At 51.8% G+C, this 70,616-nt stretch overlaps 2 protein-coding genes across 2 annotated transcripts; both read right to left on the reverse strand.

The window, feature by feature from the left end:
* Positions 1-32,268: 32,268 nt before the first annotated feature.
* Positions 32,269-35,641, reverse strand: LOC125367540 (basic proline-rich protein-like). The gene is made up of 4 exons (XM_048368229.1): positions 35,630-35,641; positions 34,705-34,851; positions 32,576-34,549; positions 32,269-32,298 (listed from the first exon to the last, which is right to left on the reverse strand). The coding sequence occupies exons 1-4, from the start codon at positions 35,639-35,641 to the stop codon at positions 32,269-32,271; spliced, it is 2,163 nt and encodes a 720-aa protein (XP_048224186.1).
* Positions 35,642-42,828: 7,187 nt separating this feature from the next.
* Positions 42,829-47,800, reverse strand: Med10 (mediator complex subunit 10). The gene is made up of 4 exons (XM_048368355.1): positions 47,610-47,800; positions 46,982-47,065; positions 44,199-44,301; positions 42,829-43,334 (listed from the first exon to the last, which is right to left on the reverse strand). The coding sequence occupies exons 1-4, from the start codon at positions 47,729-47,731 to the stop codon at positions 43,236-43,238; spliced, it is 408 nt and encodes a 135-aa protein (XP_048224312.1). The 5' UTR covers positions 47,732-47,800; the 3' UTR covers positions 42,829-43,235.
* Positions 47,801-70,616: the final 22,816 nt, after the last annotated feature.

The raw sequence follows: 70,616 nt of genomic DNA on the forward strand, positions 1-70,616 counted from the left end.
CTAGCTAGAATCAGCGGTGTGAGCCACCGGCTCCGGGCTTCTTTCGGTAAACTTTATATGAGATATTAAAGTTGAGTCCAATGGCGACATCCAGAGCACGGTGTTAAAAGCCACAAAGACAGGAGCATGAAGAAATAGTGTTAAGAGGGATATACAGACACGGATAAGACTGTGTGGATAGTAGATGTGTCACGGAGCGATTCGTGGAGACGCAGGTGTAGACAGGCACAGGTTCACATCACACCCATTGTGAGGCAAGACGTCGAAGTCGACGGCGTGAGCAAGTGATGCAGTCCTCGGCACCGTCTGCCCCGGGGGCCTTCACACTACTCCTCAGATGACAGTGTAAGCCGGCACGTGCGGGCAGCAGGCAAGCAAGTCTTGCCTATAGAAAAGCCCACTGTGGACTGGTCCTCGGTCACCGCCCTGGGACTGAGGCCAGGACAGCAAGAGGGGCTTCTGGGAAAGGGCTGGGGGGGGGGGAGCAGTGATGATTCTCAGCTTTGAGGTTGGGAGACTCCAGCACAGAGTCCAATGTTTCCTTTCTGCACCACACAAAATATTACTTTCATCCTAAAGGAGAAACTCATCACATGTGAAATGCTCTATGAAACCGACAAAAACACAGTTGCAATAGATAGACGGTGGCTAGTTTGGCTTTTCATGGTCTTTTTGCTTGCATTTGTTAACGTAACCTCGCATTATCTAAGCAGTGCCTTGTAATTCCAGCTATTCACAATTAATTTTATAGTGATAGATAAATGTTCCTGGCAATGACTGTTCTAAATCCTACCTGAAAATGTTTCTCTAATGTGAGCAAGGATTTTTCCCATTTCCTTGTAATGCATAAAGAAATTCTTAAGTTTTTTTTTTCCACCTGCGTGGAAACTACAAGAAAGTTATCAATCTTGAGTTAATTTTGGAAGGCTGAGCTGGAATAAGAAAATAGCTCTGATTGCTGTTTGCCGGTTCCTGGCATCTCTGTGGGAGGCAGGCACCGTGCTCCTTCATCCCAGCCTTTAAAGGTTGCGCATGTCACTCATTCGGAGGGAAGCAACAGGAAGCTGACAGCCAGCGTTCCCGGAGAACTGGTGAAGATAATGATTTGCTCAAATTGTGTTTATATATAGTGTCAGCTCTGTGTTTCAACAATGTGGGAGTCATTCGACCTCCCTTGGAATCTTGCTGATAAGCTTGATGCAGCATATGATAAGACTTTGTGGTTTAACCTCAGTCTCGTGGAATGCCAGGCCACGCACTGGGTAGAAGGGACAGAATCGGGCAGTGCGTCTTCGATTTGGATACAGCCGTGACTGGAGCCTGCCGCTGCCAGAGAAGAGCTCAAGGACACACTTCCCAAGGCATGTAATGTAGAGCTTCTGACTTGGGATGTTTAGGATCATTGCAAAGGTCTCAAGTTCAATTCACCCCTAAACATCTGCCATCTTCTCACCGGAACTAGGAACTCAGCGATACCAGCAGGCCCGCCCAGGGAAGCACCATCCACTGTCTCAGAGGCGGAAGACACAGACCTGATGAAACTGAGCAGGGACACCATTCCCTGAAATTAGCTACTGGGCTTAGCTTAAATGATAATGAACTTGAACAAATGAATTTGGGAGTATCAGGCATCTTTACCATAATGGGCTTCTCTTCTTTTTTAGTCTTTCAGACTTCCATTATGACCGTACTTAGGAATGTGGTGATGTTAATTGCATTATCTCTATAATCCAGCTAAGACAAGATCTGTCCCTAATGCTCTATGACCATTTTCCTCACAAGAGGAACCTCCTGGTTACTACCAGGGTTTGTGACTCTGAGACTCCACATTTTGAGAATAAACTTCTCAAAGCCGGCACCTGCAGCCCATTTGCTTTGGGTTAACTTTTTACAATAGCCATGAAAAAAAAATTACAGAAGCTGGCTAGAGGATCATGAAATCAGTCCGTCAGCTTAGCGGGCTCCATCAGCAGCTCCGGAAGCGGAGGGACAGGATAGCACAGCTATGCTAGAGGGCCCTTGCAGCCAGCCACCATGCCGTCTAGGTTTGCTTCCTTTCTGATCTTAATAGGAGGTGGACCGTTTTCTATAGAAAATACAGCATGGTCAGAAATCCCACAGCCTGTTAAGTGTTTCCTCTGAGAGCAGGTTGCAAAGAGAGGGAAGAGTAAGTACCGAGGCCTTGTATGGAGGCAGGAAGGCAGGGAGATAGAGAGTCAAAGAAAGCATGGTTGAGCAGTCAGGAGGCCTGCCCTCCAGAGGAGCCCAGCCTCTGCTCCCCAGACACCTTCCCCAGGGCTCCCCCCCCCATCCCGGGGAAAGCAGAAGAGAATTCACACACCCTTCGGTTGCCATCCCCGTTTCCACTCTTCAGGCCGTCCACCCTCTGTGAAGTCCCGGTCAACAAGGACCCCGCCTCACCCCTTTCCTGCTCTCTATTTTCTGGTATTCATGCTGACATCAGCTGCTAAACTCTGCAGGTCGATGGAGAACAGACACGCAAAGGATCGACTTTAGGGGCTGTGCTCCAGCAGCGGTGCTGGCGACCGTGCTGTTGTCGACGCTCGCTCGCTGTCCCGGCCTCTGTGAGATCGTCTGTGAGACGATCAGCCGTCCTCCCGACTCCACACGGGACTTGTGTGGCCGATGAAATGGGGCTGAGGGCGGCGTGGTCCTTCTGGAAAGAAGTCTTCGCCGCCAAACCGCAGGGCACTCCCCTTCAGCCTGGAGCGCGCAGTGGTCCGGGGTGGACGGCGGCTGGGGTTTAGGGGGAAGAGTCCAGGAGCACCCGTGGGTGCACACCGGGTCTGGAGCACAAGCAGGAAATAAATAACCCTGTCCTGGGACCCTGTGCCAGAGCAGCTGGCTGTCTGCGCCCAGTGGCTCGCTCCCCGCTTAGACTGGGGTGGGGGGGGGAAGCCACCGCACTGAGTCCATGGGAGGGGGGGGTCTCTGGAGAAAGCTTCAGTAGACCTGCGGTGTCTGCGCAGATGCCTCTCCACCAAGGGCGCTGGGGCCCGCGCTGCGGAGGGGATGGCCTCGTTCTGCCGCTAAGGACCGCGCCCACGCGCACCGTCCCCTGCACACGGGCCGCTTTGGGACAAACGTGCAGGGCCTGTCAGCTCCAGGGCTCCAGCGAGGCCTCCTCGGGGCTCTCTCTCCACACCCCGCTCCCTCCCCAGCCCTCTTCACCACAGTGGGCTCCTTTCCTGGAGCGGAACTACTCGGGACACACTTGTAATCCAGAGTGTCCTGTATCACGTCTCCAGCTGTTCCGAGCTACGTGGGAAGCTGGACTCGGCCGTGGACTTGAACGACCAGAAAGAAGGAAGGATGTGTCTCTTGTGGTCGGTCATCTGCATTCTTCCTTGGTAGCAGCGGTTGGCAGACCGTGAGAATGCGTGCCCACTTTAGGTCAGTGGGCACGTTTTGTAAAGCCCTTCTTGGCAGAGGCTTTTTTGTATTGATTTCCTACTGTTCCAAAAGAAAATCCAAGTAGTAATGCAGCACTAGGTCCAGAGTTCAAAGCCCACTCCGGATGTGTGGCCCTTCATGTTTCATTCGGGAGACTTACAGAACGCTGCACCTGGACCGCGGCATCGATTTTCACAAGCTTGTCTTCAATATTTGATCACAAGATGAGAAACAACAAAACTATAAGGCAGCTTTTGGAGCTGAGTTCAACTGTAACCTGTTTTCCTGTTAATGCAAAAAAAGAAAGAAAAGAAAAGAGAAGATGGAGGGGGCTTTCGTGTCTCAGAAGAGAAGCCTCCTGCTCTTTCAAAATGATGGTTTAATTGAATTTCTCCTCACAACAAAGTGCTGGAAAGAAAGCTAGCCTTTGCTATCTGTCGGTGGACTTGTTTCTTCCTCTCTGGCCACCTGAGCCACCCCCTGATGGAAAACTGGGTGACAGCCTGACATCCAGGCCAGAATCTCTCCAGTGACCTTCCCCCCCACCCCCAGCCCAAGCTCCCTACTGTGAACACAGAGATGTGATTGCAACCCTGGTCCTATCGTAGCTGCAAAGCCCTCTGGGACCTGCCCACCTTCCTATCCCTCGGTCATTCAGATGCGTTGAGGACACACTTGGCCATCAGACCACTGTGAAACCATCAGACCACTGGGTGAAAATATCAAGTCCTTTCCTTCCCCTTATTTCAACTTTCCAACACACCCCATCCTATTGGTCACCAGCCCTGCGGTCCCCTCAGAAAGAAAGGCCTCATGGGTAGCCATGTCTGCATGACATTCATCTTTACAAGCATCAGCTTCAGTCTTTGTGCATGAGGCGACAGCTGTGAATGGCCTTTGTGTTCCTTTCCAGGAGTTTTCTGGAGAAAGGCTAAGGACAATAAACAAGCAGGTTCCAGGACCCATGGCATAGGAGATCTAGAAGGATAAAGGGATGGAGGATAAACTTTGTTCTGTGCCACCTACCCCCACCAGTCCAGGCTTTCCAAAAGCTGGTGTCAACGAGAAACGTTCCCCGGAGCTGGCTATGATGCTACCCTTTCTGTTTCTTTGTACCGGAGATGGCCCTTGGAACAGCCCTAAAGATTTTGTACTGTTGCACATCTGTTAGAATGGGGCCATGGACAATTGAGGGAAGGAGAGAAGCAGCCGGAACTATTAGGAATGAAACATTTCTAGCCGCACCCCTCCCCACACTGGATGGAGAAGCAGAAATTGGCAAGCAGGATGGTGCCTGTAATATCAGCACTAGGGAGGCAGAGGCAGGAGGGTCACAGGTGCGGGCAACCTGGTCTACATATCAAGACTCGTCTCAAAGGAAACACTTAGTGGAGATGCAGCTCAGTGGTAGGGAGGATTTATCTACTCTTTTCAAGGAACCGGGTTCAACCGCAAGTACCATCAAGCCACGACAACAAAAGAAGCGTGACTTCGGCAGAGAAAGGAGGAAGAGTACAAATGGTGACTCTTTCCTCTACCTTGCAGAGTCTGCCATCAGATTGCCACCTTTTCGCACTGTTTATCATCCTCTTCCTCCCAACCGTAGGTCCCATGATGCTTTCTCGTTCACTCAGAAGCTCTAGGCCCCAACTGATGACTGCTGGACTCCCGGGAGACGCAGGGAAGGGCCTGAGCTCAGCATCCATCCCGCTCACTCCCAGCCCTGCTCCGTCACAGACCTGCCGTGCGCGGGCAGATCTTGAGTGAGACAGCATGTCTGGAATATTCAAAAACTTAGCCCTCCTGTGTCCACGACAACTGTGGCTTATTTATGACTTCGCTTCAACCGTCAGCTTTAGCGCCTGCGTTTCATCTGGTAGTTAGCTTAAATTTATTAAGTGCTATTTAACTCAAGTTGACACAGAAACGTAGAGTACAGCTCACAATTTCGAATGTATGATTAAAAAAAAACCATCCTTGAGCATAGGTAATTTATAGAAACTGAGATATGCATGCACTGACTTAAAATGTTCTCGTAAACTCCTACTGTTAATAACATTTTTAGTAGAGGGAATCCTAAAACTGTACAAACATTAATAAAGCTAAAGAAAATGTTATATTTATAGGTTTTATACAGCTACAAAACTAACATAATGTGAAATTTTTAACCGCAATTTTTCTTAATTTGTGTGATATACCACTGTTGAACCTAACACTATTAATCATATTATATTACTAAAAATAAATAGGTATTTGTGGTAGGATTATAGTACAAACTATTAATTTTGCAGGTTTTACCCAACTTGATGAGTTCTAGGCTATGAACCAAGTAAACAGTCACTGTTCTGCCACTGTGGCCCCTGGGACTTCATTCATTTATCAGTTTAGGTCATCCTGAACTTTCTCTTCTCTATCTATCTATCTATCTATCTATCTATCTATCATCTATCTATCTATGTTTATTATCTTCATGTAGTTGTACAAGAATTTCAATTCAATACGTCAGCTGTGTGAACAAGGCATCCTTGTCAAATGTTCCCTTTCCACCTTTCTCTCCCATCTCTCCCAATAGCACCCATTGCCTCAGTTTACCTAGCTCTATTCTCACATATGCACGTTGAATTCTACAACTCTATCCCCCCCCCTTCCCTGGCCTCAACCCCACCTCACATCTCATGTTTTGGCTTCTTAGTATTCATTTTTTAATTATTAGTTGTTTAGAGGAGTTACACATCCAGGTCTTCCCCTGCAATACTTTCATTTGACTGAAACATGCCATTTAACCAATGACAGCGGAATAGAGCGGATCTGGACTCTTCTACTGAAAAGGCAATATGAAGTCAGAGCGGACACAAAGTAAACCACTCATAACCAAAGGGGTCAATTTACAGTGGAAAAATGCTCCCAGCTACCAGACACATAACGAGAGCTCCGTGTTGAGCCAGTAAAACATGTGCTGTGGCTCTGTCCCAGGAAGACTTAATGCTGTAGGAGCTGGCGTGAGACTGCGCGGCTTAAAGCCAGTTTAGAGATGGATATGGTCAGATCCTCTTTGCCATGAAAGCTGTATTCTAGAATCCCACTGAAACCCAACAGCATAAAATGGCTAGAGCGCAGTAGCCAGTCTACAAAAACAAGATCCACAAGTCTGTAGGAGCAACAGGAAGTGTGTGTCTCACAAAGCTTAGTCACCAGAAAACAGTTTCCCCTAAGAAATCAAACATTCTTTCCACAGTAACTTTTAGAAAGTTCTAAATTGGTTAAAAAGAAAACTAGTAAAAGTTCAAGTGAGTCAGATGCAAATGCTTCCATAGTGTCATTTCCACGGGGATAAATGATTTTCACAGGGAAAGCTGGGAGAACAGAGGAGAAAAATATGCTCAGAATCAAACATAAGCCCACACATGTACACACACATACACATACAGAACAAATGGGTTATGAGTCATCAATAAAGACATTAAACAGAATCAGTGATTTAGACAATAAGACAGTTTGTCAGAGATAACTGGAGAAGGGTGTTTAAAGTCATTAGTGATGAAGGAAGAACTAAGACTACATTGTAAGAAAAAGAACAAAAGATTTCTGTCTCCAACAGTGATGGGTTAAATGATTGGAAAACACGATCCTATTGAAAAGCTGTACAAAATACAAAAATAGAAAAGAGCCAGTACAATGGTAAAGAACAATGATCAAGCTCAAGTGTAAGATGGTAAGTGAATAAGACATTGGGGACTACTTTAAAATCATCTGCAAAATCCAGAGGGAAGGTGGAAGGAAGGAAGTGGGATTTACTGGCAAGGGGAACATGTTCTCAAAGCTAAAGATATGGAAATTGGCACTCAGGGATTTCAGGAAGCTCCTCTCCTGGACTAGATTCTAAAAGGCCACACCAGGGGGTGTGTGTGTGTGTGTGTGTGTGTGTGTGTGTGTGTGTGTGTGTGTGATCACTTTTTATTGAAAAGTAAGCTAAATGATGGCACAATAATTTATATAAATTCAATGGGCTGTTGTAATATGAAATTAGACACAGCTAAAGAGAAAATCATGTATTAGAAAGTATATTAGACAAAAATATAAAACATAAAATCTACAGTGAAGCTAGAGAGATAAAGGGATAAAATATCACAAGAAATTTAAAGAACTTAGAGAACAAAGTGAACACATCTAGCATGTAATTTTTGGCAATCACTGAAAAAGAAAGAAAAATAGAGAAAAAAGATAACAAAAAAATGAAGAAAAGATAATGCTCTTGTCTTTTAAGATGCAAACTTTGTTAATCCCTTAACAAAATACCTATCTTAAGAGCTGGCTCAAGACCTGGCTTTTTGTGAGCCTTTTCTATGTTATTAGAGAGCAATAACCCACCTCAAGTGTCTGTGTGGCACAAGCTGAGTGTTAGATACGTGTGTTGCTACAGACCAAATGAACTTTTCATCTGAGGGTCATGCACGGCACTCGAGAACTCCTCAAGTAGCTACCTTATCTTCCCTACACTAAATCTAGTTCCTCTAATAGCATATATTCCTCATTCCCATCTGTGTAGGGTGGGAAGACCCAGAAAGTAGCATTCCAGTGCTAGGGCCATGGGTGTGTACTCTTGAGTAACACCCCCAAACCAAACTTGCTTACACTGTGAAAACCATCTTAAAGACTAGATTCCACACGTAAGAGAGAACATGCTATGTTTCTTTCTCAATCCGGCTTACTTCACTTAACCTTCCTGCTAATGACGTAATTCCATTCACTTGTGTGGATGGTCGCTATTAACCCGTTGATGGGCACCGAGGCTGATTTCATGTTTTAGCCATTGTGAATAGTTCTGGCTATAAAGATGGTGTGCAGATTTCTCTGTTGTCTGTTGACATATATTCCTCAGCTATACGCCCAGGAGTGGTAGGGCGGGATCATAATGTAATTTACCATATGTTTTTGTAAAGAAATTTCTATACTGGTTTCGCTAATAGCGGCTACACTCATTTACATTCCCATCAACAGTATATGATGCTTTCCCCCAACATTCTCACTAGCAGTTACTAATACGTGTGTGTGTGTGTGTGTGTGTGTGTGTGTGTGTGTGTGTTCATCCACTTTAACTGGAATGAGATGAAATTTCAGCTTGGATTTGTATATCCTCTCCAACCAAGGATGTTAAACTTTTCCTGATGGATTAACCATTAGTACTTTCTCATTTAAAAACTATTCATTTGTTGATGTATTAATTGGATTATTCTTTTGGTTTAGCGGGGCCCTTTTCTATACTCTCAGTACTAGTTCCCTATCCATTGAATAACTGGCAAAGATTTTCTTTTCCACTCTGTAAGGTGTCGTAAATTATTATGCTTATTTCCTTTGATGTGCAGAAAAAAAACATATACAATTCATTTTTGAACTGTGTTCTTATTTTCTAAGCAAGTTACAATTTTTATATTCCAGAGATGTTTTATACTCTTACAGTTAGCATTATGTTTTCAGCCACAAATACAATCTTAACCAAAAGTAAGTTAGAAAACATAAAAAGAGGTTAAAAATACTTTGAACTTAAAACATGAAAGTTGGTTTCTACATTTTTTTCTACTTGAAAGAATTTTGATGTAAAATACTAAATTTTCTGCCAAGCTTATTCACAGGAAAACCAGATCGATCGATTTGAATCAGACTGTGTCTGCAAGAAATGCTCACACCCTCACAACGATGTGACAAAGTTTCATCTTTCTTGCCCAATTTCATGAATATCCTTTTTCAATACTGTATTTCTGGAATATTATATCTTGGGGGAGAAAGCTGGTGCTTTGCTTGTTGCTTCTGGTCATGGATTTGGTAGCATCCTGACCATGGTCATTTTCAAAAAATTCAATCTTCCTGTAAGAACAAAGATGTAAATATTCTATCTGATGTGTTTAAATTTTACAGTTGGTAAAAACGATTTTCCTCATAGGTTTTAGGTTATTTTTCAATTCTTAATTCTGAATAATTGAAAATATAATATATAAAATATAATGTTCTGCTTGCAAATTTCATGCAAGTCATTCAACAGAAGTTCGCTCAATTTCTTGGTTTTCAGACATTTTAATATTGAATCAGATATTCCTCTTTGAAGATTACCATATTTTCCTTTTTAGCATTTCCTTTATGAACTCTGCTTCAATCAGAAAAAGTGGCATTGCCCCATTCGTAAGGAAATGGAAAGACTTGGAAAAAAATCATACTAAGTGAAGTGAGCCAGACCCAAAGAAACATAGACTCTATGATTTCCCTCTCTGGTAATAATTAGTACATGTATAGGATAATCCTAGCAGAGGATCGCAATAGCTCAATAGCAATGGCTATGTCCATATGAACACATAAGAACACATATGAACACTAAGCGAAATGAACTCCAACTTATGGAAACAAGTGGTTTATCATTGTTGTTATTTTCAACACCCCATGTGAAATTATGCCATTTTCTTTTGTCTTTCTTCCCCATAGTTTTACCAGTGATGTCACTGTAGCTGATTTTGGTACCTCGGGTATTATTTATACATTTATCAGAACTAGGAAGGGAAGGGGAAACCTCAAAATGGAGAAACAAAGGGTAAAAGGCAAACCAGTGCAACAGCAATACTTACAAGACATTATGCTGTAAACCAACTGTACAACTGGGGGGGGAGGGAAGAAGATGGGAGAAAAATGAGGGAGGAGGTACCAAGTTTGATAAGAAATGTATTCACTGACTTACATATGAAACTGTAGCCCCTCTGTACATTACTTTGACAATAAATTAATTAATTAAAAAAATATTTAAGACTTTTTCAGGGCTGGGAATGTAGCTTAGTGGTAGAGTGCTTGCCTAGCATACATGAAGCCCTGGGTTCGATTCCTCATCACCACATAAACAGAACAAAAGCCAGAAGTGGCACTGTGGCTCAAGTAGTAAAGTGCTAGCCTTGAGTAAAAAGAAGCCAGGGATAGTGCTCAGGCCCTGAGTTCAAACTTTAGGACTGGGGGAAAAAAGTTTTTTTCAAGGGGCACTTATGTGAGAAAAATAAATAAGAGTTTTTATTTCAGTCTCTCATGTTTTTCTTCACAGTATTTACTTGAAAACCATTTATCTCCATGGTGAACCTGTAAGAAAAAGCTAGTATTGGCTTATATTTACTCTCTATGATAAAAGTAATTAATTGAACTGTAATGTGTAATATTTCATATTAAATATATAATTATGTTTTTGAAATGTGTAACATTTGAATATAGTTACAACTAAATACATAAGTACATAAATTATAAATTAATATTAAGAACTGAAGATCTAAACATTGCATGTATTTTCTTTTAAAATTCAGTTTCAGCTAAGCTATTTAAGCTATGTCTTTTAAAAAATTAGAGGTCAAACAAAGATTGTAATTAGTAATCTCAAAATCTTAAGTCATTTATTTAAATACAATTGTGACTATGCAAATTTTTAAAACTAATTCAGTCTTACTACTTTCATAGAAATAACTCTACTTACAAATCTCATTGAAATTGTCTGCCTACCAATGGGAAGAACTTCATTCACCATCTTCAGATCTGCTCCAGCCTCCCCACTGTAGCTCCCTGTACCTCACAATCGTGGCTTGACTCACAAACTCACCAGCTTTCAGAGCCCTCTTCTTTGTTCCGAGAATATGAAAACTGGAGATGTGGAAGTTTGGGGTATCAACCATGAGGTAAGAATATGATTCTGATAGCAAGGGACAAGGCCTAAGGCTGCTCTAGACTCTCCTGGGTCTCCAGATTCTATGTCTGTCTGTGTTGTTCTATGCACGAACCCTCAGAGCACTACCCAGCATAGACCCCTGGAGCTAGGTCCAGGGACGGTCCCACCCAGCATCTGCCCAGTCACAAGATGAAAGGCATGTGCAGTGATGCTTGAGTAACATCATCACTAGAGGGACAGCCGTGTCCACAGCCGAGATGTCTACTAACAATAGAATAGTTGGGTTGACACTTGCAAGTGCTAAATGACCATGACAGTTAAGGAACTGTGCCCACCAGCACAAGGTAAGAGAACAGAAAGGCAAAGGTACCTACTACAAAATCAGGCGCTGGTTTAGGGATGGTATTTTCCAGGGACAATTGTTAATGGAAGCTAGGAAGATGCACCGCAGGTTATAGGATGCTGGCTTCCTGTAAGGGGCGAGGAGGAAGCAAGGGACAGCAATCAGGAGAGGCAAGAGGGGGCTTTTGGACTCTTAGAAATGGTTTCTTCCTGAATTCAGTTCTCACTCATGTGGTATTTGATCAATATGGTCAGTGACACAATCTGTTGAACTTTACATGGATACTTGCATGCGTTTCTATAGACACATTATACCCGAGGTTAAAAAGTAAGTGAATGAAGGTAAGTTCTCTTCTTCATCCAAAACAAACAGAGAGCAACTCTAGATAGTCATTCATTAAGCAAATAGTTGTCCACATGATATGCCAAGCTTTCCCCAAAATTATAAAAAGGGAAATCAGTAACTGAGGTCTTGCTCTATCCCTCAAGAGTTATCTGTGAGGGCTGGGGATATAGCCTAGTGGCAAGAGTGCCTGCCTCGGATACACGAGGCCCTAGGTTCGATTCCCCAGCACCACATATACAGAAAACGGCCAGAAGCGGCGCTGTGGCTCAAGTGGCAGAGTGCTAGCCTTGAGCGGGAAGAAGCCAGGGACAGTGCTCAGGCCCTGAGTCCAAGGCCCAGGACTGGCCCAAAAAAAAAAAAAAAAGAGTTATCTGTGAAAAGACCCCTCTCCTTCCCTCTGCCTGTGGTCAGTAACACGAAGAAAAGCTACACATGTGCCCATTTCCTACAGCATTGCCCTGCCCTTCATGACAGTCAGTGAGAATGCAACTCTTGTCTGTATATAACCCTAAAAAAATCCCGGCGTGCACCACGGCCCTTCCTCTGCAATTAATGTAGTTTTCACTCTGATCTTCCAGAGAGGCTCAAGGTGCCGGGAGTGTGGAGCTGGCCTTGGTGCTGAAGAGCCCAACAGCCAGGACAGCATCCTCGTATTTGCTGGGCCCACCAAATCTACCTGCTCTGAAAACTATCGGCTTTGGGTTATTTTTCAAACATCTGCGTTTCTAAGTTGTTATTTTATCAAGTCATCCTGAGAAGAAACTTAAAATACAAATATGAAGAATTATTCCTCATATTCCCAGTAGGACAAAACAACCATCCAGAAAATTCTCCAACCCAGATGCCCCTCAGTAGATGAGTGGATCAGGAAAATGTGGTACCTATGCACAATGGAATTCTATGTCTCTATCAGAAGGAATGCTACTGCCCCATTCGTAAGGAAATGGAAGGACTTGGAGATAATCATACTAAGTGAGACCTAAAGAAACATAAACCCTGTGGTATCCCTTTGGGAATAGCTAGTACATAATTAGGCTAGTCATAGCAAAAGATCAAAATAGCCCAATAGCTATACCCATATGATCACATAAGATGATGATGCTAAGTGAAGTGAACTCCACATTACAGAAACAAGTGGTATATCACTGTTGTAACGATTTGCAACATGCCAAGTGGAACCATACCTTTTGGAGTTTTTTTTTCCTGTCTCTTTGTTTGATTGATTGTTTTGTTTTGTTTCTCTTGCATTCCCTCCCTGCGGTTGTACTCCCGCTATCACTGTATCTCATCTGAGTACCCAGGATTCTGTTTATACGGGTATTAGAACTAAGGAAGGGAAAGGGAATATCAAATTCCAGAGACAAAGGATAAAAAGACAAACCATTGCAAAAACAATACTTACAAAACCATTTGGTGTAAACTAACTGTACAACTCATGGGGGGAGAGGGAAAAGGGGAGGGGAGAAGCTGGGAAAAATGAGGGAGAAGGTAGCAAGTTCAACAAGAAATGCACTCACTGCCTTACATATGAATCTGTAACCCCTCTGTACTACACTTTGACAATAAAGAAAACAAATTCTTCTAAGTCCAACTTAGAGACAGCTTATTTTCTAATGAGCCCATCTTCTTTATAATTCTAAGTGGATAGCCATGGTCAGGCTCAGATCAATGTTTAGCTCATAATCCCCACAATCCTATTACATCCAGGAAACACAGAAAGACTGCTTGGTACCCGACGAGACAGGAGTAGCTGGAGATGGCAGGCCGGCCTCCCAGCAGAGGTGGCCGGGGCAGCCTCTGTCCCGCAAGCAGCTGGGCATCCATTCCCACAGAACAATTCAGCCCCAGGCCACGCCTTCTGCTTCCCAGTCACCAGCAAAAAAAAAAAACCAAAACTACTGCCTTTGAATTCCACAGTGAAACACAGTGGGAGCACTTCAGCACAGAAAATTCCAAACTAGGAGACTCTCTATAAATAAATCACCCTGGAATCTTAGTAGATGATGTGGCATTATCCATTTTTTTCTTATAATTCCCAATAACCTTGATTTCTCAATACCTTTTTTACTGCATTCGAAGAACACTTTCAAAGTCCCCTTGGAGGTAATTTAATACCTATGAATTCCCCCACGGATATTACAGGACGATCGTGCAGCTTAGAGGATTAAGTACTTTACATTTTATTACAAAGTCCCTGGCTCAAAATATATAAAGAAAGGTCTTATTATCTGAAGAATACTTTCCCTGTTCAAATCTCAGCACATATAATAGGCTGTTTTAGAAGAGAAAATTACTGGGTTATAGCATGTCACTATCAGTAAAATAACATATTTAAAAGCAATTCAAGGATTAAAAATTCAGGAAAATTAAAGGCAGTTTTAATTTCCATACAATGGCATGCTGTACTCATAGCAAACCTCTCTGAAGCTAATGAGCATCTGCATAACCTTGAATTTTCTTCCTTCCTGTTCATTAATATTATCCCAACTAGCGGTGCTGCTCTGGCGCTTTTGTGTTGGTTTAAAACGACCCTGAAGGAACCGGGTGCAAGGAGGTTTAATAGCAGCGAACCTTCACTGCCTAGCACTGGAGGAGTCGCCCCTGCCACCCAGGACGCTCAGGGATGGAAAATGACTTAACCCGCACGCACCCCCTGCCCCCTGACAGCCACAGCTTAGAACTGTCCTGGCAGCCAACACCACCGGGTCATCTCCCTCCCCGTACCCTGAACAAACGCAGCCGGTGGTCTCGAGAGCCTGAGGCCAAGGCCCCATCGGGTGCTGCAGTTGAGACCTTGAAACGCCTCCAAAATAACCCAAAATAACTGCAAAACCACCCACCCACCTGTGCTGGGCCCCGGGGCCTTTGCTACCTCTCGGGAGCCAGCCCTTTAAAGTCTGTCTTCCGGAAAGCTTCTGGCATGACGTTCCCCACAGGCGGCTTTCCAGGGTCCTCAGTCTGCCCCGGCTTCCATGGGTCCCAGCTGAAGCCGGTGAGCAACCCAGGATGACAGCACAGGGAGGAAACGTCCGCCACCCTGAGCAGTTCTGCTTGCTGCTCCTCGTCTCACCTTCTGCTTTTTGGGTAACACAGCTGACTAGCTCCCGAGCTCGTGCTAGCTTAACTCTGCAATCCTACCTCGAGTGCAAAGCCACAGTAGATTTCGCGCTGAGAGGCGTCCGTTCCACTGTGACTCTACTTGGCTGCAGAGTTGGGAATTACTTCAGCTTCTCTAATGAAAGAAGGTTTCCTGTAAATCCCTTATCGATGACGTTTCTAGGGGGTCTTTGGCATTAACCCACAAGACAATGCCAGGATCTCACTTATCTACCTCGAAATATTAGAGCAATCATGAAATCCGGAAACCTCGGTTGACTCAACAATACACTCTGGCCACAATCTTACAGGTAGGTGTGTTTTGTGAGCCAGTCTCTGGCAGTGGCGGGCGGTCCCGAGGCGTTAACATGAACTGTCCCAGCGCCAAGAGTCCAGCGCATCCCCGGTCACGTGGTTTGTGCGTAGGGAGCGGGAACCATCCAAACCGATCCACGCAGAAGAGAGCCAGAATCCTGGGCGCTCAGTGCCCGCTCAGACGCCAGCCAGCCTCCAGCAGCAAGGGTGACATGACAGCCCCAGGAACAAACCACGGGGAGACCTGGCTCCGCCCTCCGGGACGAAGCTGTGCGTCACCCCACACACACCCGAGTCCGCTGCTCCCCCCCCCCCCAAGCGCGTTCCGAGAAGAATGTTTTAAAGAGGTTCGTTTCTTTCCATTCTTTTATTCACGAAGTGCAAAAAATATATATATGGGAGTCATTGTAAATTGGTGATGACACAGTGTTTATCATCAAGCAAAAGATTTAGGCAAAAAGATGTTACCTGTCTGCTTCACCTCTGCCTTTCTGAGATGCGAGAGCCCCGCGGACACAGGCTGAAAGTCAGAGTAGAATCGAATGATTTCAGACTAGAAAGGAAAGCGTGCTTTTAAAGAAAGCAGGCTGGTCACTAAAGCTTTCAAACCAGTCGTATCTGAATAAAAATGTTACCATTTTGATCCCTTGCACCATTTTAGAAAGGGACGTGTTTAGTAAATAAATAAAAAAAACTTTGAGGAAAAGAAAACACTTGGAAGAAAAGTAAACGTTTGAAGACATAAGTCATCAACAGAGGGGAGGGGAGGCAAAGAATAAAGGGAAGGAAGAAAGGGGCTGGGAATATGGCCTAGTGGTAGAGTGCTTGCCTCCTACACATGAAGCTCTGGGTTCGATCCCTCAGCACCACATATACAGAAAATGGCCAGAAGTGGCGCTGTGGCTCAAGTGGCAGAGTGCTAGCCTTGAGCAAAGAGAAGCCAGGGACAGTGCTCAGGCCCTGAGTTCAACCAGGACTGGCAAACAAAACAAAACAAAAAAGGAGAAAAGTAAGTGAAGGCATCAGACAGAGGTAGAGAGAGCAATGAGGAAGCAGAGAGAGGCCATTGCGAAGAGCTCTCGGGGGTTCCATGGGCATTGCTATAGTAACAGCTCTTCCATGTTTCTGAAATTGACAGAAAGCCAACTACATGTCTAAAAGTTTGGGTGAGGGACAAGTGCCCTGTCAGGATCAAAGCCAGACAGATGGGAGGTCACACGTATCAACCGGAAAACAAGGTGGCTAAGTCCACACTGGAAACAAAATCCCCCCAGTGAAAAGATGATTTTCTTGTGCCACAAGGAAACTTAACTAAACATGTTGGTGAAAGCACGGCAGTTCTGCACGGGTGCGCTCGGCTTTCCATTTCAATCAGGTTCTGGCAGTGGGTATGTGAGGAAGAGATAAGGATGGCTCTGATGGCGGTGATGATGATGATGATGGTGGTGCCGGTGACAGAGGTGACGAGGGAGAGGAGGCTGGTGGGGAAGGCAATGGTGGTGGTGGTGATCGGGGAAAGGTGGTGATAACCCTGGAGGTAAGGATGATAGGGAAGATGATTACGATGGAGGTGGTGGGTGATCCGGTGAATATGACACGCGACAGTGATCGTGATGGTAAAGCTGATGGTGGTGGCGATGGTCATGCTTGCAGCTGGCATCTGTGAGAGCCTTCTGAGACTGATTGATCAGGGTGGATCGTGCTCACAGACTTCACTTGCTGGATTGCAATACCTTTGTACGGCTACGTGAAGATGATTTTTAAGAGAGACAGACAGACAGACAGATTCCTCGTGGCTACTGCCATTTTAGAAAATAAAAGAAAGGAACACTTGTCTGTAACTGAGGAGGAATGAGTCAGAGAAGAGATTCGAGTCCAGATTAGCCCTGGGTCTGGAGAATCTATTATCGACACAGCCTGGCAGCCACAGGATAAATCCCGGGCCTCTTATGTCTGCAGGATGAAACCAGACCTAGAGCACTAGCGCTGTCAACACTGAGTACTGCCCGGTGCAGGTCCACTGTGCGCTGTGAGGCGGATTGGTGTCTTAGAGGAAGCGAGGAGATTCGGGGAGAGGGGGCCATGGCACAGAAGGAGGGAAGCAAGAGGAAGGGTGTCTCGGGGTTGCTTGTACTGAAATAGAAAGAGCAGGATGAGAGCACGCTGGACCTGCCTGCCCGCATCTCCGTCCGCCCTTCCTCGCGGTTGCCCTCCTCCTAGCTGGACGGCTCGGGCTCTGCCGGGATCGGCCCGCACCGTTCGGGAGTCCCGTTAGTCCCGCCCGCCGAGGTGCCACGCACATCAGGCAGGCCGCCAGGCAAAATAAAGGATGCCCAGTGACTTCTGGGTCTGAGATAAGCAAAGAATATTGTTTAATGTATTTCGTGCAATATTTGAAACCCAAATTTGTCCGTGCAGCCTGTATTTTTTTATCTGCTGTGGCAATGCTGTCCGTTCGCAAGACCCCGTCTGCTGCTGCTGCCGCCCTCCCCTGCTTCCCAAGGGAGGCGTGAGACGAGCAGCTTCACCGCGTCCTCAAACACCGCCAAGCACGCGACCGGGAAAGACAGCGTGGACCAAATACCCACCCGGTTCCCGCTAAGAACCGCTGGCTCGAGCCGTCACCGCCATGGCAGCATGCAGACACCGAGCGACGCTGGCGCCACACAGACCTGCTGCTCTGCCAGGGTTGTAGACGCGTGACTGAGCATCAAGAGGCCATGCGGGGTGAGGGACCCGTGCTATCTAAATGTGAGTGTGCACACGTCAGGGTTTGCACAATGAGGAAATCACCCAACCCCCTTTCTCAGCAGGTATCCCCATCATTAATCAATAAGTGACTCTTTCTTGATCTCCCGTAGCACCGGAGGTACAAGGCTTATTCTAAAAGGAATAACAAACAAGCTTGGGCACTTCAAACTTTCTCTGGCCCTAACGCCGAGTGACACATTGAGTTATGTCACCTTAGGAAAGAGCTGAAAGAATTTGCTGGGCCAACAGGCAGAAGGGCCAGGAAGAGGCCAAGCCCTGGGAGCCCGATAGGCCAGGAGAAGACGGCTTGCCGGGCGGGCTGGGGGCGTGGGCCCATGTGGGCTGGGAGCATGGGCCCGGCGCGGAGACGCTCAGCCAGGAAACCTGGGACTTGCCAGGGAGGACGAGAATCGCTCATCCGCGGACATCTTCCCAGAAGCAATCCTCTTGAGAATAAGATCTGTAAACACAGAGCTGGTGAGATTAAGGCACCTCCTCCAAATCTCATCAGGAAGCAGTGATGCAAATTGAACTAATAAAAATGAAATGCGATCTAGAAGCCAGTAATGCACGGTGCTGTAATTGCCGAGACCCTTGGCAAAGGCTAGGAACGTATTTTAAGGGGAGAGAGAGGGATTGTGTGCTCACGGTCTCCCAGCACCCCTGGGAGGACGGATGCCCCAGTTTTAGACATCCCCTCCCCCTCAAGTCTTTTTCTGGAAACAGCCCCAGAATGAAGAAGGACAATTCTTGCTACCACAGCACATCGAGCACGATGTCTCTGCAAGCTGCCCAGCTCGCTCTGCTGTGATTTTGTGCTCGCTAAGCAACCTTCTGAATTGTAACTCAGAGTTCTGACTAGGCAATTTTTTTTTTCCCCAGACCTTTAGCCAGAACTGTTTTCAGGCTATGTAGGGACAGGGTGAGTCGGGAAGGCCCAACAGGACCCTGAGCCAGAACACAGGCATTGAGAGAACGAGGGGAGCTGAATCAACTATGAGAGAGTCCGGTGCCTTCTCCCCCAAAAAGAGCCACTCAGCTAGCCCAGGAGGCAGCTGAGGTCAGGGAGCAGATGAGTCACTGGAACACTCCAGACTGCGACTGTTGGACAGTGTCTGGACAAAGCACACGGAGAAGAGGAGGACGCCTGAGGAAAGGCCAAACCAACACACGACAGGTGTGACCCCTTCAGATTCAGCCTCCAGGTGAGGCCCTGCAGCCCTACCTTTCCGTGGCCCTCACCGCACGCGGCAGGTGCGCTCCGGGTTCTCCGTACTGCTGGCCGGCGCAGCGCCGCCTTCCTCCTAAGTCTACAAGGAAGAGATCACCTCATAGCGTGATCACCCACGACGGGAGAGATGTGAAACAGCTGGCTGATGGCGGCATTTCCCAGTCTATGCCTATATCAAAGCACCTCGAGCTAGGCACTCTAAATAGAAGCAAATCCTGCTTGCCAGTTACATCTCCTTGAAGTGGAGAAAGGGAGTACGGATACGACGGCCTGTGCTGTGCTTAGCTGGACCCAGAATGTTGGCCACGCTGCTGCCTAGCCAGCTCCTGGACGCCCATCTCCCTGCCCTGGGGCCTGCCCACCCTTGGCGCACAGGGCCTGTGAAGCGATGCCCCTTAAAGTCCATTCTGCACTGCAAACACTGCAAACGTCGCCTGCCCGTCTGTCACCGCCCCTTGCTCCTCCGGTACACGTCCCTTCGCCCAGCAACGCTGCCAGTGGACAATTCATTGCTATACCCTTCCTGTTCTAAATTCACAGCCTCTGGCTTTCCCTACCCACCCCCCAAATTCATAGAAAGAATACGGCAATTTCAACATCGCTATAAATTCTCCACACTCATGGAAGGGTTTCATCAAGCGCTTCCATCTGTTCTTTTTCCAAAGATGGTAACAAAATCATTCTGCCTACCCCCTCCCCCCCAAAAAAATCTTAGAGCAAAGGAAAGTCGTACATAAATTCAAACCCCATTTTGATGATTCCGTATTTGCCAGTAAGTTCTCCGGGTTGCATCTGGGGACCGTTTTGGGGGTTGAGGGGCGTTCTCAGTGTCGGGGTCCTGAGCGACGAGAGCAGACGCTCGTGGACGACTTGAGGCCCGGCCGCCTGCCGTGGAGCTCAGGGGTGCACCTGTGCCCGTGGGGGAGGGGGAGCCCTCAGGAAAAGGCCCCCCCCAGGGCCACTAAGGGGTGGGGGGCAGCTCTCTCCAGACCCAGAGCCTGCTGAGCCGTGTCCTTAGACATCCAGCCTCCAGAGTTGTGGAAAATAATTTGGGGTGTTTTGTTTTGTTTTTGACAAGCCACCTAATCTACGGTATTTTATTCTAATAGACCAACATGGACCAACTCATGCCTAAAATCACTCGTATTCGGGCGGTCACGTTCTGGTGACCGGACGCCAATCGTGGAAGTAGAGATGGGTGGTTTGCGTCCACGCGGAAGGACGCACGGGGAATGCTCCGGCCAGAGACCGAAGCCCCCCGAGGCCCCGAGAGCCCCGCACGAGGCGGACGCCTGGCGGGCCAGGGCAAGGGTCCGGGAAACGGGCCGCGGCGTCTCCAGGGCCCCCCCCCCCCAGTGGCCGCTCCCTGCTGGCGGCGGAAGGACGTTGCTTTCCCCTCGTTCCGGTGCGCGTCCCCGAGCCAAGCGGAGACGATCGTTCCCCCGGGTGGCACAGTGCTCCAGAGACGAACGCGAAGCGTGCCGAGCCGCTCGGCGTCTCCCGGGAGGCCCGGAAGCCCCCCAGGCGCCCGGGGCAGGTGGAGACGCTGGCCGGGGCCGATCGCCGCCACAGCGGGAGCTGGGAGCGCGGGCGGAGAGAAGCGTCCACGGCTCCCCACACGGACGAGCCTCGGAGGGAAGACACGAGCGGACCTCGGGGCGCACACAGCGCCCGGGCACAGCGCGGGGGGACCCCACGCCTGCGGGGCCGGGCCCTCTCCGGGAGAGACGCGTGTACTCCCTGCCCCTCGCTGAGTGATAAACTCAGCAGAATAGTTTACACGTCCCTTACCATCACAAGAGAGACAGGTCAGAGAAGCCCACTGCTGGCTTCCTGCAGTAGAGCGGAGAAAGGGAGCCCTTCCGACGTAGATCTCCACCAGCTGAGGCGCTGGACTCACCTCAGCGAGTTCACCGGCACACGCGTTTGCTCGTGAGCTTGGTTATTTTTTTTCTTTTTAATGAATTGATACATCCTTGAAAAAGGTCCCAGGAGGGAGGAAGAGCTTTACATCATCTAATTAATTCCATTAAAATAAACCTTCTGCCAGACAGGATTCCACATTAATGACCTGAAAACTTTCTTTTCAATGGTGTTCCTTCTGTTTCCGCGGGTTCCTCTGAACTCTTTCTATTCCTTTTCTTTTAATCACAAGAAAGTGTTTTACAGGTCGTCTTTTGCTTAGGAAGGAAAATACGGCTTATTTAACAGGTTGATTTTGTCCATGGCCGTGCAATTTCTTTGTCGTTTATGAACCATTTTTGTCCAGAGGGATTGCAGTAAACACTGGTTACGGTGTAATCAGATGAATAGAGACAGGGTTAGAAAAACAAATCCTTTGAATTGTTTTCATCACCAACCTTGTGATTCTGAGCCATCTGTAAGTCGGTGGCAGTTAAAGGTCAAACCAATCTGTAGCAAAGAAGAAGAAGAGAGAATTGAGAGAAACTGCATTCCTGCATTATTGTTGCTTCCTAAATCTAATTGTGGGAATAAATGACTTCTCCCCAAGTGTCAGGCCGTTTTTCTTGTCGAACGAACGATGAGTGATTTTGCCATGAGTGGTGCATTAGTCCGCTCAGGCTGCCATAACAAACTTAGGTTGACTGGCTCGAACCACAGAGTGTGACTTCTATAGACCTGAAGGGACATGCCCACAAGCACACAGACATGCCCCGCCCTTGCTCTGTGCATGGGGAAGGGGAAGGATCTTTCTCTCTCCCTCTCCTAGAATGCTCCAATCCTAGCAGAAGAGCAACCCCATGTAACTCTAATTCCCTAAAAACTCTGTCTGCAAACACTAGGGGCAACTAAAACAGGAACCTTGGAGACCACAGTGCTATCAACAGCATACGTAGTGAAGACATCACGTAGATGTTTGGGGGTATCAGGAAGGAGAGGGGCTGTAATGGAAGGGTCGCTTGTGGGGGGGTGGGGGGGGACACAGGCCCTGTGGAACACAGGATTCTCAGGAATCAACAGGGTAGCGTGGGAGTGGGCCTGGGCATGGACCCAGAGGTGGGAGGAAGAGTCGAGTCACTGGATGGGAGCACTGTCAGAGGAGCCCCGGATTTCTGGAGGGCTGAGCTAAGGGGTGGGAAAGGCCAAGGTGACCCACGAGGTGAGCACCCGACGGTGGAATCGCCCTAAACCACGCCAGCGGCCGGGATGGAGGTAAAGGTGGGGACGCAGAGGAGAAGAAGGCAGGTGGCAAGGCAATATTTCTATTCTCTGTTTCTATGCGTCTGTGTGTGACTTGCACACTTCATTCCAGGGTGCGTGGCTCCGAACAAGAAAAGACGTTCATGCACCAGCACGGCTGACGCACTCCCCAGCCCCTCCGGAGCCGGCAGCACGGGGGGCAGCTGCCACCAGAAGCAGAGAGAACGTCCGATGTGCTCCTCATAGTGACACCCGAACTGGTTAGGTGTTCCCGTAGGGCTGCTCCCTGACGTGGCTTCTTGAGCCAAATGAGTTAATTTTCCCGATTCTTCATCAACTACCACTCACTCTACGGATGGAAATTCTGGCATGCACAGGGAATGGCAAAGACCGAGCGTAGCTGCTCAAGTATTCTAATGTGCTCACATCAGAAGCATGAGAGTAAGAAGAGTTGTTATTCTTGTGACCGGACTGTTCTCATTTTTATGAATCATCACCACAGAAATGGATGTTAAAAATAAACAGGTTTCCCCCTAACTTGTGGGTGTGAACGGTTATTATTAAGACCACAGGTGTTCACTTCAGAAGGGAAGCCGCAGGTGGAGATTGAGAGGACCCCCCCACTCCCCCGACTCCCCCGAACACTGATAGCTGGCATTGCTTGCCTCGCCTTGCTGCGTACAAAGCCGAGGAAGCAGAGAGCACTGCGGCTGGGATTCGCCTCATCAGGAGGCAGAAGGAGGGCGGCAGGACAGGAAACTCACGTTTGCTAAGGTGGAAAAAAAAATCACCGTTGTAAGAAAAGGCACGTGTGTGCTCACTGACACGGCTACACGGCCGTCACGCTTTCTGCAGAGAGGGCACCGGGACCTGAGGTGCTGGCCGGGTCTGGTGAGCGCGCAGGGGGAAGGAGGCGCTGCTCCCTGGTCATCCAGGATGGCGGTCCCTAGGGACGCGGAATCGCCTGGGGTGTCTGTAGCTCCCAGCAAGGAAGCACAAAGACGTCAGCTGAGGCCACGGCCCCGGCACATCGCAGGGGACACCGGCAGAGACTCCCCTCTGAACCCAGAGAGACTCCCCTCTGAACCCAGAGAGACTCCCCTCTGAACCCAGAGAGACCCCCCTCTGAACCCAGAGAGAGACCCCCCTCTGAACCCAGAGAGAGACTCCCCTCTGAACCCAGAGAGACTCCCCTCTGAACCCAGAGAGAGACCCCCCTCTAAGCCCAGAGAGAGGCCCCCCTCTGAACCCAGAGAGAGACCCCCCTCTAAGCCCAGAGAGAGACTCCCCTCTGAACCCAGAGAGACTCCCCTCTGAACCCAGAGAGAGACCCCTCTGAACCCAGAGAGACTCCCCTCTGAACCCAGAGAGAGACCCCCCTCTGAACCCAGAGAGAGACTCCCCTCTGAACCCAGAGAGACTCCCCTCTGAACCCAGAGAGAGACCCCTCTGAACCCAGAGAGACTCCACTCTGAACCCAGAGAGACTCCCTTCTGAACCCAGAGAGACTCCCCTCTGAACCCAGAGAGACTCCCCTCTGAACCCAGAGAGAGACCCCCCTCTGAACCCAGAGAGAGGCTCCCCTCTGAACCCAGAGAGACCCCCCTCTGAACCCAGAGAGAGACCCCCCTCTGAACCCAGAGAGAGACCCCCCTCTGAACCCAGAGAGAGGCTCCCCTCTGAACCCAGAGAGACCCCCCTCTGAACCCAGAGAGACTCCCCTCTGAACCCAGAGAGAGACCCCCCTCTGAACCCAGAGAGAGACCCCCCCTCTGAACCCAGAGAGAGACCCCCCTCTAAGCCCAGAGAGAGGCCCCCCTCTGAACCCAGAGAGAGACTCCCCTCTGAACCCAGAGAGAGTCTCCCCTCTGAACCCAGAGAGACTCCCCTCTGAACCCAGAGAGACCCCCCTCTGAACCCAGAGAGACTCCCCTCTGAACCCAGAGAGAGACCCCCCTCTGAACCCAGAGAGACTCCCCTCTTAGCCGTGACCGGAGGCTTTGCGAGACCGAGGCTGCAGAAGGGGAGGCAGGAACAGTGTCTGGGAACGAAGCGAAGTGTGTGTTTGTAAGAACGCGGTCACGGAGGTGTGCACCGGGGGTGGAAACGCACCCCGTCCAATCAGCTCACCTAAGCTAGGGCGGGGCAGATCCCACGGAGAGAACGGAAACGGCTTTTCAACCGTGCAGGTCAACAGCTGGGCGAATGCGAGGAGTCTCCGGGTTGATCCTGACGATGGTTCCAGAACCTTCTCCAGTGCCTGCTGCCTCTCCTGCCAGGACTGAAAGCAGCGCGGGAGCCCTTCCCACGGCTCCCCCGTGACGCGGCAGGGGCGCCCACACTCTGGCTCCGGCGGTGTGCCCATGGGCTCCCCCACACACAGGTGCCTGGCTCCACCCCGCGCCCCAAGGGCAGCCTGGCCGTGGCATCCCTGCCAGGAGGGAGGGAGGGAGTCCGCCTCGAAGGCCCGCACAGCCCCCCTGCGAGCCCCCCCCCCGCCCCGGGGCACACTGCTTTGTTTTCACACTTGCATTCCTTACGCTCGCCCTCTGCCCCCCCCCCCAGGTGGATCACATGCCGTGGGGAACCTCTCTAGCTTGACGGACTCATCGTGAGCTCTGCCCCATCCGAGGGGAGGGGGGATCGGCTGGAACCATCCAGAAGGACAGACGGTCCCAGCCAGGGGCCAGCCCGAGTTGGAACATACAAGCAGGAAAGGGAGCTGGGAAGAAGGCAGACTAGGGGAGTGGCCCAGACGAGAGCAGGCCATCCTGTGAAAGGCCCCTGGGGGCTGCTGGGCCTCGCCCCACCCTATCACCTACGGACGCCACTGCACCCTAGCAGCGCTGTCTCCATGGGCTTGTCAGCTCCCCCAGCCTCCAGCTGAGCCTCCCCGATGCCACCTTCCGCCCAGGGCTGAACTGAAAATGGACTGAAGTCACCAGCTCCACCCTTAGCTCCCGGCAGCTTGCCAGAGCTTTCACCATGAATTCAATAAGCCTGCCTTCCTGGTTTATGCTGCAGTCTTGCTGGTGTGGCTATCGTGAGTGAGTCCAAGAGAACCCCTCTCGGAGGGAAGAAGAGCCTCCCCACAGATGCGCGCAGGCTGGTTGGCAGGCTGGCTACCCGGCTGGAGGAGAGACTGGCAGCCACCCCTGGCGAGGGTGTGCGGCACCAGCTTGCTCCTGGACAGGCCTGCCATGGCTCCACTCTTCGCTTTCAGCCAAGAAGACAGCATGCGCTGAATGGTCCACGGTCCCCCAGGACAGAAAATGGACCCAGGATGCTTCCTCCCCCCAAGTCCCCTCTCCCCCTCCAGAGTCCATGACCCCGATATGCCACTCTGGAAGGCAGAGTCCTTCTCCACGTGGAAGAGAGCTCCAGCTCTTCTCTGCGCATTCAGGGCTGCTCAAAGACCTCACAATGCCATGATAAGAGACAGAGAGCGGCACCTGTCCTTGTGTTCCTTAGAAGTTGCAGGAACAAGAGTTCTGTGTATGTGGCAATTCAGACTGACAGCAGGGTAGAAACTGGAAATACTCCTGGGACAAATTTGGAGAAATCTATGAAACCTCACATACCAGAACACTTTATGTATCACCCAGAGTATGGGAAAACAAGCCAAAAGGCCAGTGTATAAAGCCTGCCAGCTGTATGGAAATGACAGCAAGCTGGGAGCCGGTGGCTCATGCCTATAATCCTAGCAACTCAGGAGGCTGAGATACAGAGGACTCTGGTTCAAAGACAGCCTGGGAAGAAAAGTCTGAAGGACTCTCTCTCTCTCTCTCTCTCTCTCTCTCTCTCTCTCCAAACTCGACAGCAAAAAAGAAGCCAAGCCAGGGGCATGGCTCAAAAAATAGAATGCCAACTGAGCAAGCAAGCCAATTAAGAATGAGGCTCTGAGTTAAAATCATGGGGCTGAGAGAGAGAGAGAGAGAGAGAGAGAGAGAGAGAGCTAGGTAGAAAACTTGATGTGATCTGAAACTTTACAGTAGCTGAGGCCACAGTCACAGTAGTGACTGTGATGGGAATGGCAATGACCATTATCGATGATGATTGGGGAATGCTCTCCCTCATTGTATAGCATTGTGAAGCCACCCAGGGCTTCCACCATTTTCTCCTTCCTCGCCCATCTTCACTGACCCTGGACAGACACAGCTAGTCCCCACTGTGGGTGTAAAAGTCCCCCGTGGTTGTAAATGAAGAGCTAAGGGATTCAAAGGAAACTTTGCTATCGGCACAAGGGAGACTTATTTAATTCACGTGACCCATTCCAAGGACAGGCCCTGTGGGTCTACCCTCCGCTCCTGTGACCGGTGTGTGCAGGTGCCCTTGGTAAACATAGAAACAGCACTGGGGAAACACAGGCCTAGGACAGCCAGGAACAAGTGACCTTCTACGGCTTATCACAATCTCATTTCTTTTCCTCCTTGCTGGAATTTTAACACGCCTGAGTGTCAGTTAATGATTCTTCCTTAGCCATTTGATTAAAACACAGAGTCACTGAGGCAGTAGAAAATTGGATTTTTTTTCCCCTTGCCCTTCATGCACTGCAGTAATGAAATCCATGACTTCCAACCTCTGCTGGTGAGGAGCGGGTGTGTGTGGTCTGAGAGCCAGCAAAGTCCATTTGTCTCCAGGCGGAAGCCTCTTCTGGAGGAAGGCCCTCCAACAGCTCCGCAGCGCTGGAGCCGGGAGCCTTCACGGGCAGAGCCAAAGATTAAAACGCTGACTTACATTATCCTTGCAGGTGACAGACAAATCCTTTATAATACAACCTCATTTCTTTAAAAGCAGCTTTGGCTTTTATTGCTTGGATAAAAATCACATCCACATACTAATTTAATAAACTCCCTTAAGCTTCTACATAGTCTCTGCTTGGAGAAAGGTGTGTTTACGTGCTACTGGCCCAGGGCACTGAGTAATTTCTCTCTATCACCCCAGGAGAAGAACAGTGAAGATTAAAAAACAAGGCCACACCACTGCCGTCCACGTTCTGGTTAGCTTTACCGATACTGTTTATCACAAAATTGGGTTAATGAAAATTAAATGGCAAGGTAAGCATTGGTCATTGAGATCTAGGAAGGATGTGACTCCCCCCGCCTTTGTGAGTTCTATTCCAGCCAAGTCCTCTTGTCCTCACTGTCTTTGTTTCTTACATTGTGAACCTTGGACAAATGCTTTCTTCCCCCAGCTGGCTGCTGTCCTTCAACTCCTGCTCCCATGTGGGCAGGAAAACCTGTAGCCCTGCTTCCACACATTCCCTCACCAGGAGGAAGAAACCAGGAGACAAGAGTTGGAGAGGAACAGACTGTTGAAGTAGATAGGTGGCATCACACTCAAAACTCTTATGACTTACTATACAAGAGAATAATATGAGCCCATACACCTGGTTATGTGGGTGTCGAGTTAACAAAATCGATTGTCTTGTACTATGTAATAGACACAGGAGACATAGACCTAAACAAACCACACAAAATCCTGTGTCCTCACAAGTCTCCTCGTTGTACTATAAACTTTCTTAGGGTGTTGAAAAAAAAATGACTCCATTGTATCCTAGAATACAAGGAACAGGAACCGCCAAGTTCCCAAGGCCACCCAAATTCAGCACTGCAGCGCCGGACAGCTCCATACGCACGCACACGCGCACACACACACACACACACACACACACACACACACACACACACATCTTCCCTCTGCTGAGCTCCAGACACACGATCTGGAACCGATTCTATCTATACTCCCGCAGCCCCTCCCACACTGGGGGGGGGGGCAGGAATCCATGTGTGCCGGGAAACTATTCAGAGACATGGCCCCTCAAGTCCGGTGGGCTGATGCCCACGCTTTCTCACAACAAGGAAAGCCGTAGAGATATTTCTGTCACCCCCACATCACGTCCCTCTCACTCATGTTCCCTTGAGATCGGCTCCCAAACCTGCGAGACCCACTCTCACGATAAGCATAACAAACACATTGTCTCTGCTAGAGCACATTTCAAGAGCTGAGACGGAATATAAATAAACACCAGTAGGGCAATTTCTGGCATAGGAGTCTGTGAATGCCATTGAAGCTATGGTTTGTATGGCTTGAGATCAGACATTGAACTTCCAGGGGGAAGGAGCTGTTCAAAAAGCAACACTGAAGGGTTCACAGTGTTATAGACGCACTATATTGATAAGCATGAAGCTGAATTCATGCTCTTTTATGCTTGATGTGAGGAAGAGTGGCCGTGAAAAACAGAAATGTCCGTGTTTGGGGAGTACTCTCCAACCCATGAGGGCCCCGGAGCCCCAGCCCTGGGGCACAGACAGCTCCAGTGTCACCGTCTGGTTCTACCCTCCACTCGAGGATGTGGCCTAGTGAACACACCTCCGTGGGTGCTACAGAGCCACCGTTGGCACTGAGGGCAGACAGCATCCAGTGGGAGAGGCAGACGAGGCCAGCGAACAGCCTCCAGTGCACAGGAAAGCCTCTGGCCATGCGACTCTCTGACCCACGCCGCCCACAGTGTCAAGGCCAGGAAGTCCTCGTCCAGGAATCGCATCCTCCCTACGGAGCCAAGAGAAGCGGTAGCACACCCATTAGTAAATCCTCCTCCTCCCCAAACGCAAGCCCCCTCTGCGACACCATGCCTGCTGTGTGTGGGCGGCCATCCGGCCTGCCCCGTCCTGAGCTGGTGGGACTTGAACGTCAGGACGGTGCACGCTGTGTATACGAAAAGCCTCTGTCTCTGAGTCCTGGCTGTCCTGGCTGATTTGTGAGCCTCTAAGCAGGCTAACATTCAGACGCGCACCGCTCCTGACACCCTTGTGGAGACAACCGCTGCTCTTGCATCTGGTCTGTTGATGACCACAACCCAGGGTGCGTGGATCTGCGGAAGGAGGGAGCACAGGGTCACAGGTCACCTGCAACAGGAAGGGACTAAAGAAGAGCCCTGAGCCACCATGGCCCCACCCAGCCTCACGTGGAACAGTTTCTGGGGACACGGACAGTGGCAGGACACAGAACGTGGCAGGGCTCTTGAAGCCAGAACCAGTCCTCAGCCCGGGAAGGAATTCTGTTACAACTTATGCCAAAGCTAATCAGCAGCCAGACAAACCAGGAGCTCTGGCTGCCGGGTGTGGGGATAGCAGGTTCTGGAATCCATGGGAAAGCACTCCATACCTCGATGCGGCACTCGGGGCTTCCGGGTGATTTCTCGCGGGCATCCGCTCGTGTGTGGACTCGGGGAGGGGCAGCGGAGGGCGAGCTCGCCCGGGGCGGTGCTGGCCGCGGCAGCTTCTCCTGACTACAGTTCAGAGGGAGCCGAGAGCCCCGAGAAGCCCTCCGGGGACTTCCACGGACCCCGTGTCAGGGCCCCCACCTTCCCTTGCCCGCTCTCCCGGGACCTAGGCGGCTGTGGGAAGCCCTGGGGGGTGGCGGGGTGGCTTCTGGCTCCAGGACCTGTCTCCACCCACCCCCTCGCACGGGCCTGCGTGGCAGCTGACACCAGAGGCCGCCACAGCGGGGCCTGAGACTAATAACTAGAACTGACAGGGGATGAGGATAACTCCCAGTCTTCCCCACGGGTGAAGGCCCAAGGGCTCGAAGGGGACTGCCCATGGTACAGTTCAGACAAGAGTTTGGCAAGCTCCAGGCCCCACCCACCGACTTCCACTGGCCAGTGACTGCTTCTACTCTGCCGTCTGGTCCCTCGCAGAAGCGCTTGGCCCAGATCAGACCTCTCAGATCAGACTTGCGTCCCCAGACGGTGAGCGAGCGCATGTGCGCCGCGGATCTCCAGGAGCTATGGCGCGGGTGCGGAGAGGCAGGAAGAGCCAGGGAGATCCCCAACGCTACCTGCGCAAGGGGGAGCCACGCCTGCCTGGCCGTGGCAGAGCTAGCTTCTACAGCAGCAAGGCACAAGAAGGGAACGATGTGAGGACGGAGACTTAGGGTTTTTTAGGGGAGGAAAACTTTAAGCCGTCGGAAAGCAAAACCCACATCAGGGAAAAGAGTGGACAAGAGTCCTTGACAGCAACTCGCACACACCCACAAAGAGGTGCTAGAAACGGACCTGCCTTTCCCTTCAATGTCCATAGCATCTTCAGTCCTCGAGAGTGGAGGTGTCCCTGGTGTTCCCTGGTGACACGGACTGGGACGTCAGCCTTCCTGGCGACTATCCTAACTAGTCATGCGAGTCTGGGAGCCGGGTGGACACCGAGACTCGCACTGGGATTGCTTAGGCTCTGAGAAGTCCTGTGGCGAGGAAACCGCTTAAGCTCAGAGTTCCCAAACAAGTTAGTGTAAGGGAAAGTGGGCCGGCCTGCTGGCCACGGCCTCTGCAGTCTGCACTACCATTCCTGAGGTCGCCTGCCCCCAACCCGGAACGCGGCATTTCAGGCCATTTCACTCCCTCTGCAAGCCAGACCAACCCGGCCCGCATCAGCCACGCCCCCTCGCCAGCGCGTCCACCCCACGCGGCCAGCCCCGGCGAGCCCGGGGACACTGGCCACCCACCCTGAGGCCTTCCTGAGCCCCTCCCCCGGCCAGGGCACCGTACAGCACCTCCCGCCCCACGCGTCCTCTTTTTGGAAGCTGGTTAACAGAGTGTCTGGTAAATATCTAAGCAGCTGAGCTGTGACAGCTCGTGGCAGGAAGCCACGCCCGCCTCCCAGGACACAATTCTGCCAGAACAGCCCGCGCCAGAACCGTATCGACCGCCCCGTCACTGGCACGGATGGATGAGAAGCACAGCGAGCCATGTGCTGGATGGGGAGCAAGGCTCAGCCCGGCTCACCGAGGACATGACTCTCAGGCAGGTGATTTCCGGCCCCGTCGGCTCCAGCCCACAAGCCACCGGAAACACGTGGCTGTCGGCATTGAGGGGGCAGGTGAGGTTTGGGTCACGGCCCCTCTTCTGCCTGCACTACTTCAGTCCCCTGCGCGCCCAGGCAAGGGAGCAGGGAAGCCACCCCAGTACTGGGGATCGTGTTCTTCCTGCCGATTGCTGTTCTAGACAACAAGTGTTGGGAAACAAGTGACTCACAGCCTGCGTTCTGACATGAGCTATTCCCTGCTGGAGAGTGTCTCCAGCCTCGAGAGAACATTTTGTAAAATATTCCATCCCTGACCACTTCTGTTGAAATATCTGTGTTTTTTTAATTTCCTTTTCTTGAACATCGGCATATGCAATGTTTTAGGTGAATCCGTGTGGAATTTCGCCTCCCCCCCCCCACACACACACTCCTAAGTCCTTCTTTTTTAATCATCAGAAACAATGGTTCTTGCCAAGATCTTGCCATGTTAGCCATTTCTGAAAGCAAAAGATAAATCTGTTGGCTATTTAGAAGATAAGATTAGGGAGAGAGCCCCACACACCTGTACTGAGGAGGCCCCTGTGCCCAGCCCTGTGAACATCTTCTTCCATACTTCATTTCATCGGTGTATGTAGGGTAAAAATGAGTAGACACAGCCCTCTGCATCGATACGGGGCCTGGCGTTCGAACAGCCTTTGGGCTCTGATGCCACGTACCCTTGCCTCCAATCAGAAGAGAACCAAAATCAGCCGTGGCTCCCGACATTCTCATTCCCTTTCAGACATCTCTGTCCGGCTCTCTCTTGCTGCACAGCGCGGCACCCACAGACTGGTGATGTAGCACGCTTTAGGTTCCGTTTTGTCGCTGTTTGAGCAGGGAGGCTGCGTCTGTCTCCACGCATAGGGACCCACTTCCAAGATGGTGCATTCACAGGGCTAGTGAAGGGGTGCTGACAACTGAGTCCTCCCGTGTGGTCCCGTCCACAGCACGGCCTGAGCCTCTTCACAGACAGGGGCCGAGCCCTCGGACTAAGCATCCCAAGAAAGAACCAACACCTTAAAACCCAGACGGAGGAATTGGACAGCTACACCTATTGTATTCCATTGTCCACGTGGGAAGGAGCCCACCTTCAAAGGGAGAGGACGTAGATGCCGTCTCCCTGTAGAAAGAGAGGCAAAGCATCTTTGAAACACGTTTCTAAACATCCACGGTTGTTAATGTGCTGTGTTTGTCATATGGTTTATGCGTCCCTCTGTGATATTGTTTGAGAGTGACCCTGAGCATTATTTAAACTCTCCACCATCTCTCAGAATACTCGAATCTCTGCAGAAAACAAGCAGAGTCACCGTCCACGAGACAGACGCAAAGCCTACGCTGGCCACTTGGTGGGAAAGAGAAAACCAGTGCCACAAAAAGAAGTTGCTTCTTTGACAAACAAGACAGAGAGGCTCCCGCGTGGCAGCCGTGGGAGGTGGCAGCCGTGGGTGGTGGCGCTCGTGGGTGGTGGCAGCCGTGGGTGGTGGCGCTCGTGGGTGGTGGCAGCCGTGGGTGGTGGCAGCCGTGGGTGGTGGCAGCCGTGGGTGGTGGCAGCCGTGGGTGGTGGCGCTCGTGGGTGGTGGCAGCCGTGGGTGGTGGCAGCCGTGGGTGGTGGCAGCCGTGGGAGGTGGCGCTCGTGGGTGGTGGCAGCCGTGGGAGGTGGCAGCCGTGGGTGGTGGCGCTCGTGGGTGGTGGCAGCCGTGGGAGGTGGCGCTCGTGGGTGGTGGCGCTCGTGGGTGGTGGCGCTCGTGGGAGGTGGCGCTCGTGGGTGGTGGCGCTCGTGGGTGGTGGCAGCCGTGGGTGGTGGCAGCCGTGGGTGGTGGCGCTCGTGGGTGGTGGCAGCCGTGGGTGGTGGCGCTCGTGGGTGGTGGCACTCGTGGGTGGTGGCGCTCGTGGGTGGTGGCACTCGTGGGAGGTGGCACTCGTGGGTGGTGGCAGCCGTGGGTGGTGGCGCTCGTGGGAGGTGGCGCTCGTGGGTGGTGGCGCTCGTGGGAGGTGGCAGCCGTGGGTGGTGGCGCTCGTGGGTGGTGGCGCTCGTGGGTGGTGGCAGCCGTGGGTGGTGGCGCTCGTGGGTGGTGGCAGCCGTGGGTGGTGGCAGCCGTGGGTGGTGTCACTCGTGGGTGGTGGCGCTCGTGGGTGGTGGCGCTCGTGGGAGGTGGCGCTCGTGGGTGGTGGCGCTCGTGGGAGGTGGCAGCCGTGGGTGGTGGCGCTCGTGGGTGGTGGCAGCCGTGGGTGGTGGCAGCCGTGGGTGGTGGCAGCCGTGGGTGGTGGCGCTCGTGGGTGGTGGCAGCCGTGGGTGGTGGCACTCGTGGGTGGTGGCAGCCGTGGGTGGTGGCGCTCGTGGGTGGTGGCAGCCGTGGGTGGTGGCAGCCGTGGGTGGTGGCACTCGTGGGTGGTGGCAGCCGTGGGTGGTGGCGCTCGTGGGTGGTGGCAGCCGTGGGTGGTGGCAGCCGTGGGTGGTGGCGCTCGTGGGTGGTGGCGCTCGTGGGTGGTGGCAGCCGTGGGTGGTGGCAGCCGTGGGAGGTGTCACTCGTGGGATGTGGCAGCCGTGGGTGGTGGCGCTCGTGGGTGGTGGCGCTCGTGGGAGGTGGCAGCCGTGGGTGGTGGCACTCGTGGGTGGTGGCAGCCGTGGGTGGTGGCACTCGTGGGTGGTGGCGCTCGTGGGTGGTGGCACTCGTGGGTGGTGGCACTCGTGGGTGGTGGCAGCCGTGGGTGGTGGCACTCGTGGGTGGTGGCGCTCGTGGGTGGTGGCAGCCGTGGGTGGTGGCGCTCGTGGGTGGTGGCGCTCGTGGGAGGTGGCAGCCGTGGGAGGTGGCGCTCGTGGGTGGTGGCAGCCGTGGGTGGTGGCGCTCGTGGGTGGTGGCACTCGTGGGAGGTGGCAGCCGTGGGAGGTGGCGCTCGTGGGTGGTGGCAGCCGTGGGTGGTGGCGCTCGTGGGAGGTGGCACTCGTGGGTGGTGGCAGCCGTGGGTGGTGGCAGCCGTGGGTGGTGGCGCTTGTGGGTGGTGGCAGCCGTGGGTGGTGGCACTCGTGGGTGGTGGCAGCCGTGGGTGGTGGCAGCCGTGGGTGGTGGCAGCCGTGGGTGGTGGCACTCGTGGGTGGTGGCAGCCGTGGGTGGTGGCAGCCGTGGGTGGTGGCGCTTGTGGGTGGTGGCAGCCGTGGGTGGTGGCCCACGTCGCTCCCCACCTGCTCTTCGGGGAGCGCCGGCTCTCCGCCGCCCTCGCTGGGGACTGTCCTCTCTCCCCCGGCCCTCGGGAGCGTCCCCGTGGCCTGCTGGTCTACTCAATGGTTTTGACCTCAGCTCTGATGTTGTGTTCACCGTTTCTCGGCGTCTTCTCGGCTCTCTGACACACAGCTCGGCCTTCTCATCGCTTTTCTAAATGAGCTGGAATTGGGGGGGGGGGGCGTGACGGGTCTCGGGGTGCCCCTGTCGAAGTGGCTGCATCCTCACGCCTCCCCCCCCCCGCACGCTTACAGGACATTGAAGGGAACCTTTCGTGACTTTATCCAGGGGGGTGGCATTTTACCCACCTGGTGCCTGGAAACGTTCGCATCTACAAACAAGTAGCCGTTGTTTCTCACCGGGCCCTGGAATAACCTGTACATATGCACTAGCGAGACGGTGGCGACTTCAGCCAACTGAGCACTGCAAAGGACCCCGACATGTGATAATGTCTCCTGGGGGATGGGGGGGGCATCCTGTCTTCCAGCTGGAGCCTCTTTATACAGGCTGAACAAAGCATTCACTCAATCATTCAAAGTACACGAACGGCTTCTGACACACGCAAGGGTGTGCGTCTCAGCACCCATGTGAATGCACGAAGCGTCTCTCACTTACGCCCTTAGAGTCTAAGCTGTTTAGGGTTAAAACTGTGTTTGAATAACAACCGTGGGTTCAAGGGGAGCTCGAGTGGAAGAAGCATTCTCCAGGCCAGGTTCCGCCCACAGTGGCAGCGAGATATACCAGGGTGTGCGGCTCATGACAGCAACGCTGTGCAAATGTTTACCGGATGGTGGGGAGCGGGGGGGTCACCAAGCTGAGTCCCGGAGGAGGAGGCTGCTACCCAGCTCTCTTCGTGTCAGTCAGTCCTGATTTCAGGATGTTTGTAGCATTGGAACTCAGCTCTCCGGCCTCAGTCCCTCTGCTCTGTTGCCAGCTTGTACGCCCGTGTCAGAGCCCCTCCCCACCCTCCAGCGTCCTCCCCATGCGACAGAAGCCCCAGCCCCCCCCCCGCCCCCGCCCCAGCCCCCTGGTCCTCAGACTTCACGTCCTGCTGTGGCTCCCTGCTGGACCACACACACACTCACACACACACTCACACACACGCTCACACACACACACACACCTCCTTGGGCATACAGAGGGGTTCTTTCACACGTGGCCCTACCCCCCTACTCTCCTGTGTATTACCGCCCTTCCACCGGAAGGAAGGCTGGAAACAGCCCGGGAACTGACCTTCAACTCCATTCCCCTAAGACGGTGTTGGTCCTGTGCTGGGTCTTCTTGCCCTGCCTCCACGGCGAGGCTCGGCACGGCCCCCCTGTGATTGTTTGTTCTCCACACACAGGGGCCCTCGTGCCATGCTGTGCTGTGAGCCCAGCCCGTGCTGGTGCTTTGTGAGGCGTACTGGTGCACGTTTACACCCCCTGGCGGAGCACACCCCCAGAGGTGCCCCCAAAGTCCCACAGCACGGGAGGGGAGTGAGTTCCCGGACCACAGAGCGCCAGGCACTGCAGACGAGGCCCCAGAGCTGGCGGGAGCAGGAAGGGCCTCGCCCAGCCCAACCCCTCCCCCGGGGCTCCTCAGCCTCCACGGCCCCCACCTTCGACCCTCCCGCGGCCTGCGGAGGTCCTAGTCCTCGAGAAGAACACCACGGTGAAAAGGCACCAGCTGAGCTCACGCCTGTCACCCTAGCTACCCAAGAGGCTGAGATCTGAGGATCACGGTTCCAAGCCAGCCGGGGCAGGAAATCCATGAGACTCTTATGTGCGAGTCTATTTGTACTCCTGCTGGAGAGACGTGCGCTGCATTGTACGTAGAGAACGAGACTATGAACGGGCTTGGGTTTTGTCCGTCATCTCCATATCACTTAAATCCTTCACGAGCAACCATTAGCAAGGTGTTGGGTCTAATGAATAAGGGGAAATCCAGCTCTTTCTTACGTCTTAAAGCCAGCAAAGGGCTGGGGATATGGCCTAGTGGCAAGAGTGCTCGCCTCGTATACATGAGGCCCTGGGTTCGATTCCCCAGCACCACATATACAGAAAACGGCCAGAAGTAGCACTGTGGCTCAGGTGGCAGAGTGCTAGCCTTGAGCGGGAAGAAGCCAGGGACAGTGCTCAGGCCCTGAGTCCAAGCCCCAGGACTGGCCAAAAAAAAAAAAAAAAAAAGCTAGTTGATCTTTGGGGCTGGGAATATGGCCTAGTGGTAAAGTGCTCGTCCCGTATACATGAAGCCCTGGGTTCGATTCCTCAGCACCACATACATTGAAAAAGCCGGAAGTGGTGCTATGGCTCAAGTGGCAGAGTGCTAGCCTTGACCAAAAAGAAGCCAGGGACAGTGCTCAGGCCCTGAGTTCAAGCCCCACGACTGGCAAAAAAAAAAAAAAGCCAGCAAAGTTCCTGGTAGTTTAAGACATGCTTACTGCTGCCTATTACACTTTGATATTAATATTTTACCGGCCTCCACTATTTCTTTCTGATTATGACTATCTCTGACCTGAGTAAACAAGTCACAGATGACAACTGTACAAGCGCCTAGCTGAATTCACACTCGCCCTTCGTGTCTGGTACAGGAGAAGGGACCATTCAGCACGGTCCTTCAGATTCCCTTGGGCGTGTTGATCTAACCCGGTTTCCCATCGGGAGGCTTCGTCAAACGCGCGTGGTGCCGAGAGGGGCCGAGGGCACTCGGAGTCCGCGGAGCCGCACGCCGTCTGGGTTGGAGGGGATGGGGGGGGGGCTTTGGGGGACCCGGCGTCTCCTTCCGGGCCGGCAGGAAGAAGGAGCCCACGCCTCAGCACCTTCCCCTCGCCGCCTGCACCTCCCGTTTCCTCTTAAGGAAAAGGAAAAGCCGGGGGCAGACAGGCCTGCTTCCACGCTGCGGAAGACGGACGAACCTTCCAGCCCCGGCTGAGGCTCGTCACCCCAGAGTTCACACGGCTCCGGCCGCTTCCCCTTGCCTCTGCTATTCAAGTGTGCGTGAGACGGGAAGGAGGAGGGTGAATTTCACGGTGGCCGAGTCCTACGGTCCACACTTAGCCCCGCCTCCTTCCACGTGCTGACTCGGCAGACCCCCCACGCACGGGTGTCCATCGAGGCCGCCCGGCTGAACAGAAGCCCAAACCTTGCAAGCTTTTGCCTCATGTCAAGCCTGCAGGCAGCCTGGGGTTCCTGCTGAACGTCCGAAAGAAACCTGATCGTCGCGTTTCCTTTCTCTTGTTTCATTGTGTCATTCGTGGATTGTTATTGTAGAGCTACAGTTACACGTTGAGCCATGTCCCCCCTCCCCTCTCTCTCTCGGTTCTTCCCTCCCACCCCCACCCACAAGACGCACAGCTCATTTCCCACGGGGTGTCGTGAGCGCCACTGCCACATTTGTTCCCCCTCTCTTCCGCCTTTTCTGTGCCCCCCTTGCCCCCCCCCCAAATACAAACCAACCTCCCCACAAGGCAAAAGGAAGGGAAAGCAAAAACAGCAACCATGGCAACGAAAAACAAACGTCTCCTTTCCTTTTCTTGGCGTTCTTGTCATAAACTGTTATTGTATATGATCGTATCTGAAGACCAGAGTCCCTGGCCTGGAGGTGGGGGAGTCTTCTGCCTGGGTCCTGGCGTCTCCCGCACGGCTCGGGAGGAGCCGCCCCGAATGGCTGAGTCAAAAGCAGACCTTCCACTCCGGGCTGCACGCTTGCAGTGATCGCCCTCTCCCCACAGCATGGACGACCGGGAGAAACCCAGAAGCAGCCTCCCGTCCCCTCGGTGAGGCTCATGCAGCGTCCCCAGCTCGGCCATCTGGGGGGAGCGAGGAGCACAGGGTCTGAGCTCAGCACGCACAGAAGCGAGCCAGCCACGGGGGCACCATCCCTGGGGGCCCCTTTAATGAGACGGAGAGCACCGAGCCAGCCCGGCCCTGGGGACTCTGCAGGGAGCGGGACGGACCCCCCGCCCCCACCCCGGGAATGGCTGCTTTCCTCTGGGCTTGTACCGACCCATCCTGGCCCTTGTGTTCATTCCATGTTTATTCCGGCCCCGTCACCCCTGCTCCTAGGTGCGGGGTGAGCAGCTCAGAGGGAGGAGGCAGAGCTCCGGGCGGGAGCGGCTGGGGGAAAGGACGGGTGTCCCTGGCCCTCCCCGAGGTCCTGCGGCCGGCGGACACCCGTGCCCCGTGTCCACACTGCAGCCTGGTCGGACGAGATCCTCCCACTCCAGCCAAGCCCGCCTGGGCCGCTGGACGGGCTACCGGCGGCCGCGCCGGCAGAGGCCTCTCGGTGCTCCCGCGTGCTGGAACGGACGACCACAGTCCCGGAACAGCACGGCTTCACCTCAGGACTCCGTGAAGGGGAAGCCCGCGCCACAGAGCCGGCTGGGCACCCCCCGAGCTGCCGCCGGCCGGCTCTTTGCCCTCTGCCACTGCTGAGCACCTCAGGGTGCAGAGGAGCGCCCGCAGCCACATCCCCACCAGAGGGACAGGACGCCCCGGGGCCCGGGGGGGGGGGGGACCAGGCAAGAGGCGAGGGCACAAGAGGCCAGAGAGCCAAGGGTGAACACAAGTGGGCCCCGCCTCAATCCGCTGCTGTACCCCAGCCGGGCACCCCCGGCCCTGGGAGGAACCTCCACAGCCTCGGGGGGGCAGCTGCCCTGAGACACAGCGGATTCTCCCCCCCCCCCCTTCCTCCCGTGCTTCCAGACCGAGAGAAACTCGACTCGCAGCCTCCAAAGGCGAAGAAGGGACGAATGCTGGCCACAGAGGGGCTGTGAGTTCCTGTGACCGTGAGCGGGAGAAAGCACAGCTCCTTCCAAGTCTCTCTCTCTCCCTCCTTCCGGCCTCCTTTCCTCCTTCCCACCACGAGACGCCATTCCTTGTGTTTCGACACTAGAGACCCTCACCAGATGCTAACACTATGACTTTTGCACTTTTCAGCCACCAGAATCATAACTTTGGTACTTTTTAAAATTTGCCCCTCCTCGGTTCCCAGCAAGCAAGTGGACAAGCACTTGCTCCTTCCCAGTTCCCAGCATGCAAGTGGACAAGCACTTGCTCCTTCCCAGTTCCCAGCATGCAAGTGGACAAGCACTTGCTCCTTCCCAGTTCCCAGCATGCAAGTGGACAAGCACTCCTCCCCCAGTTCCTCATGGGGTCCGTGGTCCTCGGAGCACTGGGAAGAGAGTAGCTCTGGAAACAGAGAGGGGACAGCCTCTGTCGGGGCTGCTCAGGTGTATTCGGTGGAGCAGAGACCCCAGGCAGGTCCTGTGAGGCTAAAATCCTGCTGGGGGAGGAACCTCCGGCTCAGACCAGCTGATCCTGAGAGGACTCGTCTGTGACTGACAGCATGGAAAGCAGGTAATCAAGCAAAGGGTTTCCTGTGTCTCCAGGGGCTCACTCTCCCGGCCATCCAATTAGCAGAGGACATTTTTCTTTCTTCAGGCGTAGGGATTGAACCTAGGAGCTAAAGCTAGTTAGGCAAGAGCTCTAGCAATCGAGCCACGTCTAGTCTTTACAAGATAAATTTATTTTATATCTTTCCCCTGGCGGGCCTTGAACCCGGGACCCTCACACCTCCGCTTCCTGAGGAGCTGGGATCAGAGGACCGGTTTGTACTTCAAGCTGAGCCACTAGCTGGAGTGCAGAGATTCTCACATTCGTCCGCCCAGGCTGGCTTTGCACTGCGACCCTGAGATCTCATGAATCACCGGCGCCCGGCGTGGCAGACATCATGTTTGTTTGTTTCTCTGTTTGTTTTTAAACCACCACGACACTCAGGAGATTGAGGCAGGATTTCAAGTTCCAGGCCGGCCTGGGCTATGGAGAGAAATCCCTTCTCAAATAACAATAATAATCCTGGGTACTTTTTAAAAAAAATAATAATAAAGTACCCAACCCTGGGTATTTTGTTATAGCAACACCAACTGGACAATCGTTACACATTTAAATACGTGTAATTCCAAGAAATGAATCCCGAGGGACACGGTCAGCTATGGGTTGGCAATGCTGAGCAACAAGTACAGTGGCAGCCACTGCACCAGCAAAAGGGAAGGGCCCCGAGGCCGCCAGAGGTGGATGAAGGACCCCGAAGCGCCCCTCGCAAAGGGGGCGGGGACAAGCCCACCCACGGGCTGCCAAGGGAAAGGCTCCCTTTGCCTGAGTGGAAAAGGCGGAGCCCCGGCCCCGTGCGTGACGCGACCCTGCCGCCTCAGGTCACCGCACAGCCTGAAGGTCCCCTTAGAGGCTTCCTGGATTTCCTGGGGGGAAATGCACAGTGCACCAGTGGGCCCCGGGAGGTAGGGAAGGGGGAGGAGAGGGGGAGCGGGCCGGGGGCCAGCGGCGGGGGTCGGGGGGCGGGGGGGGCTGGGGTGAGCCCAAGGCCCGCGAGCTGCTTTGGCTTGTACAGAATGGCATTTGTACACACAAAAGGCTATTTACGTTTAACAAGCAAAGCAATAAAAACCAGGCCCGAATCGATGCCCTGTAAGCACCGGCAGATAAATGGGACGGGGCTGGGCCGCGCCGGCTCGGGCGGACAGCTCCCACGCCGTTATTAATAACCGTGATTACAGCAGCCTCCATGTGCTCCTGCACGGCCATTAGCTCCGCGGTGGGGCAGACACACGTCCGAGGAGCCCTCCCCCCGTCCCTCCAGACCCCCCAAACCACCGCGGCCCCAGCTGCTGCTTCTGATGAAACGGGTAGCCTCCCCCCTCGAGGGGCAGTGGTACTTTGTCCTGCGCATGCCCACAAGTCAAAATTAAAAACAGCCACTGCACAAACGGGCTACACAGAGGCCTCCCCCCCCCCCCCCACCGCTTAAATACACAGCCAGGAGCACATAAGGAGGGCCAATGGGCAGAGCAGGAGGAGGGAGGCCTTGGGGGGGCGGGCTGGCTTCCTCCGTCCACAGCCCCCTAAGAAGGGTGGCCACAGAGGAGGAGGAAGGGGGAGGAGAGAGAGAGAAGAGGAGGTGGAGGAGGAACAAGAGGAGAAAGGAGAGGAAGGAGGAGGAAGAGGGGGAGAGGGGGTTGAGGGGAACGGGGTGCAGACACTTGCTCGTCTCATCTCTCCACCTCCCCTGTCCCTGAGAAAGGGGGACCCCAGGATCGCGAGGGGGAGATGGGATTGAGGGCACAGAAGTCTGGAGAAGAGCCGCATGTCTGGGGCTGAGGGGTTTGGCCAGCACCCCGCTAGGCCACCTGTGCTAGTGCCCACGCTGTTCCCCCCGTACCTGCCCGGGGCCTGCAGGAAGCTCCTCCAGAACCCTCGCCGAGCCCTGTGCCCGCCTGCCCGCTCGCTGCTCCAGCTATGTCCTTGCTGCGTCGACGATGCTCCGGACGTGGGGCTGCAGCAGATGGGAGCAAAGGTGACGCCTTGCAGGAAGGACCGCGGCTGTGAACCGGGGGCCCGGCCAGCCAAGCCCTGTCTGCAGCTCGGGGAAGCCCCCGTGATCCTACAGCCCGGGATGCCGTGACCCCGAGCGGCCCGAGCCCTCAAAGGGCCCCGCCGCGGCGGCCCTGCGTCCACGCCGTCTGCACGCGGGGCCGGAGCACAGCGGTGTGTGCCGTGTGGGAGGTGCCGGGCAGGGCCCGCGGTGCCTCCATTCCTGACGCTGAGCGGGGCAGGGCTACACACAGAGCCGCAAGTGCCCCGGTGCTCTCCGCTGGTCCCGATGCAGCAGGGCTGGCCCGCCTTCTGGCTGTTGACGTGACATGAGTGACGGCCGCCAGGGCTCACGTGAGCAGCGGGTCTGCACCCGCGTCCCTGTGACAGCGGGCCTGGTCCTGTCTCAGAATCCGTACTTAGGCAGGAAGCTTTAGAAGGAAATGACCACATGACCTGGCCCGGCTTATATTCACCTGTTTCTGGGTCTAGGCGTCCTCCTGGTCCCAGCCTCGATCTCAGAGCCAGAGCTGGGCTGCCCAGCCGGTGAGGGCAGCAAAGAGAAGCCAGGCCGTCCATCTGGAAACTCAGAGCTGGACTCTGAGACAGGAGAAGCAGTCCACCAAGTGCTGCCATTAATAACCACTACAGCCACAATGACTGGGCGTGAGTTCAAACACCAGTACTCCCTAGCCCAGGGAGGAAGGGCGGGCGGGAGGGAGATAAGGGAGAAAGGAGGAGAGGGAAGGGTGGGAAGAAGGCTAAAAGAGGAGGGGAGGGGAGAGGAGGGAACCAACTTCTGCTTCCACATCAAGTCAGGTTCAAGGTTTCTGGAGGATATGAAGATTAGGGGACGAGGCCCGCGAGTTTGCCTTCCTCAGTACCCTGTGTCCTGAAGAAAGTGGCCACAGGAAAAATCAGGGCTCTCAATTCTCTGTTAGCCTTTCTCGCCTAAATGCCAAGTTTTGTCACAGCAACACTTCAGGGAAGTAATAACTATTTACAAGGTAGGCTGTTTCTACCGTGTACACAAATTAAAGGAATCATTACATGGAACGAGCCATATGAATCCTTAAAACACTTTATTATATATACGCATCAAACTGAAACCCAAAGTTACACATGTAAAATATAAAACCAACTGTTTTCAGCTTTCTGATACCATGGAAGAGAACATAAAAAGAAAAATACAAGTACAATGTAATCGTGTTTACTATTTCCGAGACTGCTTCCTGCCCCGGTCGCCGCGGAGAGAACGAGAGCTTGGAGCACCGGCGGCGGCGGCTGGGTGCAGCCGCGCGGCTCCTCCAGCCCGCAGTCCAGATGCCAGCGGGGCCGGGGCCGAGGGCGGGGCCCGGGCCGAGGGCGGGGCCCATCCCCAGGGTCGGGAAGGGGATGCCCACAGCGACCGCCACCACCCCCCGCCTGCTGGCTCAGCCCCAGCCGTCCACAAAGGACTCCGCCGTCTTCAGTTAGGAGGGGGGGTGATCCTCTCCCCGGATGCTCCGATATTTAGCCATGTCTTCCGGAAACACTTTAGAAAGTTCCTGAATCAGCAAGGTTTTAAATTTCTATTTAAAAAAAAAATTAACAGAAAAATCTGCGTTGGGATCCCAGTATACAGGTTAAAGACCACACACACACACACACACACACACACACACACACACACACACACTCAACTACCACCTCCCCCACTCCAGCACCCTGGGCTCCGAACTCAAGCCGTGGCTCTGTACATCCGACTGCTTTCTTTCCAGGGACGCAGCACCTGAGAACCAATCACAAAACTGCGTGCTACCCTGTCAGAGGCACACTCGGGATGTTTAACGGGGCACCTCCCCTCCATCTCGCCACAGCCCCTTCTGTCCTGCTCGCTCACAGAAAAGGAAAAGCACCATGTGCACAAGCAAGTCACACAGTCGCCCAATCACACACTCGGTCTGAAATGTCTTTGCACACAGCAGATGAAACCAGAATTTCGAATAATATTAATTAGGTAATTATCCACTGAAACCACACCAAACAGCTCCAGGGAAAGTTTCCAGGGTGCCTGGAGATACATTACCACAAAAGCCAGGGCTTTCTTTCGTAAGCCTACTTTTGGGCTTAACATTTGTTTTAGTCTAACTGCAGGCACAGGCCAATCAGGCGCAGTGGTTCACACTTGTAATTCTAGCTATTAGCAGAAGAGGCCTGTGCCAGTCAGAATCAATACGGAAGCACACAGAATCATCTCTGCATGGAATCATAACCCGAGGTAACATGAACAACTTGGCTGGAAAAAAATGACTGGTTACCTAGGAAGCACTAAGAACACCTGGCACTCAGCTAGCTAGAAATACCCATTGTGTCACGTGGGAAGGCATGACCGGGTCTATTGGCCACGTTTTGCTAGGCAGGTCTTTCCGCCATCTTCTTTCTGAGAGTCTTACCTTCATTGTGTCAATCTTGCCTTTCACTTGCTCATGTTTGGCCAGAGCCCTCTCTAGGCACTCTTTGGTGTAAAGCTGGGGGTTTCGACCTTGATCTATATATCTAGAAACAGAAAAGTTCAGTTAATGCAAGGCTAACACTAGTCTGTTTCCTGGGAACTATTGTGCAAAAAAGTATAATAATAATCAAACCCCTCTTTACATAGGCCTTCACATGGGCCTGCTTAAGCAAACCTGAATTTGCAGTCCTAGTACCTAGCCAGTCAACGTTTCTCCTTTCTACAGACATGTCATTCCTTATACTAGCCCGGGAAGTCAAGTAATGACCAATTATAAGCCCAGGAAATATTCATAAGCTGTATCGCTTTATGTTTGTTTGCCTTTATGTTATTCAGAATACTTTTAAGTTAGAACTTCTCAGATCCTCACAGTAAGAGAAGTCTTTACTAAATACGCTGCAGGGGCTCAGCCCTGAGTGACTGGGTCAGGGGCCCAGTTAGGACGTGCCCTCCACTCAAAGTCCCACCCACCACTCAGGAATCCCTGCGGCTACAGAGGACACCAAAAGGGAAGGGGAGAAGCCACCGGCAGGAGGGTCTCAAACACGTGCTGCTCTTAGATCACCTGATAAACCACCGTCCCAGCACTTTAATAGGGGGGAGGGGCCTAACCGTCTATCATCTTGTGAAATAAACCTAAGTAACTTAAATATAATTGTTTCCAATGACTTATAAACATTTCAAAACTACTTTTTCACATTTTCTCCCACCCAAAATGCCATGGCTATCCTGAAGTTATCAAGAAACCTACAGCCTCGGTTAATACTCGCAAAGAAATCTGGCTATTTCTAAAGAAACCTGTGCCATTCAGCCAAACTGAGTTATTCATCAAAAAAGGGATAGAGAAGCCCACTGCCAGACCAAGTCCACTTTTGTCAATGAGTGTAGAAAAAATATTCAATCACACCTAGTTAATGGTAATACTGAGTTGGCTAATAGTTCAACAACAACCAAAAAAAAATTCTAGAAATTCCATTTCATTTCTGATGTTTTGAAATGACACCATGAAAGAAAAGATGTCTAAACAAAAACCCATCTATTTCCAAAGAAAAGAGCTAACCCAGTAGGCTCGGCGGCAGACACAGGCTGAAGGATTCAAATGTCCTAAATCAACAACCACTTCTCATCCACAGCAAGGGTGCCATACTCAAGCGGGACTCTTCTTTGCCACAGGGCTGAATCCCGCCTCTGCTGACGCTCACCCAGTGTGCTGTCAGAGGAGTTACTTTTATCTTTGTTACAGACTGTCCAAATCTACTGGAAAATGGATACTAGCAAGGCCACTGACCTGGACATTCCTCCTACCCTGGGCTCACATCCCCTGAAGATCAGCAGACAAAGAAACCCCTTAAAGTTCACAAGCCATCGTCTTCCCGAGATTCCCCGTGCGCATCTGCCCCCTCTGCCCACCCAGAGCCTGTGCTGCTTCCCCCGAGTGCGCGTCCCATCCGCTCCCACTCCACCTCACAAGACCTGAAGAGAAGCTGGCGTTTCCCCAACATCCATCCTCGCAGGCCTTTGCTGCTACTGCAGCAGCAGCAGCACTAAGCAAGACACCCTCCCGGACTTCAGAAGAAGCCAGAGAAGCCAGAGCTGGGCCCTGCACACCCGTCCTCACGCTCACCCGAGAGGGGCGTGTTTGGAGGGCGTGTGGCACCTGAACACTGCCACTGCAGGGGCGTCTCCACAGCCCTGAGCTTCTGGGATGGATACCCACCAGGGAAACCCTGTGCAAGTCTAAAGGCAGAAAGTAGGTCGTAGGGATGGCGTTCCCAGCCAGCTGGAGAGGACGTGAGTCCTGGGGCCCCTTCTTCACGCTGGCCAACTAAGAAACCCACCGAAGTTATTCTCCTCGGTTCTGTCTGGCATGCATCAGGGCTGTGACTGAACCAGCGACGAAACCTACTTAAAACCTAGGCAGTCTGTTCCCCGTGGGTGTCCTCTGGCCACCGCGGTGACAGGCGCACAAGACTCCCTGGCTGTTTTCCCAAAGGTGCCTGGAGTGAGAGCTTTCTTCTTCCCACTCTAGCAGATACCAGTTCCCAGACCAGCACTGCACAGGCAGCTTAGAAACACCAGTCCAGATTACTATCTAGGTAGCTTCTGGCTGTAATTTTCTTTTTCAATTCAAAATATAGCCTACATACACTTTGACCTCTCCAGAAAAGAAGGGAGTTATGTGATGTTCACTGCCACAAAACGTGACAGTCCGTGTTTTCACATATTTAATAAGCTCTTTTATTAGATTTCTTATTTTAATGTGGCATTTTTCAGCGATGTGACACATTAGGGATATTTCTTAAGTCTGGGTATAGTCAGTTCCCTATGGGCTGCTTTTGCTGCTGGCAAATCCTGTACGATGCCTACCACATAGCAAGCACTCAAACACCGGTGAATGAAGACATCACGGACACCACAACTGAGGAGATTCGTGCCAGGTGCTGGTGGCTAACGACTGTGATCCTAACTACTCGGTAGGTTGAGATCTGAGGCTCTGAGTTCAAACCTGGCCTGGGGCAGGAAAAGCCCTAAGACAGTTTATCTCCAACTGGCCACCAAAAAAGCTAGTAGAGCTGCGGCTCAAGTGGTAAGAGCACCAGTATTCAGTGAAGAAGGACAGCACCCAGGCCTTGAGTTCAAGCCCCATTATAGGCATTAAAAAAGGAGGAGGAGGAAGAGGAGGATGACTTTTACACTGGGCATTATATCAAGTAGGATACTTACTCAAAAACTTCTAAAGGCACAGTAATGTCATGAAGCTGCTGTCGGCACTTGTCGATATCCTGTAGGCCAGTCACTATAAAATTCCTGGAGGAACAACAGAAGGGGGCATCGGGTTAACTCTGATGACCGCCGCGGCCCCTCCACAGACCCTCCTCGTTCACCTCCCTCCCTTCACTTAGGCGCTCTCCGCCCAGACGGATCCTCCGGCTTAGCCACCAGACTCCAGGCACACCTTTAACTCGGGAGGTACTCTCTCAGACGCTGGATGAGTTTCCTTCCAAACGGGGAATCCCGAATGTGGGGGAGGGGAAGGGACGGGGGGGGGGGGGGGAAGACTAGCCCTCCTTCCTAACAGTGCAGAGTGTAGGGGGGGGCAGCGGGCTCGCCATGGCTGGCCTGCACCTGGGGGTGGGGTGGGGCGGGCCTGCCCTAGACCCTGGCCTCACCCCGGGGTTCCAGCGCACCTGGGGGTCCACCCCGGCCCCGCCCACCCCCAGGTCCTCACCCCCGGGGCTCCCTCCCACCCCGGTCCACCCCGGCCCCGCCCACCCCCAGGTCCTCACCCCGGGGCTCCCGCCCACCCCGAGCGTCCCCCCCCACCCCCCACCCCCAGACCCCGCCGGCTCACAGCTTCTGGTTGAGCCCGGCCTGGCTGCTGGGCTGGAAGTCGCTGACGATGATGCCGAGCTGCCGAATGTTCTCCACGAACTTCTCCAGGTGCTCCTCCAGGTGGTCAAACTTCTCCGCCATCGCCCGGCGCTCCGCCTCGGCCGCTCCCGCCGCTCCCGCCGCCGCCGCCGCCGCCGCCGCTCCCGCTCGGCGCTCCCACTTCCTGCTTCCGGCCTGCTGCCGCCACTTCCGCTTCCCCCGAAGGCGGGGCCTCCGCGAGGGGGCGGGGCTTCCGCGCGGGAGCCGGCCGCGCCCGCGGCCGTGGGCGGGGCCGGCGGGGTCCGGGGGGCGTGGCCTCGGCCCCGTGGGGCCCGGATGCTCGGCCGCCCCTCTGGCTCCCAGGACCGCCGGTAGCGCGGCCGCAGAGCCGAGAGAGGACGCGTGTGTGCACCTTGCGTGCTCACCCTTCTGACAGCTTCGTTCTTCCGAGACAGACCACGGAACTCACTTAGGCGCCGGCCATGGGGGATCAGAATCCACCTCCAGCCTTCCCGCCCACGGACCAGCGGCCGGCCAGCAAGCCCACGCCTGAGCCCTGGCACGCTCCGCCTCGATGGGGTTCTGAACTCAGAACCCCGCCGTGGCTGGGCGCAGGCGCCACCCCCTGGGCCGCACCTTCAAGCCTTGCACTTTAGTGATAGCTCTGGTACCATCTTGGTTTCCTTGCCCCGGCTGACCTAAAGTGGGGTGCTACCCCCCCATGTCCACACCACCCCCCTGAGATAGGAGTCTGGGGAACTTTTGCTCAAGTTGGCCTCAAACGGCCCTCCTCCTGATCTCCACCTCCCGAGTAGCCAGGATTACAGGCACTCGCCACGCCACACGTCGAGGCAGCTGTTTGTTTTTTTCTTAATTAAACATTAAAATGCAAAGGAAGAAACACATCCCACCTTATTTTGAAAGGACGTTATGAAAGTCGGCCCTCAAAAAAATATATAGTACAGAGAAAACACAGGACAATCTTGCTAAGTGGAACCAGCTCTCATGCATCCGTGGTGGAGAGCCACCTAACAAACATCTCCCAAGCTTACAGCAACCTCAGCTTCTCATTTGGCTCACCAGCCTGTAACGGGGGCTGCGGGCGGCATTCCCAGCGTGCCCTTGCTGCTGTGGCTTTAGCCAAGTTGGAAGGGAGAATCAGAATGACTCTTTCAAATGTGGCCGCATTGGCAGTGGACACGGGCCTGCAGCACAGCTGGCCAGGGGCAGGGGGAGGGGGGGCCACAGTTCCCCTGCAGGTAGGTGTGGCTGCCGGCTGGGCCTTCACACTCCCACCGTGGCACAGTGAGAACCCCCACCCACCCCACCCCACAGTGATAGACACCCCGCAACCTCACCCCCAGGGGAAGACAATGAACTCCGGCTTTGGGAAGAGCCAGGGAGAGGAGAGAGCTAGTGGAAAACACTTTGGGAAAATACAACGTGTCACTCATCACGTCGAGAAAAGAAATCCGGATCCTCCGTTGGGATTTTCCTGGGACCGGCATGAATGATTAAATGTCTTTAAAATCTACTCATACAATTAAGCCTATTAAGGCATAAAGAGCAAAAATCTCAGCTAGATTTTTAAAAATAGACGTTCTGTAAAAATTCAACTATATTCATATTTTTTTTCACGCAAAGGAGAAAAGCCTTGGAGAATACAGACTAGAAAGGAACTTTACAAGCCTAATGAAGAACAGCCACTAAAAAGTTTTAGAAGGCACTACTGTTTCCATAGTGAAATATTAGAAATATTGCCATTAAAGCTGTGATGATAGCTAGAACCTTCGTTGTCACCTCAGCCTCTCAGAATTTCAGAAGTGGCATGACCTGGGTGGAGGGGCACTCGCTGTCATTGTGTTTTCCCTCACGTCCCCGTTTGACACCGATCCTCTCTGTGCCTCCTGAAATACCACGGGATTCCTGGGTGCTTTCTCCAGTTTGCGTGATGGTCTGGTCTGTTTGCTGGGAGCACTGTCTTTGGTGCCGTGGTAAGAAGATGGTTAACCCAGCCCTTAGAGCCCAACCAGACACAAACTAGTTCAGAGCTTTTATTCATTTGAAACTAAGGAAAAAGAAGTCAGAGGAAGTAGCAGAAAGAAACCAATGCTTGCGTATTTTTCCCCGGCGATCATGATTCCCCAAGAAGTTATCCTATTCCGTGGACTCAGGCCTCCTAGCAACGTGCCTCCCAAACTATTTAGGAAACGAGTGTTTCCGTGGCTTTTGTCTTGTGGCCTCATCTGCCGTGCGCTCTCCCAGTTACTCGGGTCACGTAGCAGGCTCTTTTCTGCTCCTTTCGGTACATCTGCGTATAGCCTGCAGGAGGAGCAGGGTGGGTTTAGCCACAGAAATGCCGCGCACAGTCTCCACAACTGCTTTCCTTTGCACCTCACTGCCCGGCCGGGCTCTGATTGCTTTCCATCTATTACCCAGCAGGCTGTGCACTCATTCCTTTGGGACCTATGACAGCCGACCACGGCGGAGACAGCCTAACCGGTGGAGTGGGTGGCCTCGCAGTTCTGGAGGCTGCGTGCGAGGATGGCACTGCCTGTCGGGGCAGCTTCCTCCCGAGGCTGGGACGGCCTGTGTCTGGCCTCTCGCCCAGCGTCTCGTGCTTCGCAGGTGATCCCGAGGACTCTGATTGGGGACAGATCACGCCATTTCTTCACCAACTTGGCCTTCTCCTATGAGCATGTCCATGCCCACATCCCCCGTTTCTAGAAGGACACATCCTGTCAGAGGAGAACGCACGCCCAGTAGATTGATTTCATTGCATTCCCTTTGGACTCCGTATAGAGGCAGATTCTGAGGTGGGGGGGGGGGGGTGAGGCCTCTAACGCAGCTCTAATGGTACAGGAAATAAGCAACCCAGAACACCCTTCTCCTTTTGTTCAGGGACCGTGGCGCTCCCTTCTACACAGTGGCCACAGGATAATGAATTTCGGACAGGGTTCAATGTCCGATAGGGAGCTGGCCCCCGTGTCGATGTGTCGTTAGTCACCATCTCCACCTTAACTCTTTCCGCTTTCCCCTCCTGTGCATGAGAACAGAACGCAAGGCTCTAGAGACTGACTTCTGAAAACACCCCGCACGGAGCCCCACAGGCCCACTGAGGACTCGGGCAGCCCCGTGCATTTCTGAAGCACTTCTCTCTCAGGTGTCCGAAGGTCCTGCGCCAGTGACAACTGTTCTGACAAAAAGCATCGCCCACCCGCTCAACGCCCCTTCAAACTTCTCCTTCCACCTCTCACGCAGCAAAGCCACGGCGGCTTTCCCTCTGGTTAGTGTCCTCCATTCTCTTGATCTATCTGCAAGAGACGTTTTAAATTTTGAACACCCTCATCTCCGACTGTAAATTAAACCAGGGTGGAAAATCCCAGGCATTGGAAGGCGCACCTGACGGAACTGTGCACGCGGGAAGTCTGCAGAGCCGTGCTGACCAGGACTGTCACCCTCGTCATCCTCTGAGGCCCGGGCACTGCCCCTGGGAAATTTCCGCACCCGTAAAGCTTGGTGACCTTGGAATCTGAAGGCTGTGCCTTTCTTTCTTTCCTCTTTAAAGATGCACAGTATTCTTGCTCCATCAGCACTCAAAGCCCTGAGCGATGCCATTGGAACAGTTTAACTATTCAATCTAATTTATTCTAAGAACCAAACTCAACTCAGGGTTGAAAGAAAAAAAGTCAGCTCTCCTAGCAGGAGGGTGCGACATCTGTTTTCTGCTTTTCCCTTTGTAGATTTCCAGCATGTGAGCAATTCCAGCAGAAGGGAAGCTTTGCAGTGCTGCTACCTTGATGGTGATGGTGGTGGTGATGACGATAATACGGCCACACTTATGAAACATCTGACATGTCTTAGCCTACGCTATAAATAATCTCATTTACTCTCTATAATCCTAAGAAGAAGCTGCTATAATTTGTATTTATACATGGTCAAATATCAGCCACGTTTTCCTAATGCCAGCATTGAAGGGTAGAATAATTCCAGTTGGTAGGTGATTACAATAGTTGTCTTTCCTATTTCCCACATCTTCATAAGCATGTTCTAGAAAATTGATTTTCCAGGTATCCGGATATCAACAAAAGCAGTAGAAATAGAAATTGTATCAGGTCTTTGACCAATGAGCATTGAAAAAGAATGAGATTTCTCTGTAACTTTCTTTTACATGTAATATGTGTAGCACTAGAATTCTGTGTGGCGTATTCCTGTGTAGCCAAGACTTAAAGAGCAAAGGATGAGATTACACAAGTACACCTGCACACCATCCTGAGAGCCAATCGGCAGATGAGATGTTCAGTTGACATACATTTCCAAGCTTCTATCAAAAATGTGTCACAAGTTCAAAAGAGATGACAAGGGAGATCCCAGAAATCTGAATAAGCTCAGACAGCTAATGCTTTACAAATCATACACACACTCAGAAAGATGAACTTGTTTAGGCTTCATAAGTTTTCACTGTAGCAGGTTGTTCAACTCACTGATTAAACCTTGATAGTCCATAATCTTTTGTAAAATTAATGACATTCAGCTGTGCTCCAAGGTTGCCGTGATGACTCAGAAGAGAAATTGGGTCCGATCCAGTCTGCTCTTCTCACTGTGATGATTCAGGAGACAAAGCCTTACCTTGCCAATCACCATGGACCCAAACACCTGCTCTGCTTAAAGAAGGCACAAACCCAGGAAGCCGTCCAGCAAAGAACATCTGAGGTTATAAGCCACACAGGCAGCTTTTTGCCAGAAAACTAAGGAGAACTATGTTAAAAATCAAACATTCAAAAGGGGCCATGCACAGCCATATGCAGAAAACTCAAAGTAGACCCAAGCCTATCACCATGCACCAAGATCAATTCAAAATGGATCAAGGACCTCAACATCAGACCTGAATCCTTGAAACTACTGAAGGACAGAGTAGGAAAGACACTAGAACTTATAGGCACAGGAAGGAACTTCCTGAATAGAGTCCCAGGGGCACAACAAATAGGGGAAAGACTCGACAAATGGGACTACTACAAATTAAAAAGTTTCTGCACAGCTAAGGACATAGCCACCAAAATAGAAAGACAGCCAATGATATGGGAAAGGATATTTACCAGCACAGCAACAGACAAAGGCCTGATATCGGTCATCTACAGAGAACTCAAAAAACTAAGCCCCTCCAAGCCCAATAAACCTATTAGGAAATGGGCAAAAGAGCTAAAGAGAGACTTCACAAGAGAAGATATAAAAATGGCAAAGAAACATATGAGGAAATGCTCAACATCCCTGCTAGTAAAGGAAATGCAAATAAAAACAACCCTGAGATACCACCTCACCCCAGTTAGAATGGCCTATACTCTGAACTCAGGAAACAACAAATGCTGGAGGTGCTGTGGGGAAAGAGGAACCCTTCTCCATTGTTGGTGGGAGTGCAAATTAGTACAACCACTTTGGAGAACAGTATGGAGGTTTCTCAAAAAGCTCAATATAGACCTACCCTATGACCCAGCCATACCACTCCTAGGCATCTATCCTAAACAGCAAAATCCAAGATATCAAAAAGGCATTTGTACTTCCATGTTTATCGCGGCACAATTCACAATAGCTAAAATATGGAAACAACCCAGATGCCCCTCCACAGACGAATGGATCCAAAAAATATGGTACTTATACACAATGGAATACTACATAGCGATTAGGAATGGTGAAATACTGTTATTCGCAGGGAAATGGTCAGAACTCGAACAAATAATGTTGAGTGAGACAAGCCTAGAACACAGAAAACAAAGGGGCATGATCTCCCTGATATATGACTGTTAACAAAGGGAGACAGAGAGACAGTAGAGACCAAGTCTGTGAATACTGTATATGTTCTTGATACATTGTATATTGCATATATGTCAACCTGACCTAGACAAGGGATAGAAAAACAGGTTGTAAGATATCATAAGAAATGTACACACTGCCCTACTATGTAACTGCACCCTCTTTGCACAACACCTTGTAAAAAAATTTATGTCCAATTAATAAAAAAAAAAGGGGGCCATGCAGAGGACCTGTGCAACCTTGAGCAAAGCCCTGGCGATCACTGTGCAAGAAGACCGTGAGATTCCCCTCCTCCACCTGCCAGGAAGTAGCTGCCGTCGTGTTTATCCAGACGTGTGGGAAGCAGATCCCCAGAAAGAGTCCAACAAGTAAGAAATACCTTCGGGAAAAAAATGCACGCAAAACCAAATGGAGACAGAACAAGGGCTGGCGGGAACCCCCATCTGGCCGGGATGCAGCTCTAACCTGAGAGGACACAGCAGTGGGAAAAGGGAAGGAAGAGAGCGAGACTAGACGCTTGCGGAGGGGGTGGGGCGTGGCTCCATTAGTAGAGCATCAGCCGATCCACTGAATTGTCAGCTACTGAGTTCCAGTTCCGGGACTTGGGCCAGAAAGAGAGGGAGGGAGGGAGGGAGGGAGGGAGGGAGGGAGGGAGGGGGAGAGGGTGAGGGAGAGGAAAGGGAAAGGGAGAGGGAGAGGAAGAAGCTTTGTAGAGTGAAGTGCCATTTTTACATGTTCCATATGACCCCGGAGGGGGCCTTAAATCCCAGAATTCCCAGGAATGGACATGCCCCAGTGTCCCCACTTTGCAAAGGCATCGGTTGGGAGGCACCATGTCATTCCACTGGGTGGGTCAGAGATCCAGGGGGCACACGCTTCTGGGTGCCGCCTTCAGGCCACTGGTAGTGACAGTGAACACAATAGCATCCAAGCAGCAGCAGCAGCAGCAGCACCGGGAGTGATAAATGAAGGGCACTGGGGAGAGGCAGAGGGTCGTCTCCCGCCCGAGCTCTGCACTCGGCATCTGTGACTATCCAGTGAGTCACGCTGCGGTAATGGTAGCTGTGTGGATGGTTCTGCCCTCGCACCTCAAGGAGACTGGTTTATCTCTGTCCTCCTCCGGGATTCGCACGGCGGCGAGACTCCACGGACGTTGGCTGAACGAACGTGTGACTGGAGACACGGGCGCCTCCTCCAGCGTTCACGGCGCCGAGACACTTGGGCTGTTGAAAGGCTGCTGTGATTTGTCCTTCAAACATCAAGGCCCCGTCGTGCTCCCAAGGCAACCTACACAAAGACGTTCCGTCCCTTCTACCCAGATCGTCCCCGGGGTCCCCAGTTCCTCCGGAGACGCTGAAAGAGCTCCTGGGTGGCTTCTTCTCGGCACAAAGGCCGCGTGGAAGGCTCGGGTGAGCAGGCCTCGGCAGGGGACCCTCGGGGACCAGGCCGGTGCGCTGCTTCTGCTCTGTCCTCGGGGGACGCTGAGGAAGAGGTTGATTGCATGCAGCTATAATAAGGAAGGCCCTGACAGACCAGCATTTTACTTGGCCCTCGCAAGGACCTTATCTCTGGACAAGAGCCTGGCAGGAACCCTCACTCCAGCCCTTCCTGGAAGAGACAAGGGCTGCAAGTTTCCCCGTGGTCCAGCCAGAACGGGCCTTGTGGTCAGTGGTCCAACAGCAAGTCCCTCAGGCAGGAGCTCCGGGGCAGGACGGACGAGGAGGTTCCATGCGGAATCCTTGCTTGCTTTTTACTAAAAGCTCACCTTGCATTCTAGAGCAAGGAGGGGTCGCTGGGTCACTTGTGGTCTACAGAAAAGATGTCTGCGTGGCTCCACCCTTCTGTGGACAGCATAGGATGATGGGTCAACAGAGGATCTCCGGGGTTTTTGATACCCGTGTAATGCTTCCTAGAATCTTCGGGAAAATATCAGGGCCAGGGGGGAGGTGGAGAAGGAAGCACGCCACCCGGTAGCGGTGCAGGTGCAGCTAACCATCCACAGGGCTGGCCGCTCACCTGCCTCTCCGCCTGCTTCAGGAGAGGCTGCACACAGGTGAAGAGCCCGCGCGGGCATTCCCCAGCCTGGAAACAGCAGGGAGAGGCTGAAGTACTTGCTGACTGGGTGTCGTGGCTCTTGAGCCCTAGAATAGAAACATCTGGGAAGCAAAAGAGGAACAGATTACAGCTGCAAACAAGGTGTGCTTCCAGCCCTCCTGCTCATCTTTGCCTCCCTGAAGTAACCTGGGCCTGGTGCTAACGCAGAGCACAGCTTGGTTACCCCCGTGTCCTTCTACGCCTCTCTCGTGCACTGGTCCCAGGAGGAAACACTGCACCCGTGGGAGAGGATAGGAGGCAAGAGCAGCCTGTCACTGGGAAGAGAAAGAACTGCCGCGGGCAGCCGCCGAAAGGATTCTACTTTACGCAAAGTCTAAGGAGATCGCTGTTAATCTCATTGACAAATGCCCACCCAGAAGCGTCCAGCACAATCTGTGGCACATTGTGTGGGTCCCATCAGCTGGCGAAGGCGACACCGAAGCGTGGCCCTCCTAACCATCTTCCTTCATAAAACAGAAAAAGAGAATGCGGAGGCAGGATTAGGGCTGTCGTGGGGCTTTAAGCAGGGACTGTTGGGGTCCATCCAACTCCAAAAAACAAACACGGAAGCCCCAGGAAGATGAGGTGAGACGGGAGGGGTGTGGCCACCGGGCGGCGAGTGTCTGGAGCCACGGGCAGGGGAGAGGGCGGGAGGGCACCGGCCTCCCTGTGGGATGTCCTGCTGCTCTCCGCACGCCCTGTCCGTGTGCGCAGTTCCTCTCCACGCTCGCGACTCACGGCTGTGAGTTCATTTCCACGCCATGCTTTCTCCACGTCATTTTTTGGCCATGCAAGATTGCTAAATAACTAACATAAAAAATAAAGGTAACAGCATGCCATTGGAGCCCGCTGCGCTGAATGTTAGCTGTGTTCCCAGCTAGGGTCTCTCCATGTAACCTCCAGCCTGTTGGACTAAGTGTAAAGTATTTCACAGGCATAATCATTGCAGCAATTATTCAGCGTGTGTGCGCGCACGTGTGTGCACTGTGTCTTGCACTCAGGGCCTGGGTGCTATCCCGTAGCTTTTTCTCTCAAGGCTGGTGCTCTACCACTTGAGCCACAGTTCCACTTACAGCTTTTTGCTGTTTAATCGGAAGTAAGATCTTTGCTGATTTGTCTGTGTGGGCTGCCTTTGAGTCATTGCTCTTAGATCTCAGCCTCCTGAGTAGCTAAGGTCACGGGTGTGAGCCACCAACATCAGCTTTCAGCTTGGGTTTGGATTAAAGGCATCAGTAACACATCCACGCTTAATAATAACAGCAACTAGAACTAAGGCGTCTGTGGCCCCGCTCTTTTCAAAAGGACTTGGCAAACAAATCAATCCTGCCAAAAGTCAGTCCCAAAGCATGTAATTTATCCAGCTTCTATAAGAATGATTGCCTTTTAAATTCCATATATTCCAAATCACACATGGGTGGGTTTTTTTTTTTTCATTTCTTGAGAGGGTGAATTAACGCTTCTCAAAATTCAGCACTATTTATAGATGCTAAATTGGAGACAAGGATTTGGGGTTTAGGGGTTTTAGGGGTTTTTTTGTTACCATGTATTAAAGAACTCCATGGCAGGCATTTTTGCATGCGCTACTGTAATTCATTTTAGAAATCCGTTTTTCTCTTGGCCGTCACCTGAAGCATCTCCCTCATCTCGTCTTTCCTGTTTCGTTTGGTGAGTCTGCTTTCCGGGACGGCCCGGTGTGAGAGGGTGGGGAGGGTGGGGAGGGTGGGGAGGGTGGGCCCCAGTCACCGGTTTCTCCACTGGCAGCCTTGCCGGACCGTTCACCGGGCCGCGCTGCTTCTTCATCCCTGTGCACGCGAGTCAGACGCAACTCGGAAAAGTCCCCTCAGGTCACGTCCCGAGGACTGGGGCAGGGTGTGTGTTGGTGTGTACGTGTGTGCATGTGACCCTGTGTATGTGAGAGTGTGTGTTTGTATGTATGTGTGTGAGTCTGTGTGTGTTGACAGAGATAGCCACAGAACACTTGGACTTTATCATTCCAAGTTTCTTCAGTCAGCCATGGAGAGACAGGACAGGCAGTCCTAACGCCAGCTCCCTCTGGATATTTAGGAATCATGGCAGGATGTGAGCCTCGTGCCTCAGGAGAGCGATGAGCCCAGACTGCTCTCCCGGCAGCGCCGGGCCTCCTGGAGAGGTGAGGAAGGGGGAACCCAACAGACTTAGCGTTAGGACTCTGAACTGTGACAGCACCCATTGCCAGCAGAGGACAATTGCACGCCACCTCCATCCTGGACAACTTAGCAAAGCTCTGCTGTGTTTTGATGTAATCATCAGCTGGGCACCAGTGGCTCAGGCCTGTGATCCTGGCTACTCAGGAGGCTGAGATCTGAGGATCCCAAAGCCAGCCTGGGAAGGAAAAGCTGTGAGACTCTTATCTCCAATGAGCCACCAAAAAACCAGAAGTGGCGCTGTGGCTCCAAGTGGCAGAGCATAAGAGCACAGGAACAGCGCCCAGACTGAGTTCAAGCCCCACAACTGACAGGAGGAGGAGGAGGAGAAGGAGGAGGAGGAGGAGGAGGAGGAGGAAGGAGGAGGGGGGGAGGAGGAGGAGGAGGGGAGGAAGAGGAGGAGGAGGAAGGGAAGAAGAGGAGGAGGGGGGGAGGAGGAGGAGAAGGAGGGGGAGGAAGAGGAGGAGGAGGAGGGGAGGAGGAGGAGGAGGAAGAGGAGGAGGAGGGGGGAGGAGGAGGGGGGGAGGAGGAGGAGGAGGGGGAGAGGAGGAGGAGGGGAGGAAGAGGAGGGGGGAGGAGGAGGAGGAGGAGGAGAAGGGGGGAGGAGGAGGAGGAGGAGGAGCGGGGAGGAGGAGGGGAGGAAGAGGAGGACCAGAAGGAGGAGAAGGAGGCGGGGAGGAAGAAGAGGAGGCGGAGGAGGAGGAGGAGGAGGGGAAGAGGGGAGGAGGAGGAGGAGGAGGAGGAGGGGGAGGAGGAGGAGGAGGAGGAGGAGGAGGAGGAGGAGGAGGAGGATTATCAAGTCTCTATCCAATCAAAGGGAACACGAGTAAAACCCTGGGACAGCACAGAGGAGCCCTGTGGGCTGCCCGCGGCCAGCTTTTCTGGCAGTTTCCACCCCCGCAGCAGTTGTTCACATTGGCATCCCTGAGCTTGTCAATTGTCTGTGGATGGCAAAGCTTTGAGATACTGAGTTTTCACTTAATCACACGCCCTCGGCTCCACATCCAAGTCCGTCGCTGCAGCCGTGTGTGGTCGCCTGGCTCCTTCGTGCCCGCGAGCCCCGCGCCGTCCCTCCTTCCGCCTCTGAGTACAAACCGCGTGTCCTGACCCTGGAGGGCGCACACCCCGACGTGCAAACTTCCCGGTGTCATCCATCAATCCACTCGTCAGACCGCGAAAGCACTGGTTCACCCGCAGCTGAACGCGCTGCCTTTCGCTTCTCCTGAGGTTTGTCGTGTCTTCCACGTCGTCAGGAGGCGACGCCTTCGCGTCCTTCCAGTGTTTGTGTGACCCTCTCCAGGGTCCGCGCTATGCCCCCGCATTCTGCGCGAGGAGCAGGCGGAGCTCTGGGTGCTTTCCACTCCTCCTCGGGTGCCGGTTCCTCCACGCCCAGCCCGGGCTGGGCAGGACCTGCCGGGTCTGCACGTCCCATCTCCCTCCTTCTCCACCCTCTTGGAACTAAACCTAGCTTCCTGTGACAAGAATACTGACAGATAACATTTCTGAATCTAGACCTACATCTATTGTTAATCCTACCTTCATGCGTTACCGATAGTCTGGCCGGGTAGAGAAATCTTGGTTCAAGTCATTCTCCCCACCCCCCCACACACACAGCCCCCCAGAAATTGGAAAAGCCACTCTCTCATCTGTCACTCCACTGGATAGAACAAGAGGTCTTGTGTCAAATCCTCACCGAGCAAGGGCATCCTGAACACTTGGTTTCCCGGAGTTCCTCAGGAAGGAATCTGGGCTTCCACCTCATTTCATGGCTCTAGAAACTCAGAGATTTTCTTTTAAACATGAATACTTCTGTTCTTGAATTCTGGAAAGTTCTCCATCTCTTATGAAATTTATTCAGCTTTATTTTTTCTTTACTGGCTTCTGCCCATCATGTGCTAGACTTCATGCCTTATTCTTCCAGATCTTCTATTTTTCTCTTCTAGATCCAGTCTCTTCTGCAGTTCTTTTCTTGTCTGAGAGACTCCCCCTATCTTCTCATTCATCACGGATTTATAGTTCATTTCGACAGTATACATGTAGATGAAGCGTTCTTTTTTAATCCTCTGTTCCTTTTTCTCTTATAAAACTGTCTTTCTGCTTAGGACAAGCGATACACCTTGACTCTCTGAGGACAACAAATAGTAGTTTATTTCTTTTTACATAATGAGTGTTCTTATTTCTTTCCATGTCTGATCTCTTGTGTTGTCTTTAAGTATTACCTTGTATTATCTTATCTGTTATCTTGTATTATCTTTTCATTTCGGCATGTCAGTTTCTGAGTGCAGTGCATTTTGATCCAGGTCACCCCCTCCATCCTTCCCTCCCCCGTCCCCAGCCCCATCCACCCCCACAATCTTCCTAGTTACATTGTTGTACATGTACACTGGGCATCCTGGGTGCATTTTCCTATCCTTCCTCTCCCTGCTCATCTGCCCTCCTCCGCTGGGCTCCTCTTCCTGCCAACCCCCCTTCCAGCTTCCTGGTGTTCGTTTGGTTAAACTGTAAATTCGTTTGTCCTGGGACTTAGCACCGTTTGAATCCTCCTTTGCACAGACCTTACTTTAGTTAACACATTTGTGTGGATGGCAGGTGAACCTGCGAATGTTTAGGTGTATAGTTATGATTTAGATCCAGCTTCCACGTATGAAAGAAATCATGCGTCCTTTGTCTCTCTGGACCACATTTGGTCTTGTTGGCTGCCCTGGTATTTTCTCTTTATCCTCAGATTCCTCTGCCTGTTCGTTTACCTTAAGTGGCTCTCATCCATTGACTCTTCTCCACCTGGTTGATGGGGTAGAAGGTGGGATGATCCCACTCTCCATCAAGTGCAAAGCCCAGGAGGCTCTGCGTGAGCTCTCTGAGTGAGCTCAGGGCACGGGGGGGGGGGGGGGGGGGGAATCCCTGACTGGATGGCTTTGCATCGCTTTGCTTCCCTTGTGTTGAGAGGCAACCATTACGCCTCAGCACCTCTAAGTGCAAGAAGGCAGGGTGTGTTGCTTAGGAAACCAGTTCCCCAACCAGGTACCTACCTCCTCCAAAACATTTCACTAAATTCTGTACAAAATAATTCTGCTTTGTGAAAACAGACTACGAGATTATGTGTGCCTGCTGTTGTTCTTGTTCCTCTTGTTTGGAAATACATTCCTAGGGACTGGTTTATTTCCTGGAGTTGAGGGATGTTCATTTTTAAAAAATATGGGATATTCTACAATCATGCCAAAATCCCTACAGTACAGAAAAATAGAATGATATTGGATATTTCTGGGAAACCAACAAAGCCAGTGGAATTCAAGCCCGGACTGAAACTGCTTTCTGAAACTGCTTTGGTCATAGTGAAATTTAAATTGCTATACATTCATGATGAGTCAAAAAGCCACAGTTCTGTCTGGCATGTGAAGACTGAACCCAAATGAAATAGATGTCTTCGGTTGTATCCAAATACCGGTATGATGTGTCCTCAAATGTATGTTTCTGTTTCCTGTGGCTTTCCTTTGCTTCAGTATGTTAATACTCCCTAAATTATATGTGAAACCAGATCATTTCATGAAGGCAGAAAATCCTTAGTAGTCTCCTCATCAGAGTCTCCAAATTTTGAAGAATTCCTTAAGTGCAATATCAAAGCTTACACACAGGAAGTAAAGGAAGACGGGATGTGTGGTGGTGTGTTTACACTGCTGTAACAAGATGCCTGGGGCATAGGAATTTATAAAGAACAGGTCTTTCTTTTTCACTGTTGTAGAGGTTGGGGTTGTCAAGGTAAAACCACCAGCAGTTCCGGTGTCTGCCTCCACGATGGCACCTGCGGGACGCACCTTCACGTGGTAGGTCACGATAAGCAGGGACAAATCCTGTGTCCCCAGATGGCACGTGAGGTGGAGGCTGTTAGGGCAGCACTTCGACCCCTCTGGAAAAGCACTAGTCCAGCCTCAGACCACAGTCCTCCCACCGATGCTGACTGCATGGCTGGAGTTACAAGCATGCTACCCCACCTGGGGTTTTTTATTGTTGAAACAGTCTCTTACTAACGTGTTTGTGTGTGTGTGTGTGTGTGTGTGTGTGTGTGTGTGTGTGTGCTGGGGCTGACCTCAGTCTGCAAACCTCCCAGACTCTGTCTCTAGAGCAGCTGGGATGACAGGCATCCTGGGCCTGCCGAGTGTTCCTGGAGACCTTAAAACTAGCTGTCTGGAGAAGTTTTTATCCCATTTCCTCTGGTATCTGCTCCTCATGCCTAAGCCTTAAACATAAAATGTAACAAACACCTTTCCATTGTGTTACTGACTTCTACCCAGTCCACAAGGAAATTCAAGGAGGAAACAAAAGATGTTATTGTCTAGGGTTTCATGTAATTTAAGGATCTATGGTGTGTTTTTTTAAATTCCGTGTTGTAGTATTTGGTTTGGGTGCGGTGAGAGATGAACCTCACACATCTTGCTAGGCAAGCAATCGACACCTGAGCTGCCTTCTTGGTCCTTCTTTAGAGTGGTCCGTATAGCACATAACCATTTGGGACATTCTTTTCACCTATATAGCTTGTTACATTGTAAATGAATGTTTATTAGGATACAGAATCTCCTGGGGAAATGTCTCCTTCCCAGACAGATTAACACATGTGAATAAAGTCCTTTGTTCCAGCCAGCCAGCAACTTCCACTCACCCTCTCCTGAAGCTGGACTCTTTGGACCAGGATTGTTAGGTAAACTTCGGAGCTGATTCTTTCTGCCCAGGAAGTGACTTAATACTGGAAAACTAGGAGAAGGAAAGCCCATGATGTAATATAGGGAGCTTTGAAAATAATCGGAGTTGGAGGTGGGGCCAAAACTCTCAGCTGTGACTTCCTAGCCCCTCAAGGCCCGCCGCACCCGGAACACAGATCTGCGCATGGCCTCTGCCATCGGCCGCGCCGATGCTCTGTCGATGGGTGAGTCACTTTCCCTCCTCTGGCCTTCGGGTGAGAGGAAGCACGGAGGCCGGTGGACCTCGGTTGTCCTACCTCCAGCATCCCCTGTGGCTACCGCAGGTGCAAAAGCTCCTCTCTGTGGAACGACTATAGTTCTTAACACACAAGCCATCCGACGTTCCTCTTAGCTTTTGTGGGAGCTTTTAAAATGGGAAGCTTGAGAGCTCTTCATCACCGTGCTGCACAAATCCCGGCTACACACAAGCTGAACATTGTACATATGTAGCTGAAAAGTGCTTTAATTTAAAAAAAAAAAAACCACATTCATGCAACATCATCAGCCTTTGTATTTCAGAGTTGTATTTCCTCTTGAATTGCGATGTTGACATTGAATTATGAACGGTAGTAAGTAAAAATAGCCAGTTACATAGTTCAGAAGAATAGGACTGGTTGGATAATGAAGTTAATAAAATCAAGCCTCAAGCATAATTCGACGGCATGTACATCAATAGCTAAAAAGTTGATAGGATAACGTATTTTAGTGGCAAAGCCCTGGAGAGGCAGGATCTTTGTAACAAGCCAGATCCCTCCTGGAGAACATCCAGTTTATACCATGGCCCATCTCAGCCGTCTCCAGGATGACTGGGTGACATCTCACGTTGCACAAATGCAGGAGCATAGATAGCTTGATCCAGAACCTTGTTGCATGAAGAAGTCCCCGCTCCCCGGAGGGCTGAGTAGCCTCTTCCGAGGGCCACATGGCTGGGCTGTCCCTATTCCTCAACAAGAACACTTCAAAGAGAGGTACTGGCCCCCAGCCTCCTGCCCCTCCCCATTCCAGTAGCTCCTGGAATACCCATTTTAAGCCAGAAACTTCCCTGGAAAAGCAGAGAGTAAACCAAAGCCAGCTGCCCCTCGGGCAGTGACCTGATTCCTGCACCCAGCAGCCAGGTGCCGCCAGGCAGTGGAAGGAAATGAGAAGAATCGGGATCCCGGGAGCCGACTCCACCTCTTATTATAATGCTTCTGAGCTGGCCGGCTTTGTGCAGCCGTTGGATTCTGCTTGAAAAAGGAACCGGCAGCAGCCTAGAAAGCTCTTGGGAAAGAATGCGTGTGTCAGTCATTGCAGGGCATCAGGGTGTGGAAACAATGAAGGGCACAGGGCACAGCCTGCCTGTCAGCTGAGCCTGGCCAGTCCGTGAGCTCGGCCCTACCCATCGGGCTGGACCACTCCACTTCTGCTGGACAGACTACAGACACAAAGCAATAGCGAGCACGGCCAGCCAGAGAGACCTGCCAGCTCCAGCAATAGCACAGTGGAAAGAAAAAAGAAAAACAAACTGGACCCTGAAGTGATCAAATACAAGAAAAGGTTCACCTTTTCTTCAAAAGAAGAAAACTCCCCAGAGCCACGGTGTGGACAGGAGAAGCAGAGCGAGTCCTCGCCGCGTCTGGCAATGGAGAGATGCGGAGGATGAAACGCGGGGGGCTGGACGCTGCCACTGCCTATACGTGGCGGATTGTCCAGCAGTCTTTCCTCCCCCTACCCCGGAGGCCCCTTCCAACGTCTCCTATGGTCAAAACCGAAATAGATTGAGCTCATCCATTCCAGGGAGGTCAGATAGATAGGAGAAGAAAACAAATACCAGGCCCAACTAGCAGCCCTCGTCAAACAGGCCTGGATTTGCACAGCCAACTCACCAGTTTTCATGACTGTGGCAAGATGACTCAGCGTCACACAGCCCCGAGCGACACCAAGGCACGAGTCCTGGCTTCTCCAGGTCCCGGTCATGCCGTACAGAGGGACTGAGCAGGGAGAGATGACGGCTTCACCCTGGGCTGACCCTCCAGGAAAGAAGGAGCGTCTGCCTTCCACAAGATGCGCAGCAGGTCTGGCTAGGCGGGCAGAATATGTCTCCCTTCCTTTGCAGAGATCCAACAATAAATAATATCACAGGCAAATGCCATTGCAATGAGAGGGTTGCAGCTAGAGAAACCAAGGTTCAGGCTCCTAAGACAACTCCATTAGTGATTCCAGATTCTCATCCACACAGAAGAAGTATATCTGAAAAAGTTGGGTTGTTTTTATGAGACTCCAAGCACGATTGACTGGAACAGACATAAAGTAGCCTATATTTTTTTTAACTAGGAGACACGATAGACCTTTATGTTCATAAATACTCTGTTGTTCAAGTGTTTCAGAGCAAACTCTTTCTGCAAGAAGACACCTCGACACCTGAGAGGGACAAGCAAGACCCAAGAGGAGTTTAACAATACTCTGTGTGTGACAGAAAAGTTTGACTATGAAGGATTAGAAAGATATCACTTCTCAGCCTCTTCTTTAATTACAGGCTGGAGGAGAGGAGGTGGTCAGTCCTCCCTCCATTCAGGAAGTTGTCTGTGATGTCTCCATTAATTAGCCTGTCTGTGGTTTGCCGGGGAGGTTCCCAATTCCCGTGGACCACCAGTGTCCGGTGATCAACTCAGAAAGAAGTGGATGCTCATTCCTCGGACAGTGGTTGGCAGTCAGTGCCATTCTCCAAAAGAGGACTGAAGTCATGGGCCACCCAGTTGATCTCATGGAGCTCTGCCTCTTGCCTTTGACCAAATGCAAGCACTCTAGCCACCTGCCCAGCCCTGCCCAGCTGCACACCGATCACCGCTCAGGTGACTAACATGCACAGCGGGGCTCAGTGACGTTTTAGTCATCTTCATCACTGAGGTGGAGAATAGCACGACCCCGGCCCTTGACTGTGGGATGAGCTCGTGACTCATTTCCAGGAGCAGCAGCGTATGAGAAGGAAAGGGTTGAGACCACGGCTATGGGGCCTGGTATCCAAATGGAATTGCACCCAACAGAAAAAAAAAAATGCTTCTATGCAGCAAAGGAAACAATCAACAGAATTAAGAGAGAATGGTATAAAATATTTGCAATTCATTTGGTAAAGAATTAATATCTAGAGTATGTAATGAACTCAACCGCAAAAAGATAAAACAGTCTGATTTTAAGATGCTCTAATTATCTTAATATACATTTCCCATACACAGACACACAAATGTTCAAAGTGATCAGCATCCCAGTCATCGAGAAGATTCAAATCAAAACCACAGTGAGACATCACCTCATAGCCGTTAGAAGGACTGTTATCAAAACTCCAACCCCAGTGGATTCTGGGAAAGACATATAGAAGAGGAAACCTCAGCACTGCTGGTAGGAGTGTAAATTATTACAGTCATTATGGAAAACAAAGAAAATGGACACAGTACTACCCTCAGACTCGGTGGTTCTAATATTGAATTTATAAACAGAGGACATCAAAACACTCCGCCAACGAGAAACGTGCACTCACTCCCGTGCTCACTACAGCAGAAGTCACAACAGCCAAGAGACTGAAACAACCTCAGTGCTTATGTTCACGCAAATGGATAGAAAATGGGGCTGTTATGCCCAGTGGGACATGATTCTACCATAAAAAAGTGTGAAATCCTACCACGTGGGCAATACGGGGGGGATTGAGTGAAAGGTGAAACACAGAAAGGTAAGTGCCACCTGTCCTCGAAGCTCATCTCAGGGTGGCAGAGAGTAGACGAGGACTTGCCAGAGCTGTGAAAGGTGGGGATGGGGAGACAGAGAGAAAACGGTGAACAGGTTCCGGGGTTCGTTGGGAGAATAATAATAACTTCCAACGTCAAGGGCACTCACTCACTGTCGGTCACTGTTGTTGACAACAATTAACCACATATCGAAAAATATCTGTAAGAGAAGGTTTAGAATGTTCTCAACACACACAAAAAGAAAACATGGCAAGCATTTATGACAATGAATATACCCATTGCCCTGGTCTGACCATTGTACGCATGTATTGAAATATGACAGTCCTCTTAAGTACGCAAAATGACTTGTTGCTTGGGAATTGCTAATATCTACTGTAAAGGATGTGGATTTCGCCTCTGTAAAGAACTGACTCTAAGCTCCAAGTCAGGACGGGAGGCCTCCAGTGGGGTCCTGGCTGGCGACATGCACACGGATGTGTCCACACAGAGTCCAGACCCTTGGGATGGCACCGGGGAAAGGCCTACCGGCTGGCAGACCTCTCCACCCACACTTGTTAAGCCTGGCAGTGAGCCACGGGCCTCTCTCTCTTCCATGCTGGCTGCTCTGTGTCTGGAGACGTCGAGGTGGGTGAACGCTGGTATCAGCTGTGTCCTTGATAGACCACAGTGAAGCATGATGCGTGAGAGAGGGAAGGAGAAAGTGACATTCTTCTAGGGAGGCAGATTCACCTCCTACTAGAATCGGTAGCTAAAAAAGAGTTCTCCCCTGTGTGCAGTGCCTCGTAACTTCCGGTGTAATGCCACCAGGCACCCACTCACAAGAGACGGTTACCAGAGCTGCCGCCCCCACCGGCCACCTCCGGCACTGAGCAGAGCCAGCTGCCCCACGGAGCACTGGGTGCAGATGTCCATGTAGACATAACAACGAACTTCTTTTTGTTCTTCCAACAACAAGGTGAAAAAGAAGATTTAGGAGAAGAAAACCATGCCTGAGGAATCACTGAATGTCAGTTAGGAGAAAGATCACGGCATAAACCCAATATGTTCTCAGGAACCCCCCAAATGCATAACATTATATCTTTTTCTGCTAGAACTGCCAATTCTGAGTTTCTCACTATTTTTATTTTCTTGAGAAGTGATCATTTATATAAATAGCCTTTTAAATGTCAAACGAACTGGTTGAATAATTTAGCTCTGTTTCTTATCCTGAAAAACTTATTTAATTTTCCTGGGCCTATCTAAAGGACTAGATAAAAGGGGCTTTCAGAAATAAGCACTCAGGATAAACAATCCATCTTCTGAAAGGCTCTGACCAGCTCCTCTCCCATTAGTAGTGTCAGCTCCTATGCACCTGAAAGTGGCCATATTGATGCCCTATTTCTGCTTGGCTCTGGCTGCCCATTGCTCACCTCCTCGTCAAGGCTGATTCAAAAGATTGGAACCATCAAACAGTGACAAAGATGGAGGCAGAGCATTCTCTTCACAACCCCAGCAGGACCCAATCTTTCATCAGAGCAGAAGGCCTTTGCCCAACTACAAAGCAGTGGAGATGCAGGCCATTGGTGACCGTGGCTGGCTTTGGGCTCCTTGATCCAGGCTGATCAGAACCAGCTCAGAGCCAGCTTGAGATCCAGAGGTTTTAGCTTGGTTTAGACTGTGTGTCTAGACCGGCAGCAGCCCCTGGAAACCTCTCAGAAGTCAGAGTGCAGGTTCTTGCCACTCCCCTAGATCTGCTGGGTGGGCAGTGCCTAGCAGTCTGAGAACTGACCTACCCCCTCCATGAGCTGTGCCTTCAACTATGAGAACACCTCTTCTAGAGCCCTGGTTCTCAGTTGGCTGCACTTGAAACACCAAAAACCAAGTCTTTCCATTTCCTTATGAATGGGGGAATGTCATTCTTTCTGATAGAAGCATAGAATCCTATTGGGTGTGTGTACCACATTTTCTTGATCCATTCATCTACTGAGGGGCATCTGTTGGTTCCATATTTTAGCTGTGATAAATAATGCTGCAATGAACACGGTTGTGCTGGTAGCTTTAGTATGACCTGGTTTGTGATCCTTTGGGTAAATACCCAGAAGTGGGGTTGCTGGGTCATAGGGGAGCTCTATGTTTAGTCATTTGAGGAACCTCCACACTGCTTCGGAGAGTGGCTGAACCAGTTTACATTCCCACCAACAGTGTAGTAGGGTTCCCTTTTGGCCACATCCCCACCAGCATCTGATGTGATTAGATTTCTTGATAGTGGCCATTCTAATTGGGGTGAGGTGGAATCTCAATGTTGTTTTGATTTGCATTTTTTTGTGGCCAGAGATATTTTTTCGTGTGTCTATTGGCCATTCTCATTTCCTCTTCATAGGGCTGGGAATATAGCCTAGTGACAAAAATGCTTGCCTCATATACATGAATCCCTGGGTTCGATTCCCAAGCAACCACATATACAGAAAACAGCCAGAAGTGGCACTGTGGCTCAAGTGGCAGAGTGCCTTGAGCAAAAGGAAACCAGGGACAGTGCTCAGGCCCTGAGTCCAAGGCCCAGGACTGGGGAAAAAATTTAAAAATAAAAAAAAATCATTTCTCTTCAGAGAAATCTCTCTTTAAGTCTTTAGCTCAGTTATTAATGGAGCAGTTGTTTCTTTGATAATTTGTTTGGAGGGACTTAATTTTTTTTAGTTCTAAGTATATTTTAGATATGAGGCCCTTGTCTGTTGTATGGCCAATGAAGATCTTCTCCTAATCATATAAGTGAAGTGAGCCAGACCCAAAGAAACATAGACTCCATGGTTTCCCTCATTGGTAATAATTAGTGTATGTGTAGGATAGTCCTAGCAGAGGATCACAATAGCTCAACAGCTATGTACATATGAATAACACATAAGGTGATGCTAAGTGAAATGAACTCCAAGATATGGAAACAAGAGGGTTTTATTGTTGTCTTTTTTTAATGTACTATGTGAAATTATTTCTTTTTTCTTTTGTTTTTCTCTCCTGTGGTTTATCCCTCGTTGTCATTGTATTCGATTTTGGTACCCTGGGCGTTGTATATACATCTATCTGAATTTGGGAAGGAAAGGGAGACATCAAAATGGTGAGGCAAAAGCATAAAGGGTGAACCAATGCAACAGTGACGCTCACGGGACAAGGTATTAGAAATTAACGAGTTGTGGGGGGGAAGGAAAGTGGGAGAAAAATGAGGGAGGGGGGGTAACACGTTTGACAAGACATGTGCTCACTACCTTATGTATGTAACTGTCACCCCTCTGTACATCACCTTGACAATAAAATTAAATTTTAAAAAAGACAATGTGCATCTCCCCGGGTGAGGGGATGATTCGGTTGCATAGGATGCGGGGGGGGGGGTAGGTTACATGGTAGCAGTATTGGCGTTTTCGAAACTCCCTGGCATTCTGGCGGACAGCGCGGCTGGAGAAGCACTGGCCTAAGACCATTGTGACGCTCTGAGCCAGGTGCCTCCTCCACCCGCCCCGCGGCACAGGCCTCTCTGTTGACCTGGCTCCCAAGAACCCCCCCCCCACAGTGGACACGCACGGCCCGCTGACCAGGCCGCACCTTAGAGTACCGCAGAGTCCCGAAGATTCCCAGACGATCAGTTGCTATTTTCCCCCAATATGGCTCCTCAGGTGACCTTGGCGTGTAGCCAGGAATGGGGGCCCACCTACATCCACTCTCCCCTAGGGGACATCCCTCGTCACTGAGGACAGAAGGTCCTTGAGACAAATGTCCCCCGGGGCAGAGCACTTGCCTTTACTGAAGGAATTCTTACTCTTTCCTCCTTCCATGTCCCCTGTTCACAGACATCTCTAATGAGGGTGATTTTATGAAAATCCTTAAAATAAATAATCCAAATTGCATTTTAGCACGGCCAGTTTCACTGTAATTGAAGTGCCCTGATGCATACAAATGACCTACGGAAAAATCAAGGCCCCTGCGTAAGTCTCTAAAACCGGAGTAAAGATTCTTAGGTCCACCTAGCTCAGCTCAGCCCACACTCCCTCCTGAAAGTCCTCTCAATCTCCCCCAAAGCAAGCGACGTTTCCAGTCCAGCTCTCTCATCTCTGTGTGCCTTTCCCTCGCAGCCGCGAATCCACTGAGGATTGCACGTCTCTTCCCAGACGGGGCGGCCAAAGGCGGCCTAGCTCGCTCCGTATCCTCAGGCTAGTCCCAAGGGCTGGCACCACTGTCCAGTAAACAGAGAGCGGTGCCTCTTGCTTGGATCCTTTCCCTGGCTTGCCCACCCTCTCTGCAATGCAAGACGGGCTACCCGTGGCAGACAAAGGGTCTGCAGGACATGTCCTCTTCCCCGTGGCAGGGCGTGGGGAGGCTTCCCTTGCAGGAGGAAGGCAGACTGGAGGGCCCCGTGGCTCTGGTTTATCTGGCCGCTGTGGGGGTGGGGGGGTACTCTGGACATGGCTGGCCAGCCCTCCTACCT

The sequence above is a fragment of the Perognathus longimembris genome, chromosome 19 (genome assembly GCF_023159225.1).
Source record: "Perognathus longimembris pacificus isolate PPM17 chromosome 19, ASM2315922v1, whole genome shotgun sequence".
Taxonomy (NCBI): domain Eukaryota; kingdom Metazoa; phylum Chordata; class Mammalia; order Rodentia; family Heteromyidae; genus Perognathus; species Perognathus longimembris.

Bases quoted from the DNA above. Each gene is read 5' to 3' on its own strand.
- LOC125367540 (XM_048368229.1), bottom strand. The intron at 34,550-34,704 runs GTGGGTAAAATG...CAGCTCATTTAG, and splicing joins CGAACGTTTCCAGGCACCAG to AAAAGCGATGAGAAGGCCGA. The intron at 32,299-32,575 runs GTTTGTCAAAGA...CTCTTTCTACAG, and splicing joins CGCGGGAGCCTCTCTGTCTT to GGAGACGGCATCTACGTCCT.
- Med10 (XM_048368355.1), bottom strand. From the start codon at position 47,731: ATGGCGGAGAAGTTTGACCACCTGGAGGAGCACCTGGAGAAGTTCGTG. The intron at 47,066-47,609 runs GTGAGCCGGCGG...TTGTTCCTCCAG, and splicing joins GCCGGGCTCAACCAGAAGCT to GAATTTTATAGTGACTGGCC. The intron at 44,302-46,981 runs GTAAGTATCCTA...TTCTGTTTCTAG, and splicing joins GTGCCTTTAGAAGTTTTTGA to ATATATAGATCAAGGTCGAA.